Source organism: Suncus etruscus, chromosome 6, assembly GCF_024139225.1.
Source record: "Suncus etruscus isolate mSunEtr1 chromosome 6, mSunEtr1.pri.cur, whole genome shotgun sequence".
NCBI lineage: Eukaryota > Metazoa > Chordata > Mammalia > Eulipotyphla > Soricidae > Suncus > Suncus etruscus.
In genome coordinates this window covers 96,929,191-97,001,279 of record NC_064853.1, presented here as the reverse complement: position 1 = coordinate 97,001,279, position 72,089 = coordinate 96,929,191, and the positions used below count along the sequence as shown (strand labels likewise).

The following is a 72,089-nucleotide window of genomic DNA, read 5'->3' as shown; positions in this document are numbered from 1 at the left end:
AAAAAAATACCTTAGCCCAGGCTTTTGCCTAGGATCTGTACAAAAACCAAGATCTCCAATCCCAGAGGTCTGACTGTCACAACTGTGAAGGAATAGAATTTCTGGAATCATAATTTAAAATCTCTATTCCAGGCTTTGCCTTAGGATTTATGCAAAAATCTCGACCACCAATTATAAAAGTCTAATTACAACAACAGTGATGGAACAGAACTCTAGAACTATAAAGTAAGACTATTCCTAGGCTTCATCCTATGACCTGTGTTAATACCAAAATATTGAGTTATAGAGACCTGATTATATCATCCACATCTGAGTTGGAAAGATGCCTAGCACCATAAAAAGACCTTGGGGAATGAAAAAAGTTGTAGGGAGCCCGTAGTCCTTCTCATGACAGCATGCTTCAAGGGCGGAGAAACCTGACATCTCTTAGGTCAAGGAAATTCCCTTTCTAACTTCCCCAATATGCCTTTGTTAAAAAAAAAAAAAGGAGGAGGAGGAGGAGGAGGAAGAAGAAGAAGAAGAAGAAGAAGAAGAAGAAGAAGAAGAAGAAGAAGAAGAAGAAGAAGAAGAAGAAGAAGAAGAAGAAGAAGAAGAAGAAGAAGAACAAAGCTTTTTTATGTAGTTGCTGTTTGGGGTTTTTTTACTTTTTTTTCTTTGTTGTTTTTTGGTTGATTTTTTTGTTTTGTTTTGTTTTTGTCTTTTTCTTAGTTTCTGGCTTTGGTTTTTTTTTTTTTTTTGTTTGGGGTTTTTTTTGTTTGTAATTTTTGGTTCTGTTTTTTTTTTTTGTATTTTTCTTGTTATCACTTGGTTGTTTTTTGTTTGCTATTGTTTTTTTTTATGTTACCTTTTTCTTTTTTTCCCTTCCCTCTTCTAAATTAATAGTTTTAACACCTAGAAGGACTCCTCCTAGTTTTTTTTCTTCTTTTCCTTTTTCTTTTTCTATATCTCCAACAGAACCACATTGCTTGAATCATCTTGTTCAGCCTCATAAATTGAGGGGGGAAAAAATGAATGGTACCAGGTCCAGACACTCGCATGAACATTTAGTGGAAATAAAAAATGGTCAGACCTGAACATCAACCCCAAAGTCAAAGACAACAGAATCTATACCTAATCCATAGCAAGCTGTTCAAGTGAGGAACAGTTATACTAATATTCTGGGGGGGTAAAAGAGTGAGATATGGGACGCATGCTGGGAACAGGGGTGGAAGGAGGACATCACTGGTGGCAGGAATTCCCCTGATTCATTGTCACTATGTACCTTAAATATTACTGTGAAATATTTGTAATTCACTTTGGCCACAATAAAAATTTAAAAAAAGAAACTGTGGTACATATACATAATGGCATATTGTGCAGCCATCAGGAGAAATGAAGTCATGAGTACATGAAATCTATTATGCTGAGTGAAATAAGTCACAGGAAGAGAGATAGATGCAGAATAGTCTCATTCATCTATGGATTTTAAGAAAAATAAAAGACATTTTTGCATCAATTTTCAGAGACAAAAGAGATGAGGGCTTGAAGGTTCAGCTCACGACATGAAGCTCACCACAAAGAATGAGGGAAGTAGAAAGCCTCTCTCGAGTACAGGCAGGGGTGGGGGTGGGGAGGAGGGAGATTTGGGACACTGGTGATGGGAATGTTGCACTGGTGAAGGGGGGTGTTCTTTACATGACTGAAACTCAACTATATCATGTTTGTAATCCAGGTGCTTAAATAAAGACACTTATTAAAAATAAAAAGCGAGAAAAATATAAAAGAGAATAGAAATATAATTAAATATAGTAAACATAAATTAAAAAGAAAATTAAGTAGTCAAAATAAAGAGATTGAGCTGGTGCATCAGAGTTGGGAGGTTTTTCTAGTTTCTAGGCATTTCATCAGTGATGGGGTTGGCCTTCCTAAATGAGGGTTTTAGGGTCAGATAATGGCAGGAGCATTTTAGAATACACATAGTTTTTGCATCTTGAGTACTAGCAATGTGGTAGTGAGGTCTACTTATGTAGGTGGCTACCCTATGTAGTATTGTCTGCTGCATCTTATCTATCAAATTTTCTTTCCTTAAGAGAAACTAACAGTGTGGGTTTTATTTGACATACATTGAATTAATGATGATAAAGAAGAGGAAGAAGAAAGGGGAGAAGGAAAAAAGTAAAGAAAAGAGTGAGAAAGAGAGAGAAAAGAAATGTTAATTTGCCAAAAGGTGTTCATCGATTAAGTCCTGTCAGATAAGTCTGTGGTTCGCAGTTGACTGTTTCAGTGGTCTGAATGATTATATGCTTCAGGTTCTGTCAGATGGTCTGCCTGCTGCCTTCTTTAGCTGGAAAGTCCATAGTTGAGTTTTTGACATACAATAACTCTACCATTGTCAACCTCCCTCCACCAATGTTCCCACATATTTTTCACATACTTCCTCCTCTCCCTTTTTAAGTTTGGTGGTTGAAATTTTGATCACATTTCAGTGTTGTTCGTTTTCTATGACTTGGGCATTTAACTGGGCATTTAACTTGGGCATTTAACCACCTATGTGTTTGAAAAGCCTTGACTCCTGCCCATTTTTTTCTCATCTTTCTCTCCTTCCACTCTATTTTTTTTCCTTCTCCTCAAGTATAGAGCCATGATTGTATTTTTTAACATATGATAGAAGAATACTTTAAGACAGTAGATTGTTTTAAGGAAGTGGAAATACTTAAAAAAAAGAAAGTGGAGATATTGGTATAACTAAAACCCTTTAATGAGTTCCTGTGTGCAAACCATAAATATGGAGTTTTTCTGTATACTGTGGTGTGTGCAGCAGAAGCAAAAGAATGAGAAGGAATATCTGCATCCTTTAGTATTTCCTTCACCCTAACATGGTCCACAGGCACAGACTCACAAAATCCTTGGTTTCCTCAGAAGACCGATTAAAACTCATTTATTTAGCCAATGCCAGTTCACACTCTGCATGGATTAAGCAAAGTGAATGGAGGGGCCTCAGAGATAGTATAGGGGATAAAGTGCTTGCCTTGCATGCAGCTGACCAGTATGATCCCCGCTCCACATATGGTGCCTTGAGCACCTCCAGGAGTGATCCTTGAACTGAGTCAGAAATAAGCCCTGAGAACAGTGGAGTGTGGAAGAAATAGAAAACATTACACAAAAACACCCTAGTGTGAAGATTGGAATCATGCTATTGGAAGTCAAATAGCTCCCAGGAAGTCGGTAAGAAACATCAGTTAGCAAGTATAGGCCTGAGATAAAGCACAGCCTGGACTGGGATTTTCAACTTCAGTGTGAGGTTACAGAGTTCTGGTACCCAGCTCCCTGGCGGTATACTTTGTCACTATATCCCTGACCCAGGAAGACTTCCCTATTGGATTTTTCCCTTCTTCCTTCCCCATGGAACTCAGTTCTGGTGGCAGAACTGATTCAGCTACACCATTGCTTTTCATGGATCTGGACTCCCTCTTGCCTCTGAATCATCAGCTTGGAAAGGTCCCAGCGTCTGGACTGTTTTGCTTGGTTGTGTGGAACAATATGTGTTAGAAGAATATTTACAAATAAGCAACTAAATGAATCTGTTTTCTTCTGTGTTCTCAAGAAATCATCCAAAATAGTTCCTCCCTCTGATATTCATCTCTTGTTCCTGATCCCCCTATCCTCAGGTCCCTACACCTCCTGTCTTCCCACCCTAAAGACAGACATCGATGTGGATTTGAGCTACACAGTGGTGGGATTGTAACAGAGAGCTGCAGCTACCTTAACAGGATACGGTCTTAGTCCTCATAGCAGCCTGAGCACACATACGGAGATGCTATTTTACAGAAAACATTGCAAAGGTTCAGGAATGTATGTGCACAACACCTGTGTACCTCACTCACACCCCTGTAGATTTCTCTCTCTCCACCCTCTTTAGCACTGTGGCTCCCCTTCACAAGACAGCACCTTTTTCTCTGGTGAACCTGAGGCCAGCCATACAGCACATGCTCCTTTCAGACTCCACTATAATACTGGCCATAGAGCCCCACCTGCTGGCAAACACCCATTTTCTCATAGCTCCCATTTATTCTCTTCCCTTACTGTTCCAGCAGCCTCTTACCATCTCCCCAAAACACATTCCTGCTCCAACTGTCCCATGTCAACACCCCATTAGGAAACCTTCTCTAGGTACCTCCCTAAACTCTGCACAGATTAGACCTGGCATCTTAGCATTTCCAATGAGGTAAGTATTGTAGTATTCTGTGTGTCAGTTTTGTATGCCCACGTGAATCCATCTGGCTCTAAGTTATTTTCACTGATGACTGCCTGACATCATAATTTATTCAACCATATGTCATTGTTGAAGATTTATTTCCAGGATGTATTTTTTTCTAGTGTTGCTACATTAAACATCCTTACATAAAGAATATCCGTGGAGAGATTCCAGAAGTGAGACTTCAAAAGCAGATGGATATATGCTTCTGTTTGTTGTTGTATTCAAATATATGAAAGTCAAGGAAATAATGACTTTCCTCAATCTACTTCACAGCTTCTACCACTAGCCATATATATTCAATTGGTTTCATCCAATCCTCTCCCACTTCCCTATAGTATACATTATTTGATCAAAATTAAAAAGCAGATTCTTTATTGAATCTATAAATCATTATGTGGGTACCTCTAAAAATTGACGCCTGTTTTAAATAAAATATCTATGCTAGGGTAGTCAAACTATGTTCAAATTTCCTCAATTAACTCATAAATATGGGTAATTTGTTCAAATCAGAATCTAAATAAGTTTCATGAATTGTAAATGGCTAGTATGTCTCTTGTCCTGTAGATTTCTATTCATTCATAGCATAGTAATAGTGTTGCCTATATTTACAATTTCAGCAAGAGTTTCTAATAAATTATGTCTTAATTTCATCCTTCCTCATTTATTAGCTTGGATACTTCCATAAAGAAAAATTTCCCTCATCAATTCATCCGTTATTCTGAGACACTGTTTTTAGAAGAAAGTCTAGATTATTTATTCTTTCTCTTTATTTGCTGGGTTTCTAAATAAATGAGTTGGTCTCCTAGAATCCTCTAAAGAAGGATGTTGGAATTTGGGTTGCGTTTCAGCTATCTATGAACTGGCAAGTTTGTGCCTGTGAATGAAGGGTTAATGGGTTCTTTCTCTCTGGAGAAATGACCTTGGTCTAATGTTCTGGCTCTGTTCCCCTGGAAACCTAATAAAGGTGGAGTGTCAGTTATGTTGCCAGGCAACTATACTTGTAGTAAAAATGACCTCAAATTAGTAAACTAAATCTGGCCCGGGGAGTCTGTAAATTGACCATACAATTCTAGTGGAAGCCCAGAGTCTGAATATCTTAAATGCAGTACATTTTCTATAACAGGCATGTACCTTGCTGGGCTCATAGAAGCTATTACCATGAAAAGAACAAATGCTATTGGCTGGAGAAATAGCACAGTGATTAAGGCACTTGCTTTCCATGCAGCCAGCCTAGCTAGATTCCCAGCACTGCACATTGTCCTCAAGTACCACTAGGAGTAGCCCCTGACACAACTGAGTGTTATCCCAAAGTAAATAAATAAATAAGATTGCATTGATCATGTGTGAAACAGGGCATTCAAACCCAGCATGGCACAAACACACACTCTTCAAGTCAAGTTGCCTCAAGAAACAAAATATGAGGTGGAGATCTATTCACAGGAGGCTGATTATGAAGGAATAGGACTGATAGAAGAAAAGTGAAACCATAATATAAGTTAACTCTGAACCTCAAGCCAACCGAAACAAAATTTCTTTGGTAACAAGCAGGGTCCTTTGGGTATCACTTGAAGCTAGGCAGCTCACTTCCAATGGGAGTAATTACCAAGGAAGATTTCAGTGTGCACTAAGAGCCATCAACACTACACAAAACTAAAGAAATGAGAATCTCAATGCCAACAAAGCTGCCTGGCCAGTCCCCAAGGTCTCACTGTACCTGTACATTTGAAATATTCCCTCACACTTGGGCTGCCACTTTTGACACTGGCCTATTGGTGCACAGTATTTTGTGCCCTCAGTTCTCCAGTCTAAGGGATCTAGTGTTAGAGAACCCCAGTTGAGTTTTGTGAACTGTAGAGTGAAACCTACATTTGTCTTGCATACTTACTGCCTCTATCATACTCACCCATTTCTAAAGAGCCCTGGTTCCTTATGTAGTATTCAAACTCCACAAGAGGACAAAGAACTCATTATGTTCCTGGGAAAGTTGTTGTTTCTGAAACTTTTTATTGGTAACAGTTTAAGAAAACGCCATATGGGCTAGAGTGATAGCAGAGTGGGCATTTGTCTTGCATGCAGCTGACCTGGGTTCAATCCCTGATGTTCCAGATAGTACCTGAGCCTATTAGGAGAAAAGCCTATTAGATCCAAAAAAAAAACAAGCAAACAAAAAGAAAATATTGTGTATATTGTGTTTTATGTGTATATTGTGTGTTATGTGTTTCAGATATGGTACCTGACTAGTAGATGGTTCCAATTCAAATTTAGGATTTCAAGATCTTTTTTTTGTTGTTGTTCTTTTTGTTTATGGGCCACACCCGGTGATGCTCAGAGGTTACTCCTGGTTATGCCTCAGAAATCCCATCTGGCTTGGGGATCGTATAGGATGCCGGGGATCAAACCGTGGTCCTTGCTGAATTTGCTACATGCAAAGCAAATGCTGTTCTGCTGCACTATTGCTCTGGCCCAAGGTCTTTTTAACTTCAGCACTCATCTGCCTTCTTTTTCTCTCTTAAGCTAATAATTCTTCATTGACATCAGGATAATTCCTCACTGGCTTTTATCATAGACCACTCACATACCATCCCATTTTCAGAACTGTGATGCCAAAACTATCATGAAAACATACTATATCTATCCTTATTGGAAGAACATTTGATTTCTCTTTTTGTGTGTTCCATGAATTTATCCTTAGAGATAAAACTAACTTAAAATAATTTATTTTGATGGTTATGCTTCCAACTCGATTTACAGTGAAGGTTTATTTCTTTCTTTTTGCTTTAGTTTTTAGAATTATTATTTTATGTTTAATTTTGCATATTATTATTATTATTATTATTATTATTATTATTATTATTATTATTATTGTTGGGTTTGGGAGCCACATCTGGCTGTACTCAAGGCTAATTCCAGGCTCTGTACTTTGGGATCACTCCTGGTTGGTCACAGAGGAATATATGTAATGCCAGGGATTAAATCCTGGCCAGCTACATGAAAAGCAAATGCCTTTCCTCTGTACTACCTCTCTAGCCTATAATCTTTAAACTATTACAGTTTCAATTTCATAAATTAATATACATATGGTACCTTGGCCTTGTTTTTGAATAACCTCATAATCTAAATGTCTGGTTTTGAAAATATCAAAGGCAACTTTTTTTAGCCATTACACCTGTATTTAAAAACAGAGAAAATAATAGTCAACATTTCTGAAAATATAACAAAAGTATATGCCCACACATTAAGAAATCCCAACAAGTCTCAAATAGTTGACATAAAAAAAATTCTTGACTGAGGCAGACCATACTCAGATTGCTTACATCCACAGATAAGGAGAAAAGTGAAAAAGCAGCAGATAAAAAGGACATGTAAAGGAGAAACAAAGATAAAGATAGATTAGAATTTTCTTTGGAAGATAAATGTAAGCATGTTAGAAGAGAATGAAGCAACATCTTGAAAGCATCAGAAAAAAAATAAACTTAAAATCGGGCCCAGAGTGGTGGCACAGAAGTAGGGCATTTGCTTTCCATGCAGATGACCTAGGATTATGAGATCAACACCGTTTTAGCTGTGCTCCTTTGACTCTAATTCTTAAAAAAACCACTTAAACTTTTAAGGTTAACTTAAACTAATATGTAAAAAAAAAAAATACGATGCCTTCAATGTTAAAGGAGTCACATAAATCTTGTGGCTTTAGATTGCTTTGTGTACTGCTGAGAAATGTTATAATGTACTACAATCTGGGGACTTGCGGGACAAAGTAATTGTGCTTGTGTTTTGTTTTATTTTTCTTGATGCTCTTTGGCTGAAAGTTCAAAATTAAGGTGTCAGCAAGGGGATTTCTTCTGAGAATACTGTTTATAGGTGATTGTATTCCTACTGTAACATTACCTTGTCCTCTTTCTTTGCATCTTTGATCTCATAATAAAAGGCAAGTTTTTTTTACTGCAATATGCTATTTTATTTAAAGTTAATGTCTTTTAAAAAATCTAGTTAATGTCTATAAATATTTATAATTTTTCTTTATTTAAGCACTATGATTACATACATGATTGTAGTTCAGTTTCAGTCATAAAAAGAACACCCCCCTTCATCAGAGCAACCTTCCCACCACCAATGCCCCCATCTCCCTCCTTCCCCACACCCTCCCTGCCTGTATTTGAAACAGGCATTCTATTTCTCTCACTCATTAACATTGTCATGATAGTTAGTGTAGTCATCTCTCTAACAAAACTCACCACTCTATGTGGTGAGCTTCATATTGAGAGCCAATCCTTCCAGCCCTAATTTCTGTTGTCTCTGGGCATTATTATAATAATGTCTTTTGTTTTTCTTAAATCCCATAGATGAGTGAGATTGAATATTCTGTGTCTATCTCTCTTTCTCTGATTTATTTTACTCAGCATAATAGATTCCATGGGCATCCATGTATAGGAAAATTTCATGACTTCATCTCTCCTAATGGCTGCTTAATATTCCATTGTATATATGTACCACAGTTTCTTTAGCCATTCATCTGTTGAAGGGCATCTGGGTTGTTTCCAGAGTTTGGTTATTGTCTATAGTGTTGAAATGAATATTGGTGTGAGGATGGCATTTTTATGTCTTGTTTTTGTGTTCCTAGGGTATATTCCTAGGAGTGGTATAGCTGGATCACATAGAAGCTCAATTTCTAGTCTTTTGAGGAATCTCCATATTATTTTCCATGAAGGCTGGACTAGGCGGCATTCCCACCAGCAGTGAATGAGAGTTCCTTTCTCTCCACATCCCCACCAGCACACTTATTGTTCTTGTTCTTTGTCTTGTGTGCCAGTCTCTGTGGTGTGAGATGGTACCTCATTGTAGTTTTAATTTGCAACTCCCTGGTGATTAGGGATGTGGAGCGTTTTTTCATATGCCTTTTGGCCACTTGTATTTCTTCTTTGAGGAAGTGTCTGTTCATTTCTTCTCTCCCCTTTTTGTGGGGGTTAGATATTTTTTCTTGTAAATTTCTGTCAGTGCCTTGTATATTTTGGATATTAGCCTCTTATCTGATGTGGATTGGGTGAATAGTTTCTCCCAGTCTGTGGATAGCTTTTGTATCCTAGTCACTACTTCCTTTGAGGTGAAAAAGCTTCTCAGCTTAATATAGTTCCATTGGTTTATCTCTGCTTCCACTGGTTTGGAGAGTGCTGTTTCCTCCTTGAAGATGCCTTTAAGGACAACGTTTTATTGAGATGGATGGTAGTATAATATATGTATCTTTCTTGCATTAAAAAATAAATTTTAGATATCTTCTTGAAAATTCAATCTTTTTTCATTTTTCTATATATCTGATGTAAGAATATTACTATCCAATGTAGGAATAGTCTGGATTAGGTCAGTACTCTCAGATAGTGGGGCGAGCCCACTCAGGAGGGGCCCGAGGCTCTGTAAAGGGGTAGCGTTTGACCTCGGCAAACACTATCATAACGAGCTAAGTCCTGTGTTTATGTCTCTGTGTTTCTGGAGCTGCGAGTTGCTGTGTCCTGTTTCAAACCCCACTTTGAAAGCTCTGCATTGCAAAACGTGCTCATTGTAGCCATTAATCCAGACATCACCTCTGATTAAAACATCAGCTCAAATTATTTTATATATTTTTGTTTTGCAGGTTAAAGTTTTTTTAAATAAAGATACTATTTACAGTTCCTGGGGGGGAGGAGGCATGAAAAAATGTTTTCTTCTTCCTAGGGGGCATGACAGAAAATAATTGAGAAGCACTGGGTTAGGTGATCATTTCCAGATTAATGAATATTTGTATTGGTTCTAGTTTTGTTCTATCACAGAGTGTTGTACTAGATCATACTATGAAAGAAATTTTTTGTTTGTTTGTTTTTGGGCCACACCTGCCAGTGCTCAGGGTTTACTCCTGGCTCTCTGCTCAAAAATCGCTCCTGGCAGGCATGGAAGACCATATGGGATGGCAGGATACGAACCACCTTTGGTCCTAGGTCGGCCACTTACAAGGCAAATGTCCTACCGCTGTACTATCTCTCCAGCCCCACTGAGAAAGAATTTTTAAGTATTTTTGTCACTACACATTTGGGAAAGATTCTTATACTTGAAAGATTCTTATACTTGAATCAACAAACATCACTTTGAAAGCTATGTCAAATTCTTCTCTATGTTTGTGCCATTTACAATATTCTCACCAAAAAGATATAAAGTCCTGTTTCTCTAGAGCTTGTGAAAACTTTTCAATTTCTTGGAATGCTAGAAATAGAATGGGCCTGTGTTTTATTTTTTGCATATCACATATTATGACATAAAGCAAGCAACTTTATGGTTTCTAGCTATTAAATTCTATGTAAACTTTATATTTTCAGTTTACTATTTTAGAATTCTCAATCTTTTTCATCTAAAGTAATTATACATTCTTTAAATAATTATAATACAAAATATTTGCTATGATATAAATCATACATTTTCCCTAACTTTTACTTTGCTTGCTGTTGGTTAGATAGTACTTGTTGGGTGTGGATAGGTGTTTTATTTTTGTTTGTGACTTCGTTATACTTTTTCTAACCAAATTTATCTTTTTTATTTCTTTTTTACTATTGAATTTTGTCTACTTAGAGTGGTTTTAGTCACACTCAGGTTATAAAACAATTCATTTATTTTTTCTATTATGTCTGCTACAATATTTGAGTCTGATTCACTCAGAATTCTCAGTATAAAGTCTATTGTTATTGCTTTACATAAAACTATCTCATATTCTTAACCCTACTTATTAGCATCTTGTCTTTCCAACACTGGTTTGAGATTAGGCCCTTTTATACATATTCAATTTCCATAAGCTGTTTATCCAACTTTTCTCTTTTTTCTATTTTTTTCTATTCTCTTTCTGAATTTATTCTGTTCCTTCACCAGTACAAAACCCTGCTTTATTAATGCAGACTTCAAAGCATTTTAAATATTGAGTGCAACTATTTCCATTATCCATCCTGGTAGTTCTTTTTTTTTTTTTTGGTTTTTGGGTCACACTCAGCTCTATGCTCAGAAATTGCTCCTGGCAGGCTTGGGGGACCATATGGGATGCCGGGATTTGAACCACTGATCTTCTGATTGCAAGGCAAATGCCTTACCTCCGTGCTATCTCTTTGAGCTCACCTTGTATTTTTTTTCTAAATAAACATACTATTTCCAACTTCTAGAAAAACTTAGGGTCTTATATTTATTGGAATTGCATAGAATTTGTTCATTACCTTAGAGAAATTAACATCATTCTAATGTTGCTTCATTTATAATAAGTGTACATATTTCCTTTGTATAAAATTTATATTTCAGGTTTCTAAGAGTACTTTATAATTCTTTTTTAAAAAGTATAGTAACAATACCCAAAGACAATAGAGATGAGGGCCAGGACTGTTCCACAGTAGGAAGCTTCATACAGGTAGCAGGGAAGTGCAGTTAGGGCAGAGAAGGGACCACTATGACAATAATAGTTGGAACTTGTCACTCTGGACAAGAACTGGGTGCTGAAAGGAGGTAAAATGACAGCATAATAGCCCTTCAGTAATTTTATTGAAAACCACAATGTCTAAAAGGAACAGAGGAGTGGGAATAGAGGGATCTCAGCCAAAGCAGACTGGTGGGGTGGGGTGGGGTACTGCACATTGGTGGAGAAAAATGTGCATAGGTGAAGGGATGAATATGGAATATTGTATGACTGAAATTCAATCATAAACAAGTTTGTAACAAAAAAAAATCAACCAAAAATCAGGGGTCGTCTTATACATGAGTATATCCCGAAAAATGTTTCAATATGCCGCTAAATGAAAATTGTCTGAATATTGCCACAAAACGAATTTTCCAACTCGATCCTGCACCAATTACTCACTGCAAGGCTGCTCGGACCGCCTCTCTAACTCAGCCAATCCAAGTAGGGTGTTTTTTTTTTTTTTTGCATGCAAATTAGACAGTGTTCTGAACCCGAATCTACACTGTAAAAAGCCTGCTCAGATTGGCCAGAGTCAGAGAGGAAGTCTATTACAGTATAACCTTTGTACCTTTGCTTGTTGTGATTTGCTCACTGTGGTACATGAGCACAGGAACACATGCAGCACATGCAGCACAGGAACGTTCTGTCTGATACAGAGAATATAGGCCTAAACCTATGTTTTAAATGCAAAATTAGGGGTCGTCTTATACGCCGGAAAATATGGTAATTCTTGGGCCACACCCAATAGTGCTCAGGACTTACTCCTGGCCCTCCATTCAGGAATCACTCCTAGGGAACATATAGAATGCTGGGAATCAGACCCAGGTCAACAGCATGCAAGGCAAGTGCCTAGCCCCTACTGCACCCACTCTGGCCCCGTGATTCAATTTTTAATTTTTGTTTTAAAAAAAAGAACACTATATAGTTCTTCCTTATGTAAGTATTTTATTTTTCTGATCAAGATTTTCCTAGGTATTTTTTTTTTTGCTTTAGCTTTTTTATATATTGTAGTAAATTGGGTCTTCTCTTACACCTTCTCTCACTTTTCTTGCATGGTTATGCTGCTAAAGATATAACCCAGAGGCTCCACTCCCTACCCTTAAAAACCACCATCACTTACAAATTCAAACTTGCTTTTTATTCTATATGAGATCAGAAGTAATTATTATCTGGCTGACTTGTCACTTAACATAATGTTCAAAAAGTCCATCTATATTTTGGCAAGTAAAAGTATTTGTACTTGTTTACATGGATGAAAATTATCCCATATGTGTATGTATGTGTATATATATATATATATGTACATATTACCTTGTAGATAAGAAGTTAGTTCCTCTTGCTGCTTTCAAAACTGCTTTGTCTTTAGTGTGGGCTGTGGTGGTAACTGTGCTAGGCAAGAACCTTACCTGTACTACTGCTCTGACCCCATTTGTTTTTTAGTTTTTGATAGTTTTATTATGTGCTTCAGTGGAGATCTTCTTCAGTTAAATTTGTTTAGGAAGCTATGTATTTTATAGACCTGAATGGCTATATTACAGGGGTGGCCAACAAGTTCGAGACAAAGAGCCAAAATTTTAAACTGTGAGAGTCAAAGAGCCACACCACGCAGTGACCTGCCAAAACAAACACTCACACAAAAGCATATAATTTTAATAATAATATATTAAACACATATTGCATTTTGCCATTTTGAGTGAGGGTCAAAATCCTGCAGTGATGGTGAGGGTGTGCTGCGTCCTCCACACTAAGAACTAACGGCAAGATGTGACCCAACTTGTGACACACAGGTCCCCCTGCTCACTGGCCCGTGCAGTTGTTTCCGAGGGAGAGGAGACGGGACGACACAGCCTGGAGGAGGGACTATGCACTCGGAGATCTCTCCTCAGAGGTCCCTCCTCAGAAGCACATAACAAAATCCAAACTTGGCAAAGAGCCACAGTGTACAAAATAGTAAGAGGCAAAGAGCCGTATTCATTTTGGCCAGGAGCCGCATGTTCGCCACCCCTGCTATATTACTTTCCCCAGATTTGGGTTATTTTCAAAGATTATTATTTTAATAGTAGATGAAATACCATAATTTACGTTGACTTCAATTTTTCTTCTTTTGTGCTTATCTAACTAGGATGAGAATTGTCATCTTAAATAATTTGTGTATTATTTTTATTGTAAAATCATAGTGGGTTCTTGAGGGAGATTATAAACTCAGAAAATTCTAAAAAGGAAGAAAGAAGAAAGAGAAAAAAAGAAAGAAAGAAAGAAAGAAAGAAAGAAAGAAAGAAAGAAAGAAGAAAGAAAGAAAGAAAGAAAGAAAGAAGAAAAAAGAAGAAGAAAGAAAGAAAGAAAGAAAGAAAGAAAGAAAGAAAGAAAGAAGAAAGAAAGAAAGAAAGAAAGAAAGAAAGAAAGAAAGAAAAGAAAGAAAAAAGAAAGAAAAGAAAGAAAGAAAGAAAGAAAGAAAGAAAGAAAGAAAGAAAGAAAGAAAGAAGATAATGAAGGAAGAAAAAGTGAAGGAAGGAAGATATAGATATAAAAAAGTAATGGAGCAACAAATTAGTAAAGGTAACACCATTAGAGAGTTAATCTACAAAACTGAGTTTATTGTGGGGGTGGTATCGTTGGGAAGAATACTGGTGGAGAGAAGTGGTACTCTGGTGATAGGTGTCATATGAGGACAATGTATGTATGAAAGTATAATTAGCAATATTGACAATCAGGTACATCAATATAAATAGAGGAAAAGAAATTACATACATAATTTGTCTTCAAGTTCAGCTTGATTAAGTTTGTTGTTGCTCTCCTACATTTTTCACTTCATTAACTCTAATCTTTATCTCCTTGATTTCTTTTTAAGTTATTTTATGGCATCTATATACATGTTGAATTTCTTGTTTCATTTATGCATTGCCATTCTGATTTTACAGATTTGTCTGCTTCCTTTTAGCTTGTGGATATTCCTTAAAATAAAAGCACTGTGTTATCTTTCAAAGTATATACCCTTTGTTTCTATACCTAGCTTTTCTTTTCTAATATCTATATTTATACGATTTGATTACAGACATGATTATAGTTGAGTTTCAGTCATATAAAGATGTCCCCCTTTCACCAGTGCAACATTTCCATCACCAATGTCCCAAATCTCCCACCTCCCTACACCCCTCACCCCTCCCATATTTGAGACAAGCTTTTTACTTCCCTCTTTCAATCATATTGTTCTGTTAGTTGTCAGTGTAGTTATTTCCTAACTGCACTCACCACTTTGTGGTGAGCTTCATATCGTGAGCTGGACCTTCCAGCCCTCATCTATATTGTCTCTGAGAATTATTACAAATGTCTTTTATTTTTCTAAAAACCCATAGATGAGTAAGACCATTCTATGTCTATCTTTCTCCCTCTGATTATTTCACTCAGCATAATAGATTCCATGTCCATCCATGTATAGGAAAATTTCATGACTTTATCTTTTCTGATGGCTGCATATTATTCCATTGTGTATATGTACCACAGTTTCTTTAGCCATTCATCTGTTGTAGGTCATCTTGGTTGTTTCCAAAGTCTGGCTATTGTAAATAGTGCTGCAATGAATATTGGTGTGAGGAAGGGATTTTTGAATTGTATTTCTGTGTTCCTAGGGTAAATCCCTAGTAGTGGTATAGTTGGATCACATGGGAGCTTAATTTCCAGTTTTTTGAGGAATCTCCATATTATTTTTTATAAAGGTTGGACTAGATGGCATTCCCATCAGCAGTGAGAGTTCCGTTCTCTCCACATCACCTCCAGCACTTATTGTTCGTGTTCTTTGTGTGCCAGTCTCTGTGGTGTGAGATGGTAGTTTATTGTAGTTTTAATTTACATCTCCCTGATGATTAGTGATTTGGAGCATTTTTTCATGTGTCTTTTGGCCATTTGTATTTTGTCTTTGAGGAAGTGTCTATTTCTTCTCCCATTTTTTGATGGCATTAGATATTTTTTCCTTGTAAATTTCTGTCAGTGCCTTGTATATTTTGAATATTAGCTCCTTATCTGATGAGTATTAGGTGAATAATTTCTCCCATTCAGTGACTGGCTTTTGTATGCTAGGCACTATCTCCTTTGAGGTGCAGAAGCTTCTCAGCTTAATATATTACCACCTATTTATCTCTGCTTCTACTTGTTTGGAGAGTGCTGTTTCCTCCTTAAAGATGCCGTTAGTCTCAATGTCATGGAGTATTTTACTATGTGTTGTTCTGTATACCTTATGGTTTCAGGTCTTTAATTCATTTGAATTTTACCTCTGTAAATGTTGTTAGCTAAGGGTCTGAGTTTGGTTTTTTGCAAGTGGCTATCCAGTTGTGAGAAGACCACTTGTTGAAGAGGCTTTCCTTGCCCATTTAGGATTTCTTGCCCCCTTTATCAAAGATTAAGTGATTGTTTGTCTGGGGAACATTCTCTGAGTACTCAAGCCTATTCTACTGATTCAAGGATCTGTCTTTATTTTAAAAACAATGCTGTTTTGATAACTCTTGCTTTGTAATACAGTTTAAAATTGGGGAAAATAATGCCTCTCATGTTCTTTTTCCCAAGGATTGCTTTAGCTATTCGTGGGTGTTTATTGTTCCAGACGAATTTCAGGAATGTTTGATCCACTTCTTTGAAGAATGTCATGGATATCTTTAGAGGGATCATATTAAATCTGTACAATGCTTTGGGGAGTATTGCCATTGTAATGATATTAATCCTAACAATTCATGAGGAGGGTATGTGTTTCTATTTCTGCGTGTCCTCTCTTATTTCTTGAAGCAGGATTTTATAGTTTTCTTTGTATAGGTTCTTCACCTCTGTAGTCAAGTTGACTCTAAGATATTTGAGTTTTTGTGACACTAATGTGAATGGTGTTGTTTTCTTAATGCCCATTTCTTCTCTATCATTATTGATGTATAAAAAGGCCATTGAATTTTGTGTGTTAATTTTGTAGCCTGTCACATTGCTATATGAGTCTATTGTTTCTAGAAGATTTTTGGTAGTGTCTTTAGGGTTTTCTAAATATAGTATCATGTTATCTCAAAAGATTAGAAAATGATCAACAAAAAATATGTAGACAGAAGAAAATAACAAAGCTTAGAGCAGAAATCAATGAAGTGGAAACCCAAAAATCAATCCAAAAGATCAACGAAAGCAGAAGTTAGTTCTTTGAAAAATAAACAAGATTGATAGATCAATGGCAAAACTCACAAAAAAAGGAGAGAGAAACTTGATAACCCATATTAGAAAAAGAAAGGGGGAGATTACTATAGATATTGCACAGATTCAAAGGGTAATCAGAGACTACTTTGAGAAACTCTATGCCACTAAACATGAGAACCTGGAAGAAATGGATAAATTCTTGGACTCTTATAATCTTTCATGGTTGAATGAAGAGGATATAGCAATCTAAACACCCCATAACTATTGAGGAAGTTAAAATGGTAATCAAATATCTGTCCAAAAACAAAAGCCCAGTCTCAGATGGATTTACTAATGAATACTTCCAAACCTTTCAAGACAAACTTCTACCAATCCCTGCCAGGCTCTTTCATAAAATTGAAAAAATAGGAACACTTCCAAATCGTTTTTATAAAGCCAACATCACCTTGATACTAAAACCAGACAGAAATGCTGCCAAAAAATAAAATTACAGACCAATATCACTGATGAACACAGACACAATGATCCTAACAAAATTCTGGCAAATAGGATCCAATGCCCCATCAAGAAGGTCATTCATTACGAACAAGTAGGTTTCATCCCAGTAATGTAAGGATGGTTTAATACCTGTAAATCTATCAACATAATACAGAGTACAATAGATAAAAACCACATAATCATATCAATAGATGCAGAGAAAGCATTTGATAAGGTCCAACACCCATTCTTGATAAAAAAAAAACTCTCAGCAAGATGGGAATGAAAGGAACCTTTCTCAATATAATTAAGGCCATCTACCATAAATCAATGGCAAATATTATCCTCAATGGAGAAAAACTAAAAGCCTTTCTTACCTCTAAATCTGGTACAAGACAAGGCTGTCCTCTCTCACCACTCCTACTCAACATAGTACTGGAAGTATTTGCTATAGAGATTAGGCAAGAAAAAGATATCAAGGGCATCCAGATAAGAAAGGAAGAAGTAAAGCTCTCACACTTTGTATACCTAGCTTTTCTATTTTTCCAAACTTTCTCGATATTTTAAAGTAGTCTATTTTATCTAATTTTACTTTGCTTACCAAGTCATGTTATAGCCTTAAATTAAGCTTTTTTTGCATATTTTATTAATTAGCTTGACCAGTTCTGTAAAATTGTCTTAATATGTAAAATACATGAAAATTGACTATGTATTCCATAAACAGCATATATTGCTTTTACCTTCATTTATACCATATATCATAATTCTGCATTTTAGTCGTGTATTCTTATTTGTTTTTTAAAAGTACAGTTTTGCAGTTAAGGATTTTTTAAATATTTTATTAAAACACCTGATTACAAATATGACTGTGGTTGGGTTTCAGTCACGTAAAGAACACCCCCCATCACCAGTGCAACATTCCTATCACCAGTGTCCCAAATCTCCCTCCTTCCCACCCCACGCCTGCCTGTACTCTAGACAGGCTTTCTATTTTCCTCATACAGAATTTTTTAATTCAATGGCTCATATATTAAATTAAAGCTATCTGCAAGTTCTTTGCTAAACATCTGATGAGACAAAGTGTAATATCTCCCTTAATTTTAACTTGGTTTCTGTGACAGCTTGACCATGAAAGTGTAGCATAAATGAATTTGTAAGACAGTAAGACCAGGTCATAAGATGCCTTTCAAGTGCCCCACTTATCTCTTGAAATAGTTTCCCTAGTAACTGGAACTGCCCTATAAGTAGTCTAATTACTCTAAACTATCCAACTAAAGAGGCTGTGTCATTTCCAGCTGTGAAATGTCTATGACTTAGTTCTGCAGAGGTGTCACACAGGTGAACAAAGATAATGTGGAAGCTTCAAAATATGACTCACTAGTTCAAGTGACTAGTTATTTCTACCCAACTATTAGCTATTCACCAGGCAAGCAGAGTATAAACTGTATTGTACACACACTGTAAAGAATCTGAATTTTACAGAACCAGAATAGAGTATTTAATATTCAAACAATAACTATAAGCATCAACAACAAAATGAAGAAAATAGAAAATTTGAATATAAGAACCATCACTTTATATTGTTTGATATGTCAAGTTCTCCTACAAAAATCTCATTTTTTTATGAAAAGGAATTATCCACTCATAGATGTAAGGAATAAAATTTATAGGAACTGTCCTTGAAGAAGCCCAGACATTGACTAAGTAGAAAGATGAAATTATTTAGTTAAAAAGGTAAAGAATAAAATATTATATAAAAAATAAAGAATAGTGTGAGCATCATGCACAATCAAAAGAGATTACAAATAAAATACAAATTATATAATTTACTACCATGTTTTGGAGTAGAAAATACAGTAACTGCATATGGAAAATCACAGATTCAAAAATATATATGCACACCTGTTAATTGTAGAGCTGCTATAATACTCAAAATTCAGAAACAATCCAAATGCCCAGCATCACATGAACAGACAAAGAAGATACAGAATATATATAATGAATTATGACTTACCTATAAGAAAATATAAAACCTTCATTTTACTATAACATGCATTTTAACCTACATTTTATTATAAAATGATGTGCTAGCTAGAATAGGTCAGAAAGAAGAAGACAAATGCTTAATGATATCTCTCATGTTTATATATATATATATAGCAAGGGAACAAACGACTGAAACTCTAACCAGAAAATTGCAACTACCTAGTGGAGAGGGAGTGGGTATGATGGAGATATTGGTATTTGGTGGTGGAAGGAACATTGTGCCCCTAAGACATACTTTGAAGTCTTATAAACCAATGTTATCTCAATAAAAATAAATTTTAAAAGAAGGATAGTGGCAATTTAATAATTAGAGCTTTAGAACCATAAGAAGAGTAAAAAAATTAAATAATGACAAAAATTTCCCAAATTGTTTAAAAAATATTGACCTGGGGACATGCTTTGCATGCTGAATTCCTGTGGCTTACCCTAAAGCACAGAACTGTGACCTCCAGCCTACCACCAGAAGTGGCCCCAAAACAAAACAAAATTTTAAAAACAACAAATCTAGCATTGATATACATGTTGAAGAAGCTAGACAAATTTTAAAAAGAACAAACTCAAATGCTCTACCCTAGACACAATTAAGTTGTTGAAAACAAAGAGAGAGAAAGTAAAGGATAAGAGATAAGTGGTTTGAATTATTTTACATAACAAATTTTATTTCCCTTAATAGGATCTACAATAAAATTAACTGTTGACTTTCTGAAATAATGAAGCCAGAAACCAATGGAATGACAGAAAGAAATCAACCAAGAATTTTTTAGTTATGTACCAGTACCTTATGAATTTTAATATTTTGTATATGTTCTGAAAGGCTCTGAACCCTACATAAGGATGGCTCAGGTGATTCTGAACATCTAAGAGTTCAAGGAGTACCACATTCTTAGGCATTTTATATTGAACCATTGACCCAATTAGTCGAGAGTCACTGGGAGGGATATCAAGGCCTTCTGAAAACCACTTGGGAAGTCAAAAAATTAAAAAATATGTGATTTAAAAATTATCTAAAATATTAAATGTAATTTCAATGTATTTTCGCTCATTATGTTTTATACTTAATTTTAAAAACCGCAAAACTCAATAACTATAGACCTCTGTTTACAAATATACATTGTATACTTGTAAATTGTGATTTTACTGTCATAAACACAAAGATAAATAAATTATTGAGGTTAATCAGACTAGACTTGTCACACAAACTCAAATACCTTGGAGTAAACTTAACTAAAGAGGTGAAGGACCTATACAAAGAAAACTACAAAACCCTGCTTCAAGAAATAAAAGAGGATACAAGGAAATGAAGACACATACCCTGCAAGGTATATAACAACACACACCTTGTTACATTGTCAAGCCATGTAACAAGGAGTTCTAGTGTGTGGAATCCATGCCATCTCTCACACTGGGACACCTTGCTCTGCTGGTGCCATGTTCTCCCTCACAACGATAGCTCACCTCCCACCTATGTATTGGAAGGATTAACATCATTACAATGGCAATACCCCCCAAAGCATTGTACAGATTTAATGCAATCTCTCTAAGAATGCCCATGACATTCTTCAAAGAAGTATATCAAACACTCCTGAAATTCCTTTGGAACAATAAACACCCACGAATAGCTAATGCAACCCTTGGGAAAAGGAATATGAGAGGCATCACTTTCACCAAATTTAAATTGTATTACCAACCGATAGTCATTAAAACAGCATGGTATTGGAATATAGACAGATCCTCAGATCAGTGAAATAAATTTGAGTATTCAGAGAACGTTCACCAGACATACAATCAAGTAATATTTAATAAAGTGTTAAGAAATGCAAAATGAAGCAAGGAAAGCCTCTTCAACAAATGGTGCTGGGACAACAGGTCAGCCATATGCAAAAAAGTGAACTCAGACCTCCATCTAACACCATGCACAAAGGTCAAATCCAAATGGATTAAAGACCTTGATATCAGATTCAAAATCATAAGGTATATAGCAGGAAAAACACTCCCTGACACTGAGACTAGAGGCATCTTCAAGGAGGAAACATCACTATCCAAACTAGTGGGAGCAGAGATAAACAGATTGGACTATATTAAAATGAGAAGCTTCTGCACCTCAAAAGAAATAGTGACTAGGGTACAAAAGCCACCCACAGAATGGGAGAAATTATTCACCCAATACCGATCAGATAAGGGGCTAATTTCTAAGATATACAAAGAAAAAGAACAATCAGTGCTGGTGGAGATGTGGAGAGAAAGGAACTCTCATACAGTGCTGGTGGGAATGCTGTCTTATGGAAAACAATATGGAGATTCCTTAAAAAAAAACTGGAAATTGAGCTTCCATATGATTAGCTTTACCACTCCTAGGGATATACCCTAGGAACAACAACAACAAAAAACCCATAATACAAAATATCCCTTCCTCACACCTATATTCATTGCACCACTATTTACAGTAGCTAAAATCTGGAAACAACAAAGATGCCCTTCAATAGATGAGCAGCTAAAGAAACTGTGGTACATATACACAATGAAATACAATGCAGCAGTCAGGAAAAATGAAGTCATGTAATTTTCCTATACATGCATGGACATGGAAAATATTATGCTGAGTGAAATAAATTAGATGAATAGAAATAAATTAGTCTCATTCATCTATAGGTTTTAAGAAAAATAAAATACATTATTGTAATAATGCTCAGAGACAATAGAGATGAGGGCTGGAAGGAGTGGCTCATGATATGAAGCTCACTACAAAGGGTGAGGAGTACAGTTAAAGAAATAACTACACTAACAACTATCATGACAATGTTAATGAGTGAGAGAAGTAGAATGCCTGTCTCGAACACAGGCAGGGGGTGAGAGAGGAAGGAATTGGGAGGCATTGGTGGTGGGAATGTTGCACTGGTGAGGGGGGGGTGTTCTTTTTATGATAAGTGTAATTGGCTTAAACTCTTTCACTGAAGACAGATTGTCAGAACTTTGTTAATTTAGGACAACTATTTGGTTTCTACAAAAGACATGCTTTCCTTTTTTGCTTTAATTTTGGGGTAGAAGTAACAATATAGTGAAATGACACTGCACAGACTGGGAGGGTATATAAAATTACATATATAAGCATGTATATCATAAAGAATTAATGTAAAAATCCAAAGTCACATGATAAATCAATTGGTGCAAAAATCTTGAAAAAAATCCATATTCTTTCATATTTTATGGGATATAAAGAACCTTGCTCAGAACAACAAAAACCATAAATGTCTACAGAATGGGGCTTCCTATGGCACAAAAATGCAGGAGAAGGGGTAATGTTTTAGGGGAAACAAACTCTTAGAGAGTGTGAGATTAGGGCATTGCATTATAAAACCCTAACATTAACAATATTATAAATTATGGTGACTAAAGTAAAAAAATTGAAAAGAAAAAACCAATTGTTTTCTATATATTGCCCACAAATAATTCAAAAATAAAATAAACAATTCCAATTATAATTTTATAAAAATAATAATGTATTCAGAAATATATGTGACCATAAAAAGGCAAGACAACACCTAAAGCTACAAAAACACAGCTGGCAGAAATAAAAAAGGCAGCACATGTCCATGAACTGAAAAACAATACTCCACAAAATACCTACAGATTTTAATGCAATTGCTAAAAAATTTTAATATACTTTGATGCAAAAAATTGAAGAGTTGATCATAAAGTTTATGTTGAAAAAGAAGAGACTCACAATGTCCAACCAAGTTTGTAAAAAAGAAAAATAGTACTCATAATTTAAAATATTAATGCAGAATAGCAGAAATGAAAACAGTGTAATAATGTATAATATAATTCTATAGGGCTTATTAATAAATCATCTATCTAACCTAGCCAGTGTTTCTCAAAATGAGAGATAATGCTTGCTCCCTTAAGGAATCCTGGATACATCTAGATAAGGGAGAGGGTAGTAGCCTCAGTTGTAAGGGAGGGTTTTCTGCTTACAGGTAGAGTTCTTGCCTGGCATGTGGCTGACAGGCTGCTTATGGTCCCTCAAGCACTACCAGAAGTGATCCCTGAACACAGTGATACCAAGAATAAGACCTGAGCACCAAGTATAGTCCTCAAAACTAAAATAACAATAATAAATAAAAAGAAAATTATGTAGATTTTCAGGGGAAGTGTTGAGAGTTTGTTTTTGTTTTCTGAAAAACAGATAGTAGGCCAAATGAATTTGGGAACCTCCATTCTAGCCAATTTATTTTTGAGAAAAGTTTCAAAACCATTTAATGGGAAAAATCATCTTTTAAACAAATGACACTGGAGGAGAGAGTGTGTCAAGCTTCCAACCCTTTTGAAACCACATTATCCTTGCTGCCTACATTATCTACAGTCACTATTTCCCTGATATCTTGCCTCATCACTGACCCTCTAAAATTTCCTTCCTGTGGACTCCAATCTAACCACACTTTAGGTCGTCCAGGTGTTGGTTTGATATTATCTAAACTTTATTTTAGATGACTGGAGGCACCCTCCCCCATATCTATTCTCTTCCAGAAAATCCTGGCAGCTGTACCTGTGCTCACAAACATAGTCATCATATTCTAACCAAGCCTTCTTCCAGAATGCCCTGTAGCTGAATATCTACCCCTAAAATTCATAGTATCATAGTTTTGAATTTCTTGATAACTTCAATTGTTTGATGCTGTCATCTGTAAAGGAATAACCCAGTTTAACAGACAGGACAGAAAACAAGAGCTTACTAAACCTTCTGCTATTGTATTAATAATTTCAATAGTAATAAAATAATTTTCACAAATGAGCTTGCTACTGTATTTTACTTTTTTATTTCTTTTTTCTTCTTCTCTTCCATTTTGGTTTTTCTTTCCTTTTTTCAATAACTTTGTTTTACTTATTTGAAAACAAATGTATTATGATTAACTATGACAACTATATGATGCGTTTTCTTTGAATTAATAATAGAACTTTTAAATGATACTGTAGTAATTGGATACCCACATTAAAGGAATTAAAATAGGTCCAAACATCACATCAAATTTATTAACTAACAAAGACCTTTGTCTAAGAGCTCAAGATATAAAGTTTTTTATGAAGTAATATACATCCTAATATCAATTATATCAAGTTAGAAAGGGTATTTTTCAATGACACCAAAGAGCAAATAGCAACTAAAATTAAAAGAAGTTATAATGTATCAAAATTTAAAACTTAAAACATTATTAATAAAATAAATAAAAAACAGAATAGAGAACATAGTTTTTTCAAAGCATATATATATATATATTTTGGTTTTTTTGGGCCACACCCAGTAACGCTCAGGAGTTACTCCTGGCTATGCGCTCAGAAGTTGCTCCTGGCTTGGGGGACCATATGGGACACCGGGGGATCGAACCGCGGTCCGTCCAAGGCTAGCGCAGGCAAGGCAGGCACCTTACCTTTAGCGCCACCGCCCGACCCCCAAAGCATATTTTTGATAAGGGTATAGTTTCTTTTTTATACAAAGACAAACCAAAAATCAGTGGCCTTTTTATACACCAATAATGATAGAGAAGAAATGGACATTAAGAAAACAATACCATTCACATTAGTGTCACACAAACTCAAATTTCTTGGAGTCAACTTGACTAAAGATGTGAAGGACCTATACAAAGAAAACTACAATTTTACAGATTTAATGCAATCTCTTTAAAGATACCCCTATTCATTCTTCAAAGAAGTGGAGCAAACACTTCTGAAATTCATTTGGAACAATAAACTCCCACGAATAGCTAAAGCAATCCTTGGGAAAAGAAATATGGCATTACTTTCCCCAATTTTAAATTGTACTACAAAGCAATAGACATTAAAACAGCATGCTATTAAAATAAAGACAGATCCTCAGGTCAGTTGAATAAACTTGAGTATTTAAAGAATGTTCCCCAGACATACAATCAATTAATTTCTGATAAAGGGGCAAGAAATCCAAAGTGGAGCAAGGAGAGCCTCTTCAACAAGTGGTGCTGACACAACTGGTTAGCCACATGCAAAAAAGTGAACTCAGACTCTCAGCTAACACCATGCACAAAGGTAAAATCCAAATGGATTAAAGACCTTGATGTCAGGCCTCAAACCATAAGGTATATAGAACAACATGTAGGTAAAACACTTCATGATATTGAGAGTAAAGGCATCTTCAAGGAGGAGACAGAACCCTCCAAACAAGTGGAAACCGAGAAAAACAGATGGGAGTATATTAGGCTGAGATGCTTATGCAGTTCAAAGGAAAGAGTGCCTAGGATATAAGAGCTACCAACTGAATAGGAGAAACTATTCACGCAATATGCATCAGCTAAGGGGCTAATATCCAAAATATACAAGGCACTGACAGAACTTTACAAAAATAAAACATCAAGCCCCATCAAAAAATGGGCAGAAGAAATAGACACTTCCTCAAAGAAGAAATACAAATGGCAAAAGACACATGAAAAAATGCTCCACATCACTAATCATCAGGGAGATGCAAATTAAAACTACAATGAGGTACCATCTCACGCCACAGAGACTGGAGCACATCAGAAAGAACAAGAATAATTGGTGCTGGTGGGGATGTGGAGAGAAAGAAACTCTCATTCACTACTGGTGGGGATGCCATCTAGTCCAGCCTTTATGGAAAGCAATATGGAGATTCCTCAAAAAACTGGAAATTGGGGCTGGAGAGATAACATGGAGGTAGAGTGCTTGCCTTGCATACAGAAGGATGGTGGTTCGAATCCCAACATCCCATATGGTCCCCTGAGCTTGCCAGGAGCAATTTCTGAGCATAGAGCCAGGAGTAACCCCTGAGTGCTGCTGGATGTGACGCCCCTTCCAAAAAAAAAAAAACAAAACATGGAAATTCCGTATAATTCAGGTATACCACTCCAAGGGATATACCCTAGGAACACAAAAGTACAATTCAAAAATCCCTTCCTCACGTCTATATTCATTTTAGTGCTGTTTACAATAGCCAGACTGAAAACAATCAAGATGCCCTCCAACAATGAATGGCTAAAGAAACTGTTGTACATATATGTAATGAAATATTATGCAGCTGTCAGGAGAGATGAAGTCATAAAATTTTCCTATACATGGATATACATGGAATCTATTATGCTGAATGAAATAAGTTAGAGGGAGAAAGATAGACAAGAATAGTCTCACTCATCTGTGGGTTTTAAAAAAATTAATGACATTATTGTAATAAGGCCAGAGACATTAGATTTTAAGGGCCAGAAGGATTGGCTCACAATATGAAGCTCACCACAAAGAGTGGTGAATGCTGTTAGGGAAATAACTACACTAACAACTACCATGACAATGTTAATGAGTGAGAGAAGTAGAATGCCTATCTCAAATACAAGCAGGAGTGGGGGAGAGGTGAGGGGACCATTCATGGTGGGAATGTTGCACTGGTGAAAGGGGGTTTTCTTTTTATGACTGAAATCTAACTACAATCATGCTTATAATTATGGTGTTCAAATAAAGATTTAGAAATGAAAAGAAGACAAATAACTAAATTTTCAAATAGGCAAAGGATTTAGATACACATTTCTCCGAAGATATATAAATGGCTGATGAGTGGATGCCAAAATTTTTAACATCATTAGGTATTATTGTTGAAACTGAAATGTGAACCACAAAATCCCAATTGATACCCATTATAATACTACAATAATATTTCTTAAAGTATTTAATGAGTTTTGATGAGGAAAGGAAAAACAGTAAAATGTTATTTCATTTCTAGTGAGAATGCAAAAAATGTAAAATTATGCAACTGCTTAGAAAACAATCTGGCATGCTTCAGAAAGTTAATATTACAAATGACCCAGTAACTCTACACTTCTATTACTATATTGGTCATAGTTGTATATGAATCATAGTTGTATAGGAATCACCTGAAATGTTCATAAATTGTTAGTGGACAAAAAGAATGTGGTATGTTCACACAATCTTTTGTTTAGTTTTGTTTTGGGGCCACACCCAGCAGTGCTCAGGGGTCACTCCTGGCTCTGTTCTCAGAAATAGCTCCTGGCAGGCACAGGGAACCATGTGGAATGCTGGGATTTGAACCACCATCTGTCCTAGGTTGGCTGTTTGCAAGGCAAACACCATAACGCTGTGCTATCTCTCCAGCTCCATGTTCTGTTCACATAATCTTCTTACTCAGTCATTAACAAATGTATTTTTATTGATAATTACTGAAATACTTAACTTTAAAAACATCATACTAAATGAAAAAATGATGCAAATAGTCACTTGTAATATGATCTATTTGGATGAAATGTTCAGAATATGCAAATACTTATATTCAGAAAGTAAGCTAACTACTAGAGGGCATGGAGAAATTAATAGTTGCTAAAAGCTACAGGGTTTCTTTTGAAAATGTTCAGAAATTAATGGTTATAGTTGTATAAATGTGAATATATTAAAACCATTAAATTCTTCACTTTAAACGAGGAATTTAAATGCAAGTTTCTATGCCATTTTATCGCAACAAAAATTTAAGAATAAAAAACAAGAGTAAGCCTTGCAAGGTGAAAATGTTATATAGATTTGAAACTAAAACCATCCTCTATGTCATGAAGATGGGTAGGGCAGTGGAATATTAAATAAAATCAAGCCTGAGAAAAAAGCAGGGGAATTAGTCTCTCAGACATTGTTAGTCAATATAAACTGGCACATTCATTTAAGTAACTAATTTAGTAGTATCTATTCAGGAAAAGATCAAGCCTATGATGTGGGAGTATTATACACAGGAATCTAAAATCAATGTGTGAGTAGCACAGTTAGCAGTCAGTGAATGTTCTTTCCTATTATAAAGGTGATAATCATGGGGAGAAAGAAAAATTATGCAATAAATTCCTGCTGTCAAATTCAGCTCTCTAACTCCTTTTTTGGAAAAATAATAAGACCATGTTAAGACTGTAGCGTGGTATGGCTATAAAATTTCCACTCCTTTAATCTTTGCAAGCTACATAAAGTGGAACACAAAATTCACCCCTAAAATAGAAGGTCTCCTAGGCACATTTCAACAAAAACAGTTAAGATTTCCATGTGGAGTTGCAGTCCCTTGATGGAGATTAAGAGCAGGTGAGGGATTTCCACACCCACAATCTTTAAGAAAAAAGAATTAAAACCCCTTTACTAAAGCCCCTTGATGGAGATTTAGAGCAGGTGAGGGATTTCCACACCCACAATCTTTAAGAATAAAGAATCAGGGGCCGGGTGGTGGCGCTAGAGGTAAGGTGTCTGCCTTACCAATGCTAGCCTACGACGGACCATGGTTCGATCCCCCGGCATCCCATATGGTCCCCCAAGCCAGGAGTGACTTCTGAGTTCATAGCCAGGAGTAACCCCTGAGCGTCACTGGGTGACCCAAAAACCAAAAAAAAAAAAAAAAGAATAAAGAATCAAAAACCAACAAATATGTTTTTTTTCTTGTTGCTGTTGTGTGTGTTTTTCCATTGCTGGTTGTTTTGTTTTGTTTCCAATAGAACCACAGAACCTGAATCATCTTGTTCTGCCTCATAAATGGGGGTGGGGGATATGGATGGTACCAGGAGCAAACAGTCACTTAAAATTTGAGTGGAAATAAAAAATGATCAGACCTAAACATCAAACCAAAGTCAACGACAACTGAATCAAGAGTCCCCCAATCTACAACAAGGTAATCACAAAGGGGACCTGTTACACTAGCAGTCCAGGGGGCTAAGGGATGCCAAGTCCATGGGATACATGCTGGGAACAGGGGTGGAGGGAGGACAACACTGGTGGTGAGAATAGCCCTAATTCAATGTCACTATGTGCCTTAAATATAATGTGAAAGACTTGTAAGTCTCTGTTCACAATAAAAATTACAAAAAAAACCCACACCAAATAGAGTCATTTGTGCATGAAAAGCCTCATGAAGAGAAGCAGTGATTATCTGAAAGGTTTAGTTAAATGAACCTTTTCTACCTTTGTTTCTACCATTCTTTATCCAGACAGGCATTCCTATTGACTTTTTGCCTTACCTGGTCTTTGTCAATATAAAAGAGTTCTAATGCTGAGGGATAGAAAGTAGTAGTAGTAAGTAGTAGTAGTAGTAGTAGTAGTAGTAGTAGTAGTAGTAGTAGTAGTATTTAAAGCCCTAGAGAGGAACAATAGCAGTTCAAGTAGATATACTTTCTGAATGACTCGGACCTAGTCTGTGAAGGAAGGATCTGGAGTCCACTTACCTCTGTGACAGCCATGGATGTCAGAGTCCAATTATCTCCATGGCAACCAAGCCATGTAACAAGGCGTTCTAGTGTATGGAATCCATGCCATCTCCCATAAATCCATTCCATCTCCCACACTGGGTGGGACACCTTGCTCTGCTGGTATCATGCTTCCCCGCACAACCATAGCTCACCTCTTCACCTATCTGCCTCTCTTCCCAGATCTCAGCCTCCTACCTACCCTGCAGAGGGAGATATGGTGGGAGACAGGGATTATGACATAAGCAAGTGCAAGGCTCTGAGCATGCCAGTTAGGGACACCTCCTGTTGGAGGCCACCTTTTTGCCATCTCCAAGCTGACGGCCTCATCAGGCTAAGGGAAAAGGGACCCTTGTGTGGGAAAAACCCAGTAGGATTGAGGTAGGGTGGTGTCCTATTCTGGCTTCTGGGGACAGGCCATCATCATGTAGGTGCCATGGAGACTACCGTGTGTGTCTGTTGTCCCTGCTGCCCCTGGCTGCTGTGCTACCCGGAGCCATGCGGCTGTCTGTGCTGTAAGTTCCTCTTCACCTCTGAGCGGAACTGCACCTGCTTCCCTTGTCCTTACAAGGATGAGCGCAACTGCCAGTGCTGTCACTGCACCTGCTCAGAGAACCCCAACTGCCACTGGTGCTGCTGCTCCTGGGCCAATGACCCCAACTGCAAATGCTGCTGCACTACCAGCAGCAACCTCCAGTGCTACTACTATGAGAGTCGCTGCTGCCAGCGGGCCACCATCACCTTCCGAAAGGGCCGCCTCCGGAGCATACGCACCTCGTAAGTGCTGCCCCACCCTGTCCATGTTCCTCTCCATTAATTTTGTAGCTGTTCAATGCATCAGACTGAGTTCCAAACTGCAACTTTGAGGGAAGGAGCATGTGGTCTCCTGCAAAAGGCTGCTTATTCTGGTTGGTTGCTCAGGCTGCTTGCTTGGCACCACTTGTGTATCACACTGCCTCATGCTACCCTGTCCCCAGGGTGACCCTGAGCCTCAGATTGAGAAGTGCTTGGAGGAAGAAACCATCAGAATGTCTGTGTGTTCTTCACCATAAAAATCTATCTGTGTAGGTCTCTATTATGTGTCTTGTTTAAAGCTTTATTTTTTTTATCACCTAAGACAAAAATTGGCATATTTCAGAGGGCTTAGTAAAAGTAGGAATAATATTAATATGTTGGGGCCAGAGCAATAGCACAGCAGGTAGAGGCATTTACCTTGAACTTAGCCGACCTGGGTTCAATCTCCAGCATTCCATATGGTTCCCCGGAGACTTCTAGGAGCAACTTCTGAAAGCAGAGCCAGGAGTAACCCCTAAATACTAATGGGTGAAACACCCAAAACCAAAATAAATAAACTAATAAAATGTTAAAATGTTGAATAAATACTTAAAAAAAATCTATCCTGTGCTGGACCTGGGGAGATAGAATAGTGGGTAGGTGTCTTGCTTGGACACATAGCAAGCAGATCTGAGTTCAACCCTGGTACCCCATAAGGTCCCTCAAACCTGCCAGGAATGATCCCTGAGTGCAGAGTCAGAAGTAAGCACTAAGCACTGCCAGGCATGCTAAAAATAATATGCCCCCTAGAATCTGACATTGATCTGGGCAGTGGTATCGCAAACATTACCCCACCCCCACCTAGTGCAACTACAGAATGGCCTGGAGTGGAATTTGACTGGTGATACAGTGATACTGTGGGAACCTAGATGCATGGCAAACCAGGCTGAATTTGGAGGGAGTGAGGGAGGGGCTGTGCAGAGGAATTGAGAATAAATGGCTGCAAACCAACTGCTAGATGTGAACTTGGGGCTCTTCAAGCCAAGGGCAGTGAATGGGAGGGTCCAAGATGAGTGTTTCTAAGGGTAATGTCACAGTCTGAGCTTTCATCTGTTTTCCACAAGTCTCTAAGCTTCCGAGCAGTGCTTTCCTGTTCTTCTCGCAAGTCACCTGTTCAACCTGTTACTCGGTCCAATTCACTCTACTTCTGTCTTTCCACTTCCTTTTATTACTTCCTCTTCTGCTACCCTCTGATTAATGTCCTTTTTTACCCAGCTCATAACCTCTCCTTCAAATGCGTCCCCACCTCCTTCTCTTCCCTCAATATCATTCTTCTCCCTCCTGATTGCTCCTGAGGCCTCCTTCTATAGCATACTCGAGTTCAGAGTTTTCATTTAACCAATGAGAGAGTCCATCCAGTTACCATGTGCCCCCTGAGCTGAACCTGCCAGCTATATTTTGAGTTTCTGAGGAGACAGCAAAAGCAAAACCAGAACCCCATTTAAAAGCAGAGGCCAAAGAACAGATCCTGATATCTAAATCCCTAATGAATAAGTTTTCCAGTGTCTTGGTGTCCACGAGAGGGCTTGGGAGATGACTTTTATGTGCTGGGTTTGGAGACACTGGTGATTCACAGGGTATATGCACAGGGATAGAGGGGTTAGAGAAGGTCAACAAGAGACAGGACATGATTATGTCTAGTCAACTTCAAACATCTTTCATATCAAGAAGTCACAAATCTTGTGTGACACAAATCTGTGTCACTGCATCTCTGTGCCCACAGCAAAATTTGTTGATTTTTATGAACTGCCTTTGCCTTGATTGTAGTTTTTGAGAAACATGCTGTATTTTGATAAGGATGCTTTTACTTCAGTCAGAGTTCTTACAAGTGAAGGCAGGAAATCAGTCTCAATGAATATACCAGTGAACAACCCACACATTCAGAGTAGAAGCGCAGACTGGTTAGGGATTTAGCCATTGTGTTTCTCTATTATAAACATAAGCAAACTCAGCAAGTGCCATTCCAAAGGCTGTATTAATTGCATGCTTGCTCTGTGTTGGCAGATTAGAGTTTTTCATGCATAGTCTCATGCAGAGTTTGCAAAAGTCTGATCTCAAAGGCGCAGGAACACTTTCTATCCTGAGCAATTGTTCACGAAACCAGCTCATTCATACTTGCCCAGAAAACGGGGGCCAGACACACCATCTCCAGGGGTCCTCAAACTTTTTAAACAGGGGGCCAGTTCACTGTCCCTCAGACCATTGGAGGGTCTGACTATAGTAAAAACAAAACTTATGAACGAATGCACACTGCATATATCTTCTTTTGCAATGAAGAAACAAAACAGATACAAATACAATATGTGGCCCGCGGGCCATAGTTTGAGGACCACTGAAGGTAATGCCTAAGGAAGCACACTTTATTCTTTTCTGAGCTCTGTCTAATGTACAGTAATGTTGATAATGGCAACGCATCACCAAAACACCCAAGAATATCCCTGAGCTTTGTATGAGAGTAGATTTATCAACTCATGGGAACCCATTAAAGGTCAAGATCTTGTGCCAGTGAGTTATAGGAATCAGGCATGTGTTATATAGAAACCAGAATAAATTCTTCCTGATATTTCACTAGATCTTGTTTACAAGATGGGAAACAAAAGGGGCCCCCATGATAATTCGTGAGAAATAGCACTCACTCCTTCCATCAAGCAGGGTGGGGGCTAATTTGTTTGGCTGTCTGGTATCTGTTCTCCTGCTTGTGTGCAAGTGAAAGATGGAGTTGACCTGTTTCTACTTTGCTCCCACAAAGGCCTTGTCTGAAATTGGGGGTCTGGGGTATAAAATAATGAATCACAGGTCTAGATCCTGTAATGGTATCAAGATCCCTCTTGAATATTGGGATCTGTTTTCCAGAGATACTATTATTACATGCTATCAAGAACCCACGGTCCTAAATCTCTCCGGAGGAGAGGGGCAGGGTAAGTGGAGATGGGTTTGTTATCATTCAGCCTGGCAGAGTATCCTCACCAGGACCTGGGATAGTACCTGGTATCCCTTTAGGGGGTGGGGGTATGAGGTGAAAAAGGGTCCAAGAATGAGCTTGGTGTCTGCATCTCCTTTTAGCTCCAAGAGTGCACTGCACTTCGGCAGCAGCACTGAGTGCCAGGTGGATGAAGTGAAATCGATTCCCAAGGACAGCCAGCTGGTGAGCCACCTGCTGTGTCCCCAGTGCAACCGTCTGCGCCTGCACTCCTTCATGCTGCCCTGTCACCACAGCCTGTGTGGCAAATGCCTGAGGCAGCTGCAGAAGAAAGCCGAGGTGACGGAGAACTTCTTCATCCTCATCTGCCCTGTGTGTGACCGCTCACACTGTGTGCCCTACACCCATAAAATGCACCTGCCCGAGAACTACCTGCGTGGCCGTCTCACCAAGCGCTACATGCAGCAGCATGGCTACCTCAAGTGGCGCTTTGACCGTTCCAGTGGACCCATCCTGTGCCAGGTGTGCCATGGCCGACATGTCGCCCACAAACGCTGCATCAACTGCCATCTCAATCTATGCAATGACTGTCTCAAGAACATCCATGCAGATGTGTCCAGGCAGGACCATGTGTTTGTGGACACCGGTGTGGAGGACCAGGACGAGAGGATTTGCATTCACCACCCGTCCAGCCGCATCATCGAGTACTGCCGCAATGACGACGAGCTGCTATGCGCTTTTTGCAAGACGTCCTTCCACAGTGGCCACGACACAGTGCCGCTCATTGATGCTTGCTCCGAGAGAGCCGCTGCCCTCTTCAGCGCCATTGCCAAGTTCAAAGCAGGTCCTGGGAGTTTCAGGGGAGGGTGGCAGGTTGGGATAAGTTGAGCCTAGGGCCACAGAAGCTGAGTTACAAGGCAACCACCAGGAGCCCCTTAAACTCTTTATGCCTCAGTTTTCTCATCTATAAATGAGGCTAATAGAAGGAGTTAGAAAGGGCATACTTAATAACTCTAAATACATCTCAGGCACATGCTAAGTGCTTGGATATTCAGTTATCTTAGTTATGATCTCACCATGAATTTGGGCCTCACTTTTCCTTTGGAAAATAAAGAGGACTTAAACAAAGGAGGAAGCTCTCTGAGCCTTGCTGAGGGGGTTCTCTTCAAAGACAAATTTTCTTCATTATTTTTCTGTGTATAGGAGAATGAGCTCCATTTAAGATGCAACCTCACCCCCAATGGATTTTCCCAAAACAGTGCCAGTAGCTAAATTGGCAGCCAACACACCTACACTAGAAAACCCAGAAGCGACTAATAATGTTCCCAATCATAGTTCAGTCTTCCTCTGCACACTAGCTTGCTATTCTTTTCTATAGTAGTATATACTGTCTAGAGTAGATGTTCTTCAGAAGTAAAAGTCCCCATGTTTCCACGATGAAAGCAAGTCTGCTACTATTTCACAGGGAGGTTCAGCATATCCACCTAATTAGCCATGAGGGTCTCGAAGAGCTTTCTTAGAATCCTTGTTCTTGGAAATAGCTCCCTTGGTAGAGCATTACTTTTAGGAGAATTATGTCTTATCTTCTCAATAATCTTATAGCACATGTTAAAATTTTCTCTATGAATAAGGAAGATTAGTAAGAAGTACTAAGTTACTAAGAAGTACTGGGCCCAAGATAGCTAGTAAATGACAAACCAAGTTTGCTTGACTATGGTGTCCTTGGTATTTCTACCACATTTATTTGCAACCTACTCTATGATAAACAGTGACCATAATCTAATCTGTAATAATCTTATTACAGAATGGCCTACACTCCTGTAACAAAAGATCATGGAGGGTCTAACCAGCTTCTGGTCTTTGTGGAATACTTGAGAAGTTAGACAGACTTGTCTAGACATGAGAGAGAGGCAGTTTATTCCTACTCCATACAGAAGCCCCAAAGGCATGGAAGTGAATCAGAGAAAGATGTGACACAAAAGAATAATTGTGTGATCTAGGGCCCCTACCCAACTTACATATTTTAGGAGTTCCTTAATATCTCAGTTGCCCCTTACCCACATATATTGTCACTGGCCATCAGCTCAGCTTTGCATATCTCCCTGGAAGCCTCTGCATTCAGGAAACATGTTATAGAAACCACCTTATCATGCAAATGAGAAGCCCCTTGGGTTTCTGAGGAGATTTCATCTGATGGAATTCACTGATGTCCCTCATTGCTCCAGGGCCTTTGATATAGTATAGTATAGTGTGTGTGTATGTGTGTGTGTGTGTGTATATATATATATATATATATATATATATATATATATGATATAGTATAGTATAGTTCTGGTCTCTGATATAATAGAAACCTTCATTATGTTTCTAGTCCAGGGCACCTGCATGTCAGAAAGTGAACTTTAATCCAAGAACTTTAGTCAAACTTCAGGCAGTGCCAACTGTAAGGGCATTTATACTAATAAAGCACACCAAAATAATGTGACAGGAAAACAGGAGGTTATATTCACAGTGGTCTGAGTTCAGACTGCAAGGGCATTTGACAACATCAGCAACTAGCAGTGTATAACAAGCCTTTTGAAAGGATATTATCACAAATTTATCATTAGTTTGCCTTATGCTCAAGCAATGCAGGGGTGTACATATGTTTATCATGGTATGTTCTCAGTCTAGCTATAAGGAGTTGCTTAAATCAGCATTTTTTAGAACAGAGAAGTTCGTCTCAGTGCAGACAGGGTGGGCATCTTTAAAAGTTTCCACCCACAAGCAGAAACCAGCTCAAAGCATATATAAGTATATGCTATAATAAGTCAATTATAAAATTGTAGATCTCATAAATTTACATCATATCTCCTGCTGTTGGGCAAGAGACCAATATCTCCTTAATGATGTATATTCTCCAAGAGAGGCAGAGAAGAATATGCTAGTCTGCATACACACACACACACACACACACACACACACAACACTTTTCTCTTCACTCCCCTTTGTTCTGCTATCATTGCAATGTGCCACAACAAACATTGTTTGACTCTCAATGGAGAGTTGCATGCTTGGCTGTGATACCATATAAGCCTTGCTGCCTTGTTCTCAAGGTTCCATGTATTGGGACACCAAGGATGCTAGGCATGTGATAGGAGTCAGTTCCAGGGATCAAATTCATAGTACTGCTGTTGCAAAATAAGCTTGTCACCTCTGAGCCACAGCCTTCAGTTCGAAAAATACAACCTCTAGACTGAGTTTGTATTGTAGAACTCAGTTCATTTCCTGTGGAACTGGTGCACAGACATTACCATCAGACTCCAGGTAGTGCAAAAGCAAGCTGCCTAGACCCACACTTTGATATGCACTTTAGTGTTCTTATCCCATTCTGATGAATTATTCCATGTAGTGGTGTCAACCCCAGTGGCTTTGAACCACCTGAGGAACCAAGCCAACACCTAGGCCTTGTCCCATTCCAGAGAGCCAGCTGAGCAAAGGGAGTTTCTCCAAGGCTGCCATGGGGTTCAAATGTGCTGTCAGGCAGAAAATCAATGGAGAAATGAGAGCTCAGAAATTTAGCTCTTTGCCAAAGAAGGGGCTACTGACCAGTATTACTGACATTATCTGAGAGGTTACACATGTAGAATCCCAGACTTCACTGCAGATTGATTGCAAAGGAATCTGTCTGCTTAATGAGGCACCACTACTGACATCACTGACATCACTCCAAAGAGATGATATACCCCTTCCAAACTCCTCTCTGTGACCCTGTGACTCCACAGGAGGGAAATCCAACCTATAGGCTCCTTTTCTATGACCATCAGAGGGTCTCTCTTACTTAGATGCTAATCCTCATTACAGGAGTCAGCTCCTTATAAACTCAGAATTCTTAAGAGTCAAAGGGTCACTTTTTCCACCCCTTTATTTCTATGGATTTCACTTCAGAGCCCACTTATTCTGGGGCACGCTTCTCTTTACAACAAATCCCAGGACACAGGCATGGTGATCTAATGCCAACCTCCCTCAGACGCAGAAAAAGTGCTCACTTCACAGAAAGCCATGCGGGATCCATTTCACCCTGTCTTTCAAGCCTCAGTGCTCGGCTGTGTTGGCTTCAAGAGTTCTGATTATAACCCTATGAGTTAGACCCTTGCCTGTTCCTGACTCTGTTCTTGGTACCAAGAAAGCTATATCCCATGGTTATACTTATTGGAAATATATTCCAAAAAAGATACTACAAATGATTATTGAATGGTTGAAAGACCTTCAGACCCAATTCCAGGTCATAGTACCCAATAACTGAGATTACATAATGAACTGAGTTCTCCAGAGAGGCAAGAAAGGGAGAGCCCAGATGAACCTAGAGAATCATAGCTACTCAGTCCAGAGAAAGTGTGTGCATAGGCCATTTTAAAAGGAAATGGCTGTCATCTAGTATATGGGTTTTGGTCAGCAAGGTGAAGAAAACACTAAAAGCTGTTTTCAGAAGTGTAGCTCTTTCTCCTGTAGCTGTAGAAGTTTAGCTTCATGTGCTTGTCAAGTCCAACTGCCAGTCAATATGGTGGCTTTGAACCTCTACTTCAGACCCCAGGCCACAGAGATTACTAAAGAGGCTCTTCAACGAGAGAGAGGTATTAGGGGAAGAAGAAGAGACCAAATTGCTATAGGAGACCAAAATCATGCAAAATCCAACCCCAAGCAGAAATGCCACCTGCCCCCTGGCCCTACCTCCCAGGGATGCCTGGTCATTTACTCCAGTTTGCTCCTAACATTTTAACTAGAGTCACCAGCATGTTTTGTTTTGTTGCAGTTCGATATGAAATTGATAATGACCTCATGGAGTTCAACATCTTAAAGAGCAGTTTCAAAGCCGACAAGGAAATGAAGAGGAAAGAGATCCGCCAGGGGTTTCTCAAACTACGCAGCATCCTTCAGGAGAAAGAGAAAATAATCATGGAACAGATTGAAAATCTGGAAGTGGCTCGGCAGAAGGAGATCGAGAAGTATGTGGTCATCACCACTTTGAAGGTAAACCAGATGGATGGCCTGCTTGCCTACTCCAAGGAGGCACTCAAGGAGACGGGCCAGGTAGCATTCCTGCAGTCAGCCAGGATCCTGGTGGACCAGATCGAGGATGGCATCCAAAGTACCTACCGGCCCAATCCCCAGCTCCGTGTGCATTCTGCGCACTGCATTCCCTTGAATTTTTCAGAGCTTTCCAGTGCCATCCATCAGCTTTTCCCCACAGAACCTAAAAAGGAATGCTCTTCTGGGGACTCTCTACCCTCTCCCTACCCTGTGCAGTCAGAAATGATGATCACCAGGAAAGTAACCTTCAGCACCCACAGCTTTGACAACCAGCAGATATACCAGCGGAGTTCCTCCTTGTTGTCATGTAACAAAGGTGGTGATAAGGCCAAGATGGGGCTGGAGTACTATGGCAGGGCCCAGTCAGCTGCCCCTGCCAAACCAAACAATGGCCTCTACACTTACTGGAGTGCCCCAACTGAAAACCAGCCTGTAGAAAAGTACAACAGCTTCCACAACTGGTACACGTTCACAGAAGGATCCGTGAAAACCCCAGGCCCCATTGTTATCTACCAGACACTGGTGTATCCAAGAGCTGCCAAGGTAAGGGATGCTCAGGACTCAGGGAGAAAATGAAGGAATAAGTGTGGGGCCTTGTAATAGAGGTGTACTCCAGAAGAGTCCTTACCTCTAAAATTCTAGAGGCTGGTCACTTGTACTTTCATCTGGATTCTTTGTAGCTCATCATTTTGTTATCTAAGTTGGGCTTAAAGCAAAGATTTTAACACAGTCAAAAAGAAATCCATCTTCAACTCCCAACCCCAACTTAAAAGGAGCTTCTTAGTGGAAAGAGAATCCTTTTGGGGAACCAAGGAAATTAGAAGGGATTTCTTGGAAGGTATAAAATTAAAAAAACAAAAACACAAAAATCCTATCAAAATAGAGACTGAGTTAAGGAGTTATCCTCTTATTTTAAATTAGTATTCTCTTAGTCACTACCTCTTCTAAAGAAAATAACCAGCAGGGGCCAGAGAAATAGCACAGTGGGTAGGGCATTTGCCTTGCACAATGTCAACCCAGGTTCAATCTCTGGCATCCCAGGTGCTCATCTGAGTCTGCCAGAAATAATTTCTGAGTACAGATCCAGGAGTAAACCCCTGAGCATCATGGAATATGGCCCCAAACAACAACAACAACAAAAAGAATATAGCATCAGCTCTATAATTTTAGAAAAATCAGAAGACTAATCCCTAACAGGATTCTAGTTGTTCTCTCCTATGATTTAATTTCGGGAGAGAAGGAACAAGGAATAGTGAATATTGCCCACACGCTGTTCCTACTTGTCTAACTTTGCCTATCCTGGACAAATGATCCTTCCCCCTTCATTCTTTTTAACTAAGCTGCATCTAAATATAATTATCTATAGAAAGCTTCATTGATGTTCTTGGAGGAGGAAAGTCTCACATATCAGAACTGAGCTTGCTGGCTCTTGATACACCATCCAGAGGCATCTCACTCTGACTTGCTTCCATCTAGTACAGCGTTATTTGCCCCATGGTGAGACCCCTCCTGAAGACCATTAACAATGCTAAAGTCTGAACAAGTGGTTCTCAAACCTTCAGGTGTATCTTGGGGATCTGGTGAAAATAGAAGTTATACCTTGTTGGGGTCTCATGTGACCCTTTTCCAGGTGTTGCCAGTCTGCAGACCACACTACTGTAGGAGGGATCCAACAATAAAAAAATGAGAGCCATTTTTTTTCTTCCCGATGTTAGCATTTTTTTTTTCTTTCACCTACATTGGCAGAGTGTATGTATTGGCAATTACATCTGCCACCAAGAGTTTTTTATCTTGAAAAAAGTTTTTTCTCTTAAAAGCAAGGTAGAACATTTCTCCCCTGGGCTATTCGGCACTGCCTCTCAACTAAGCAATGCCTACATGTAAGACTCCCTTTCCAAATGATGCTAGAGTAGTACAGCTGCTGTGTCTGTCTTGTGTGGGCTCAAGAATGACAGTAAGCCAGACCTTTGGAAAATGGGAAAAATTTTTTCCTGAAGAAGTACTTGAAATCTGTTGTAACCTGGATTTGGAGAGTCATCTGGACTCTTCATTGGTCATCTCTGGGTAAATTCAAGAAAATGAGCTAGGAGGGCCAGACAGTGAGAAATTGTGAGTGCTGCCTGCGTGTGTCTGTCTACTGTCCTGTCACCTGAACCTCTTGGGAGTGGGCCAAAAAGAGGATCCAGAAAACTCGCTCTTCCAGATCCTCATTCAAGGGCGGGAACACCAAGGAACTGCTTCATAACGTGAAAAAACGGCTATAAGCAGTACTTTGCAGAAGTCAGGTCCCCTGTTTGTGACGTCAGGCTGGGAAAATATTGTGAGTGCTGCCTGTGTGTGTCTGTCTCCTGTCCTGTCGCCTGAACTTTTTGGGAGTGGGCCGAAAAGAGTCTCCAGCAGAGTACAGCTGCTACGCTTTGCTACGCGGTCGTGTGCTCTTTCTAAGGAAAGAACGCCATTGCAACAAGAAGAAAAAATTACACTAAGAACTGTGCTGGATTACTGAAGCCCAGCATTTCTCCCCAGACTGACTTCTCTCTGCATGCTTGGGCCTAAGATTTGATCCTGTGTGAGGCTTCATCCACGGAAGACACCCCTTCCTTGGAGGCAAGTCCACGCACCCATAAAGGGCGGAGCCAGAGGAGCGTGCCAGCGTACATCATTTAGTCAATGAATACCACCACAACACTTAGAAAAACCCACAACACAAGTGTGACAATAGGGAAACAACACAGGCCAGCACAGACATAGAGAATGAAGATGACAATTCTGATGACCAGAAAATGATCAACCAACTGATCAATCGCTCAGATAAGGAGTTTAGACAAGCAATATGGAAGATGCTCAAAGAACTCAAAGAAACCCTGGATTGAGTTGAACAGAACACTAATAAGAACCAAGAAAATATGAAGACAGAAATCACAAAACGGACCCGGAGAGATAGTACAGTGGCGTTTGCCTTGCAAGCAGCCGATCCAGGACCAAAGGTGGTTGGTTCGAATCCCGGTGTCCCATATGGTCCCCCGTGCCTGCCAGGAGCTATTTCTGAGCAGACAGCCAGGAGTAACCCCTGAGCACTGCTGGGTGTGGCCCAAAAACCAAAAAAAAAAAAAAAAAAAAAAGAAATCACAAAACTCCAAACTGAAATAACAGGTCAAATAACAGGCCTGAAAAACTCAGTAAACAAAGTGAATGGGCCACTGAACTCTGCTGGATCTCAGATGCCTGCACCCCTATCTGCCTCTCTTCTGTGCTATCCTGCATTTTCGGCTTGATTTCATCCTGGGTGTGGCTCATCTGCGGACAGCCTGCCTTCCCGTGAGCCTTTCGTGGAGTTGAGTCGACATGCCCAAAAAGGGAGAAGCCACTGAACTCTGCTGGATCTCAGATGCCAGCACCCCTATCTGCCTATCTTCTGTGCTGTCCTGCATTTTCGGCCTGATTTCATCCTGGATGCAGCTCATCTGCAGACAGCCTGCCTTCCCGTGAGCCTTCCATGTAGCCTGCCTTCTCCTGAGCCTTCCATGGAGGTGAGTTGACACTCTCAGGAAGGGAGGAGCCACTGAACTCTGATTTTATCCTGTGTGTGGCTCATCAGCAGACGGCCTGCCTTCTCGTGAGCCCTCTGTGGAGGTGAATCGACATACCCAGAAAGGGAGGAGCCAGAGGAGCACTGCCGCTTCGCCCCCCTTTGCGACCATGCACATCATTTAGCCAATGAATACAACCACAACACGTAGAAAAACCCACAATACAAGTGTGACAATGGGGAAAAAACGCAGGCCAGTGCCAGACATAGAGAATGAAAATGGCAACTCTGATGACTTGAGCATTACCAACCAACTATTCAGTCTCTCAGATAAGGAGTTTAGAGTTGCAATATGGAAGATGTTCGAAGAACTCAAACAAAGTATAGAAGAGAACACTAATAAGAATCAAGAGAATATGAAGATAGAAATGAGAAAACTCCAAACTGAAATTTCAGGTCAAATAACAAGTCTGAAAAATTCAGTAGATGAATTGAAGAAAAAAAAGGTTGAGCTTTCCCATGGATTAACAGCAGCGGAGGATAGAATTAGTACACTGGAAGATGAGATGAATAACTACTCCATACAGCAGAAGAAATTGGAAAAAAGCCTCAAAGCAAATGATCAAAGAATGAAAAAATTACTCAAAGAATGGAAACAGATGAAAATAGAAGTCTATGATAAGCTCAACAGAAATAACTTAAGAATCATTGGAGTCCCAGAGACCCAGGAAGAAAATTTCCAGGAAGAATCAACAGTCAAGAACATCATTAAAGAGAAACTACCAGAGCTAATGAATACATGCAATCAAATCCTGCATGCCCGAAGAGTACCAACTAAAAGAGACCCCAGAAAAAACACCCCAAGACACATCCTAGTCACAATGACGAATTCCATAGATAGAGACAGAATTCTGAAAGCAGCAAGATCGAAAAGAGAAATTACATTCAAGGGAACATCCTTGAGATTTACTGCAGACCTGTCACAGGAAACACTCAAGGCCAGAAGGCAGTGGTGGGAAATAGTGACAAAACTCAATGAAATAAATGCTTCTCCTAGAATACTGCACCCAGCAAAACTCACTTTCAAGTTTGAAGGAACAATACATAGTTTAACAGAAAAACAACAGCTCAGAAACTTTACAGACTCAAAACCATTCTTAAAAGAAAAATTGAACGGCATACTTTAAGACAAGGCTTACGAACTGACACACCAAACTTCGATATAAAGATGGCACTACCTCCCAGGACAATTCTTTCTCTCAATGTCAATGGACTAAATGCACCAGTTAAGAGACACAGAGTGGTTAAATGGATAAAAAAAACTCAATCCAACATTCTGCTGCCTACAAGAAACGCACCTGAATAGTCAGAACAAACATAGACTCAAAATAAAAGGCTGGAGGAAAATCATCCAAGCAAACAACACCCCCCCCCAAAAAAAAGCAGTAGTGGCCATACTAATATCAGATGATGCAAACTTTATGCTTAGGAAAGTTGTAAGGGACAAAGATGGACATTTTGTATTAATCAAGGGATAGGTACAGCAGAAAGAAATCACTCCTAAACATATATGCACTGAATGACGGGCCAGCAAAATATTTAATACAACTGTTGACAAATATGGAAAATAATATCAATAACAACACAATAATTGTGGGAGACCTTAACACGTCATTGTCAACACTAGACAGGTCAACCAGACTGAAGGCCAACAAGAATATACTAGACCTGAACAGAGAAATGGAAGAAAGAGGCCTAGTAGATATATACAGGACACACCACCCCCAGAAGCCTGGATACACATTTTTCTCTAATGTGCATGGGACATTCTTCAGGATAGACTACATGCTAGCAAATAAAACATACCTCCATAATATCAAGAGGATAGAAATTTTGCAGGCTGCCTTTGCTGACCACAAAGCCCTGAAATTATATGTGAACTACAAAGGGACACAGAAGAAAAACTTTAACACCTGGAAGTTAAACAGCCTCATACTGAATAACCAGTGGGTCTGACATGAAATCAAAGAGGAAATCAAAACCTTCCTGAAAACAAATGACAATGGAGACACAAATTATCAGAACCTATCGGACACCGCAAAAGCAGCACTGAGAGGAAATTTTATAGCTTTGCAAGCAAACATCAGGAAAGAAGAAGGGGCATACCTGAATAGCTTAATGACGCAGCTCATAGAATTAGAAAGTGCTCAACAAAAGGACCCAAAAATAGGGAGGCAGAAGGAAATCACAAAGCTAAGAGCAGAAATCAATGAAGTGGAAACCCGAAAAACAATCCAAAAGATCAACGAAAGCAGAAGTTGGTTCTTTGAAAAAATAAACAAGATTGATAGACCACTGGCAAAACTAACAATGAAAGAAAGAGAGAGAAACTTGATAACTCCTATTAGGAATGAAAAAGGAGAGATCACTACTAATATGGTAGAGATTCAAAGGGTAATCAGAAACTACTTTGAGAAACTCTATGCCACTAAAAATGAAAACCTGGAAGAAATGGATAAATTCTTGGACTCTTATAATCTTCCAAGACTGAATGAAGAGGATATAGCATATCTAAACACACTCATTACTATTGAGGAAATTAAGACAGTAATCAAATGTCTGCCCCAAAACAAAAGCCCTGGCCCAGATGGATTTACTAATGAATTCTTTCAAACCTTTCAAGAGGAACTACTACCAATCCTGGCAAGACTCTTTCATGAAATCGAAAAACCATGAACACTTCCATATAGCTTTTATGAAGCCAACATCACCTTGATACCTAAACCAGACAGAGATGCTACCAAAAAAGAAAATTACAGACCAATATCGCTGATGGCTACAGATGCAAAGACCCTCAACAAAATCCTGGCAAATAGGATTCAATGCCTCATTTAGAATATCATCCACTATGATCAAGTAGGTTTTATCCCAGGAATGCAAGAATGGTTTAACATTCGTAAATCTATCAACATAATACACAACATCAACAACAAGAAAAATAAAAATCACATGATCATATCAATCGATGCAGAGAAAGCATTTGACAAGGTCCAACACACATTCTTTGTGTGTGTGTGTGTGTGTGTGTGTGTGTGTGTGTTTGGGGGGTCACGCCCGGCAGTGCTCAGGGGTTATTCCTGACTCCAGGCTTAGAAATTGCTCCTGGCAGGCACGGGGGACCATATGGGGCACCGGGATTTGAACCAATGACCTCCTGCATGAAAGGCAAACGCCTTACCTCCATGCTATCTCTCCAGCCCCTCAACACCCATTCTTGATCAAAACTCTAAGCAAGATGGGAATGGAAGGAACCTTTCTCAATATATTTAAGGCCATCTATCACAAGCCAGTGGCAAATATTGTCCTCAATGGAGAAAAACTGAAAACCTTTCCTTTAAATTCTGGCACAAGACAAGGCTGTGCTCTCTCATCACTCCTATTCAACATAGCACTGGAAGTACTTGCTATAGCGATTAGGCAAGAAAAAGATATCAAGGGAATCCAGATAAGAAAGGAAGAAGTCAAGCTCTCATTGTTTGCAGATGACATGATACTCTACTTAGAAAACGCTAAAGTCTCTACGAAAAAGCTTCTAGAAACAATAGACTCATATAGCAAGGTGGCAGGCTACAAAATTAACACACAAAAATCAATGGCCTTTCTATACACAAATAGTAATAAGGAAGAAATGGACATTAAGAAAACAACCCCATTCACAATAGTGCCACACAAACTCAAATATCTTTGAATCAACTTGACTAAAAATGTGAAGGACCTATACAAAGAAAACTATAAAATTCTGCTCCAAGAAATAAGAGAGGACACGCGGAAATGGAAACACATATCCTGCTCATGGATTGGCAGGATTAACATCATTAAAATGGCAATACTCTCCAAAGCATTGTGCAGATTTAATGCAATCCCTCTAAAGATACACATGACATTCTTCAAAAAAGTGGATCAGGCAATTTTGAAATTTATTTGGAACAATAAACACCTTCGAATAGCTAAAGCAATCATTGGGAAAAAGAATATGGGAAGAATTACTTTCTCCAACTTTAAACTGTACTACAAAGCAATAGTTATCAAAACAGCATGGTATTGGAATAAGGACAGGCCCTCAGATCAGTGGATTAGGCTTGAATACTCAGAGAATGTTCCCCAGACATACAATCACCTAATTTTTGATAAAGGAGCAAGAAATCCTAAATGGAGCAAAGAAAGCCTCTTCAACAAGTGGTGTTGGCACAACTGGCTAGCCACTTGCAAAAAATTGAACTTAGACCCCCAGCTAACATGTACGAAGGTTAAATCCAAATGGATTAAAGACCTTGATATCAGACCCGAAACCATAAGATATATAGAACAACACGTAGACAAAACTCCAGGACATTGAGACTAAAGGCATCTTCAAGGAGGAAACTGCACTCTCCAAGCAAGTGAAAGCAGAGATTAACAGATGTGAACATATTAAGCTGAGAAGCTTCTGCACCTCAAAAGAAATAGCGCCCAGGATACAAGAGCCCCCCACTGATTGGGAGAAACTATTCACCCAATACCCATCAGATAAGGGGCTAATCTCCAAAATATACAAGGCACTGACAGAACTTTACAAGAAAAAAAATCTAATCCCATCAAAAAAATGGGGAGAAGAAATGGAAGACACTTTGTCAAGGAAGAAATACAAATCATCAAAAGACACATGAAAAAATGCTCCACATCACTAATGATCAGGGAGATGCAAATCAAAACAACTATGAGGTACCACCTCACACACAGAGATTGGCACACATCACAAAGAATGAGAACAAGCAGTGTTGGCGGAGATGTGGAGAAAAAGGAACTCTTATCCACTGCTGGTGGGAATGCTGCCTAGTTCAACCTTTATGGAAAGCGATATGGAGATTCCTCCAAAAACTGGAAATCAAGCTCCCATACAATCCAGCTAATCCAGCTATACCACTCCTAGGAATGTACCTTAGGAACACAAAAATACAATACAAAAATCCCTTCCTTACACCTATATTCATCACAGCACTATTTACCATAACAAGACTCTGGAACCAACCAAGATGCCCTTCAACATACGAATGGCTAAGGAAAATGTGGTACATATATACAATGGAATACTATGCAGCTGTCAGGAGAGATGAAGTCATGAAATTTTCCTATACATGGATGTACATGGAATCTATTACGCTGAGTGAAATAAGTCAGAGAATGGGAGAAAAATACAGAATGGTCTCACTCATCTATGAGTTTTAAAAAAATGAGGGACATTCTTGCAATAATTTTCAGACACAAAAGGAAAAAGAGCTGGAAGTTCCAGCTCACCTCATGAAGCTCAACACAAAGAATGATGAGTTTATTTAGAGGAATAACTACATTCTGAACTGTCCTAATAATGAGAATGTATGAGGGAAATGGAAAGACTGTCTAGAGTACAGGTGGGGGTTGGGTGGCGAGGAGGGAAATTTGGGACATTGGTAATGGGAATGTTGCACTGGTGATGGGTGGTGTTCTTTACATGACTGAAACCCAAACACAAGCATGTATGTAATCAACGTGTTTAAATAAAATAAAATATATAAAAAAAGAAAACAAGCTAAGATCAGAGATGTGGCTTAAGAAGTAGAGCATGTATATTGCATGTCAAAGGCCCTGAGTTCTATCCCTGACATCCTAAGGCTTCCAAAGCACCACCAAAGGGACCTCTAAACACTCTAAGGTGTATCTTCTGTTTTAAAGAAAGGAGTCTTCTATGGATAATCTAGTCAAAACTCTGTCCAAAGAATTTGCCTCAACCTAGTTCTTGTGGGGAAAAAAATCCTAGAGAAACGGGCCTGAGCGGTGACGCCAGATGTAAGGCCTTGCAAGCGCTAGCCTAGGACGAACTGCGGTTCAATCTTCGGGCATCCCATATGGTACCCCCAATCCAGGAGAGATTTCTGAGGGCATAGCCAGGAGTAACCCTTGAGCGTCAACAGGTATGGCCCAAAACAAACAAATAAATAATCCCAGAGGTCTTGGAATCAAATTTACAAAAGCATCATGGGCCTAGAAATGTAGATGATAAAATCTGCATTGAGAGCTCTCTGAAGAGTCAATCCTAATTAGGTATTGGCATACAAACTATTCTTGAAGTTAGGACTTATGAATAGCTATCTTAAAATTTGAACATTTTTATAAACAGAATTGTAGGGACCAGAACAAAAATACAGAATTATAGTGCAAGGTATATGCATGCCTTGCTTGTAGCCGATCCCAGTTTGATTCCCAAGTACCACATACCTCTCCAAAACCAAACATTGGATGTCAACAAACAGCACTAGGTGTCATCTTGCAGGAATGACCCAAGGATCCCCAGTACTATAGCACCTAAAAGGCATTATATCCTCAGTTACCACATTGAAACACTAGCCCAATGTCCAAGAATCACCGAGAGACTCCTGTGACTACTGAGCCCTTCTTGAGAAGCCTCCACATTAAATAAAATAATTAAATAGAATTTATAAGACTTAATTTTATTTCTATAAATCTCAAAGAAATGACTAAAATTTCAAATACAGATCTATGCCCAAGAGAGCTCTGTGCTTCATTATTTATTAGAGTTTAAAATTAGAAACAAGCTAAATGTTTCAACTATGGGAGGATTAAATCACTTATATGGGAGTTATTAAAATGAGGCTCTAGTGAATTTTAATATCAAAAAGAAATATCAAAATATGACTAGTAAAACAAAACAGAAACCAAAACATTTTAATCCAAATTATATGTACCTTATGTCTTTGTAACATATATAAAATTGAAAAGAAATATTAATAAGTTACCTGAATTGTGGAATTATGAGTAAAGTTTTTTCTTTCCTCATAATTTTCTTTATTTTTCAAAAATAATTTATTAAGAAAAAATACATATGTTTATATGTATTTAATAAGAAAAATAATATGTTTTATTAATAAGTGATATCTATAAAAGGGTTTAAATATGTAAATGTATCAAATTAATTATTAAGTAATTATATTAATTCATAAAAGTTTGTATTTATAATTACCAGAACACATAACTTTTATCAGAAATGCACCCAATTGCAAGCTAAGTTTAATGTTTTAAAAATCCATTTTATTTATAACTGTAACTCAAGGTTGGAGAAGGAATAAGAAGACATTTACTTTTGTCTGCTGATGGTTAAAAGGTTAAAAAAGAATTGGAATTTATAAACTAAGATTAACCATTACCTACAATTTTATATATTGGCTTTAAAATATATTGATTTTTCCACCAAAAAAAGTTTGACTTTATAATATATATATTTGTATCTATATTAAAGCTTTGTTTTCTTAAAATGAAAAAATTATTAAAACTTAAATGGAACTTGCAGTAGAAGGCCAGAGAGATAGTACAGGTGTTATGACTTTGTCTTGTAAGTATTCTAAGCCAGTTTGATCCACTACATCACTTAAGGTCCTCCAAACACCACCATGAGTGATCCCTACATCTAGAGTTCTGAGTAGCCTTTGAACACCAAAAATTAAAAAGCAATACAATATGGGGCCAGAGCAATGGTAGAGTGGTAGGGCATTTGCCTTGCATGCAGCTGACTCAGGACAGACCGCGATTCTTTCCTCCAGTGTCCCATATGGTCCTCTGAGCCAGGAGCAATTTCTGAGCTCAGAGCCAGGAGTAACTCCTGAGCATCACCGGGTGTGGCCCAAAACCCCCCAAAAAAACAATCAAACAAACAAAAAAGATCAACAGAATATATGTTTATGGTCATTAACACTAATATCTCTTCCAAAGAGTAGATACTTTTCGTTCTGAATTTGATTGTGTTCTCCACTGTGACCCAGAGAAGTCACTTTGCCTTCCAGGGTCTCTTTTTTTTCTTGCAATATAAAATAAAGCAAGGGCTTCCTTTCTAGCTGTAGAACAGGACACAACTGGCTAGGAAAGTCTTCCCTCCAGTAACTCATGTGTCCTAACTTAGGCAGCATCTGTCAGAAGCAAATTCTCAGCAAAGAAATTCTGGTTTGTGGTTCCAGAAAGTAAGGTCACCTACTATGGGCAGAGCCACAGAATCCAACATTTTCTGTTCTCAAAATCTGGCCAGCTTTGTGTCAGACCTCATCCTGCAGCTTCCTAAATTCCAAACCGCAAGCTTCATCAAGGACTAGAGTGATAGTCTAGCAGGTGGGGCACTTGCTTTGCCTAGGCTGACCCAATTCAGTTCCCAGCACTACATTTGGTCCCCTGAGCCCATGAGGAATCATCTCTAAGCATAGAAGTAGGAGTGAGCCCTGAACATATTTCTGGGTATGGTCTCAAAATGAGGGTAGGGTGTGGGGAGGAGAGAGCTTCAGCAACTTGGAGTGTGTGGGGCGAGCTGAGTCCTCCTCCTAAAAAGTAGATAAAATTCATGAGCCCTATGAGAAAAATAAGCAGAATGATCTGTTGCCTTCCACTGCAGCATGTTTCTTCTCCCACAGATTTACTGGACTTGCCCCATGGAAGATGTGGACTCCTTTGAGATGGAATTCTATGAACTTGTGAACACCCCTTCAAACAATGTGCAGTCGGAGCTCTGTGGGCATATTCAGGACATAACACAACAGAGTTTAGAGCTGCACAACCTGACTCCCAATACAGAGTACCTGTTTAAAGTCAGAGCCATCAATGACAATGGTCCTGGACAATGGAGTGACATTTGCAAGGTACCATGTCTGTTCATTCTCAGATGGTTTGGACTCAAGTCCACAATTCAATTAGACTGAGTAGGAGTGAAGTTTCAGTTCTCTTAAATCCTGCTTATCCAGAAAACTTGTGAATTCAGAGCCCAAGAGAAAGTTCCTGGCCTCAGTCAAATTGTCATAGTAGCTCTGAGAACTGTTAGTGCAGTTGGATTCCCATCACAGCCATGCCAGACACTGTGTTAGGGGACAGATTCAAATGGAAATAAAATGTGATCCTTTTCTTCAAGGGCTTCAGTCTCCAGCAAACCAATTGCTTCGAGTTGAGAATGAGACAAAGAGAATTGTTATCTTTAGTTGGGGATGCTAAGCAAGGCATAGGGTCCTGGAGGAAAATAAAATCAAATGCTGGATGATTACAACCAATCATTTCTTAGTGTATGCCCATGAAATTGTACTTAGACTTTAAAAGAATTCTGTTTGTTGTTTCTGTGAAAGTCAAGGACTTGCCACAGAGCTGGTCAGCATGGCTCTAAAAGGAATGCAATTATTTCTCTTCTCTGTGATGCAAAGCTGAGTCCTCTTTATAACCCCAGGGAACATACATTCATGAGTATAGTTTTACTGATAAGCAAAGGAGACAGGGAAGCAATAAGTAGAAGTACCCAAAGCTATCTTATTGTATTGTACAGCCGTGCTCTTTGGAATTATTGTACAGTCGTGTTCTTTGGAATCAGAGTAAATTGTGTCTTAATCAGGATTCTTTAGAAATAAAGAGAATGAGTTTATTTATTTCAGCTTTTGAAAAGGGAGATGTATGGTATGAGATGGGGAGGGGATGTTCAGAAGGACTGCTTTCTACCAAAAGCATTCTCCCTTTCTCTGTTCTCTCTTCCCTAACTTGCATCACTGTCACTTGCCCCTTAGTTTCTGCTCCCAGAAATTAAGCCCGCATGTGATTTAGGATTGTCAAATTCCAATCTCAGTATCTGTGTGACTTAGTAGCTACATTCCTTTTGTCTCTGGCCAAATGTTGGCAGAAGAGGGTGTGATTGGATATGATAAAAGGAAGAGTAAATCAGGTTGGGTTGGATTATACTGGTGGTCATGTCCTGGCGATAGGTCGATAACGGCAAGTGCTAGGTCTTGCTTGTTTCCGGGAGCTTAGCACCCATAAACACTTCTGGGGTCAGACACTACTCCCACTGATAAATAGATGAGACACGAGCCTCTCTTCTTGGCCCCCTTCTCTCTGAAAAATAAACAACCGCCCTCAGATACTGCCACATTTTACAGTGCAGGTTTTGGGCTATGGATTTGTCCTTCCATCCAATTCTGTCTCCTTTCTCATCTTATAGGAATTTCTCAAAACTACCTTGCACCTCAAGGTACATGTTAGTAATTGTGTTTTTATGTATTTGCTGACAATTTTTGATGAGGGGAGGTATATGGATGGGGGAGCATTTAGGGTGGTTGTATTTTGTCATTCCTCTTAAACTCTAAATTGTGGAACAACATTTATGCCTAATTCATTTTTCTTTCTCCTACATGCTTACCCCAGCATTGCTCAATCAGCAGGTTCTTAATGGTTATTGAATGAATAGAGGAGGGAAAATGTGACCAAGTAAATAAATATATGGGTATCTAAATCAAAGGAGGAGGAAATAAATTGACACATAAAATTAATAATCACAAAGTTTCATAAGATACATGAAAGCTGATCAGAGTTTTCCACCATCCATCAACAAAGAACATTCCCCCCTGAAATGTGCTTGTACGATTCATTTCCACTCCCTACATGAGAAGGAAACTCAATCTACTCTCTCTGCTTTTTAATACAATTTCTAAATGAGCAGAACACTAATTAATTAGGTTTCCGGGAAGCTTCATTTTTATCTGACTTGCAGAGCTGCTATATAGATTTTTCCTTTCAGAAGTCATTCTTCCTTCCTCTTTGTGATTTATATTAGCATTCCAGGGGAAACATAGGTTTTCTTAACATTTGTCATGATTTGCATAAGCAAAGGCTTCAATCGCAAATGAAAATAAGATGGAGTATTTGAATGACATTTATAAAGCTTCATAAAAGTAATGACTTCAGCTCTTTCCTATAAAATCGAAATGTTTTTCCTTCGGCATCTCTTCTATGCAGGTCTTCCTGAAAGGTTTCATTTAAAATGTTGTAATGAGGCAGTAGCATTATTTCTTATCCCAAAAGCAATATTTCCCTCAAGTGTACTTTTGTAAAGGATATGAACAAACACCTTTTCTATTTGATTTTCATAGCCTGTGACTTGTTAGTTCTTTTTTCAAAAGAGTTTTATTTGGAATATAATACATGAAGCATGAAAATGAACTTTGGGCTTTGGTGTCAGTGTCAAACACTGTGTTTTTGTCATCACTGATCTTACCAACTGCTTGGAAGGGAGCATTACTGTGTGTATTTTACAGGTGAGGAAATGGAGGCTCAAGAAACTGCAGGTACCTGACCTCAAGTCTGGGAGGGAGGAGTGGGAAACTCACTCAAGATTGTGTCTTTGCACCATGATCAGATACAGCCAAGTCTAGGTAAGGTGAATTCTGCCTTGGGAGCTTGACAGCTACCCTATAGAATATGTTCAAAACCAACAGAAATGAGAAAAGACTTTCATTTTATTGTGCTTTTGGTGGGCAAGATCAAGCACTGTAAAAGCATTGGGCTGAGGCAGTGGACCTGGGTTATAGCCCATCTCCTCTGGGCTATAAGCTTCAAGTGCTGACCTTATTCAACCATGCGGTTGAAGGTCCCCAGTTAAGCTCTTCTAAGATCCAAGAGTCTAGCTGATTTTTTCAATATGAGGAAATGTGTTGTTACCTTAATCAAGAGTATTTTGGCCCCAGTTCTACAGTCTTCAAGTGCTTTTCAACATCCCCATTTCATTTTCATAACAGTCTCTTTGTCTCTCTCTAACTTCAAATTTCAGCTAACTTCCAAGAGGGATTCCCATAGAAAATCTAATTTAATATCTGTCCACTGATTTTCTGTTGCTGCTATAACAAATTAATAGCTCCAAAACAATACAAATTTGCCTAATAGCCTTGAATTCTAGAGATCAGAAATTCAAAATGAGGTAACCAAATCAAAGTAAGCCATTGAGAAGATTGTGCGCCCTCTGTAGGCAGGGGAAGGGAGGTTGGAGATGGAGGTAAGGTTCCTTGCCTTTTTCTTTTTAGTCTTTGCTCTTGACCCCAGTCACATTTTTCAAAAAACAGGAAGCCAGGTCCTTATCTTATGACATTGTCATGTCTCTAGGTCTCTTCTGCCTTCCTCTTATTGTTGGAAAATATTGTTAAGTTGGAGTCACATTCAAGACCAGCTCTATATTTTATTTTTAGGGGTCCACAACTGGTAGTGCTTGAGTGGTACTCCTGACTCTGTCCTTAGCAGAGTTCCTAGCAAGGCTCAGGAGACCATATGGGTTGCTGAAGATCAAACCTGTGTCAGTTGCATGCAAGTCAAACATCCTCTTTGCTGTACTATTGCCCTATCCTACAAGCTCTATGTCTTAAAATCTGAGGACTAGAAACCTTCATATTCCCCAATTTCCATGTGACATAACAAACATCAGGTTTCTAAAATTTGGCATGAATCCTGGGAGTTGAAGGGCTGTCACTATTCTGCCTACTGAATTCTGCAAACTGATAGTCCCAGTTTGCAACACATTAGGCAGTAGAAAATATGCCCCAACAAGAGTCATATACTGATATTCTTATACTCTGAGTCTTTTCTAATGAACTCCTTAGGAAGTGCGTCGACTTTTACCTCCACTCAATCTCTCAATCCCCTCCCTATATATTGGGATTTCCCCTGGTGTCTAACCTATCTCCAGTTCTGCTAAGTATTTGGAATCTGTTTTGCTGTGCTGCTCCCTCTCTGTCCAAGCTGCACTTGAAGGAAACTTTAGCCATATCCCAGGGCCTCCCTGGATATTGGGTGTTGGTTTTGTAAAATTACTCCCACTTCTGGTTTTCCCTGTCACCTAAGTGCACATTTACTGCTTAGACAAAGATGGAGGGAGGTTGGAGGTTGGAGGTTGGTGTTTGCTAACACTATTTTGTACTCAAATAAGGACCCCCACACTGAGGCATATACATTTCCCCCAATCATGTTCTTTTTCAGTCTGTTGTGGTAGGCTGGTATGGAAGGAGAGGATCTGGGAACACCATAACCATTTATTTAGATGGAAAAAATGTTGAGCATACCCAATTTAAAGCATACCATTTGTGAATATCCTACTTAATAAATAATGGGTCAGATCTGAACTGACAGTGCTTTGAGTGCTGAGAACAAGTCAAAATTATTTCCTTGGGGTGTCTTCTAATGAACTCCCGGATCTCTAAATTGAACAGAACACTATCTTTCTTTTCCCTACTTGCCCTGTACACAGACTTAAACCCCACTGTTAGTATCATTTAGGTTCAAGCTGAATATATACTTCTTAATTTCCTCTAGGAAAGTTTAAATTCATCCTATAGTTTGGCTCATGGCGTATTATCAATAAACATGTAGGTAACTCCCTTTTCTTCTCGTAATTCCTTGGCAGCCCCTCCTCTAATATTTCTATTCTACTAGAGCAGGGGTGGCGAACACGCGGCTCTCGAGCCGCTTGCGGATCCCGGCCAAAATGAATGCGGCTCTTCGCCTCTTTTCATTATTTTGTATTCTGTGGCTCTTTGCCAAGTTTGGATTTTGTTATGCTGCTTCTGAGGAGGGATCTCTGAGGAGAGATCTCCGCCCCCAGGCTGCGTCATCCTCCCATCCCTCGGAAACAACTGCACGGGCCAGTGAGCAGTGGGGGGGGGGACCCGTGTGTCACATGTTGGGTCACATCTTGCCGTTAGTTCTTAGTGTGGAGGACGCAGCACACCCTCACCATCACTGCAGGATTTTGACCCTCACTCAAAATGGCAAAATGCAATATGTGTTTAATATTTTATTGTTAAAATTATATGCTTTTGTGAGTGTTTGTTTTGACAGGTCACTGTGTGGTGTGGCTCTCTGACTCTCACAGTTTAAAATTTTGGCTTTTTGTGTCGAACTTGTTGGCCACTCCTGTACTAGAGCAAGTTTTGTGTGTAGCATGTAGCTTTTATGTGTTCTTACATGAGAGGGAGATAGTTTGAGATTTGGGTTTAACTTTTCCTAATAGCATGGTGTTATGTCCCTTGCAATACTCTGCTTCTGTTGCTTGCCCACTGCATTTGTGCAAACTAGTCATGCCATGCAGCCAATCCCTCCTGACTGATGCCTCGACTTTACAGCATGCCTCTGTTTATTACTCATAGGACTGACACCTCATCGCATCCAATACTGTTGCTATCACCACTTTCAGTCTGACACCCTTGAGATGGCAGAGAGAAACAGTTTCTAGGATTCTATAAGAGTTTGTTAGCACTGTCCTGATACAAGGTCATCAAGTGTACTTCAAAAGAAATTTATCTTCTCTAAGTTCTAAGAGCAAGGGAATGAATGGCCTACTTTCTTCTGAGTCCTATCTCCTTGGCTTGCAGATGGCTGTCTCTGCCTGTGTCCTCAACATGTCCTTCCCTCTGTGTCCAGAAGCCTCTAATCTGTCTCTAATCTGTGTCCAAACTCTCTGTTCTTAATAAACCAGACGGCATTAGGACACACTCCAAGGACCTCATTTTAACTTATTTACCTTTTAAAATACCTTATCTCTAAATCTAGTCACTTGGGTGATACCAAAGGAAGGTTTTCAACATGAATTTGGAAAGGAGACAACTCAGCCCTTATACCTACTTACTGTGTGTGAAATTACAGTGTCTTAAAGAATGTGCATGCTTGATTTGGACATGTACATATTTCCAGAAGGAATCAATGAGAACCACTATTGTTTAATACTCAGTTATATGTTATTATCCAGCTTTCTACTATTTTCTTAGCCCATAGATCTACATGCTTTCCCCCATATTTTAGTTTCATTTCATATGCTTGTTAGTGTTCTGGATTTCCTCTTTTTTAAATAATCTGCTAATATTCTTTGCTCATTTTTCTACTGAAATTTTTCTTTTTCAACATGATTGTAGGATTTCTTATACAGTCAAGGTAATGGTTTTAGACACCGCTAATATCTTCTCTGTACTGATATTTGTCCATTGAGCATTTCATAAAACAGCCCAAATCTTCCCCATTTTGATGCACTCAAAATCACCAATTACTTTTTCTTACAGTTTGACCTTTTGGAAATTTGTTTTAAAAGTCTTTCCATGGGCTTAAATCACAAAGATAATCTCCCATATCTTTTTTTTTTTTTATTAACTTTACAGCTTGCCTTTTAAATTTGAGTCTTCAATCTAAAAGCTGTCCCTAAGTAAGCAGTGTTAGGAAGAAATGTACTAAGGAACTATCTACATTAATCAGTCCTCCCAGCATTATTTAGTAGTTTATGTCTGTGCAGTAGCAAAAATGCAAAAATGGAGTCACTTTCACCTTTGACTAAATTACATATTTAGAGGGAGTGACCCAAAATCCTTATTGTATTTCCTTGGTTTATTGTCTGTTCTTATGTCAATACCGTTGGTATTAACTGGTTTTTCACTTAGCCTAGACCCTCCTGGAGGTGGGCTTTGTTTTCCCAGTAAAGGTTGCCGAAAAAGCGCAGAGAGGAAGCTACCATCTTGGCTCAACATTTGGTGTGGGTTTCTGGCCGGTTGTTCTTTTTCAATTGTGTGTGGATTATTTCCTTTGTCGGAAGAGCTACCAGACTTGCCTCTCTGGTCCTATCAGGATTGGGGTCATGGAAATCTCTCTCCCTTGCTGGGGTTTGTGGAACACTCATCAAACGATTTGATGAATACCCCAATAGTTTTGTTGTTGTTTTTTGTTTGTTTATTATTTTGTTTTTGGGCCACACCCAGTGACACTAAGGGGTTAATTCGGCTATGCGCTCAGAGATCGCTTCTGGCTTGGAGGACCATATGGAACGCCCGGAGGCGGAGATCGAACTGCTGTTCGTTTTAGTTCAGTGAGTGCAAGGCAAACTGCCCTACCACTTGTGCAACACTCAGGCCCCTTTATTGTTGTTTTAACCTCAACCTTATGTTTTATATATTGTACATTTACTAGGCAAATGTAGGCTTAGTTATTACCCTTTTTTCTTTTCAGGAGTTCATTTTAGCTAATCACAGAGATGTATTATTTTATATAAAACTTAAACTAAATTTCTAAATAGAAATTCAGCTAGAATTTGATTAAGGAATCCAAGATGATAGATCAAAAGGCTGGAGTGCATACCTGGCATATACAGCTCCCAGATTTAATACTGGACAATGAATGGCCTCGAGAGCATTGGCAAGTTCTCCAAAGAATATTAGAAAGGTCTCAAAGTAATATAGAAACAAGCAGAATATGTCTGAACACTTATTCAAATTACCTTCTAAGTACTGGGGTTTTCAAGTCTTCCCATAGAGGGCAGAGTGATAGTATGGAAGATAAAGGTACTTGCCTTGAACAAGACCAACCTAGGTTCAATCACTGTCATTCCATGTGCCCCTCCTAGAAATGGCAGGAGTAATTTAAGTGCAAAATCAAGATTAATCCCTGAGCATCAGTGAGTGTAGCCCCACTACAAAAATCTTCCCATAGAGAAACTATGTTCCCAATTAAACCACATAGTAGGCTTTGTTGATATCAAACATGTTAATAGTTATGTTTTCTATATATCACCTAAAATTGATAGTAATTTTGTGTCTTTTTTCACAATTCAAGAACCTCTGTTTCTTTTTCTTCCTTATAAATGTAGCCAGGGCCTCAGCTCCAACAACAACAAAAAGAAAACACTGGCTGTGCTGATAAAAACGCTTATCTCATGCCTAATCTTAACATTTCTCAACTGAATAATGGTGACTCTTATTTAGTTTATGAGATATCATCCTTATTATGTTAAGAAAAATTCCTCCTATTTCAAGGTTTTGAGAGTTTGTACATCCTTATGAAAGTTTATATTATTTTAGATAATCACATGATTTTTCTCCAGTCAGCATTAATGAAGTGAATTACATTGATTTTCTGCTTATATTCATGGAGTAAACTCAAGATAGAGTTTATGATGTATAGTTTTTTAATGTATTTTGTTTTAGTTAGCAATTTTTGAGTTTGTTTTAGTGCATCTATGCTCATAAGTGAACTGGACCTAAAATGTTTTGCTTCTATTGTTTTTATCTTTATCTTATAAAAGCTGGTTCCAGAATTAAGCTTTTACAGCTGAGTAAAATTAGCTTGGAAGCTTTTGCTTTTCACCTCATTTCTAGAACATTTCATAGGTTTGCTAGAATTCCTTTGAAAGGATCATCTGAAGCTGTAGTATTTGATTTGGGCTTTTATTTGGGCCAGAAAGAGGCCCTATTTCATTATTTTAGCATTTCAAATTCTGTTCTGTTTCTTCTATCCTATTACATTTTATCCCCTTGGTCATAGGTACATCCCAATGCTCATGGACTTTGTCTTTGGAAATCTAAACTCTAAGACAGAATTTAAATCCTCTATAAGACCCAATTCAAAACCCTCATCACACTGTTTTATCTCTCAATTGCCTCCTGACATCTGTGACTCTTTCTCCACTCCTAAAGCCTAAATCAAGACTTTCCCCAGTCTCTCTCTTCATTTAAGGTAATGTTTTGAATACGGTCTTTATCTTGCATGGATGCCTTTTCCCACTAATATTGAAAATAGACATCATTCAACATATTGTATAGTGTCAATGTTCTTTACTTAAGGATACAAACATTAAGAATTGAAAACATTGGTTTGCAAAATTGGTTCTCTGTTATTCACATGTGCCTGAGAGCTCTAGCTCTGTTAGACAGATCTCATTGACCCAATTGTCTGAGTCCCAACTGTGGACCCCACCTCATCCTCCTAAAAGCCTCTCTAGCTCTTGTGGATTGGGAGGAAAAGACCATCAGATTAGAGAGGAGCAAAAACTTTACAACTTCAAGGTGACAATGGCCCTGTATCAGGAAAGGTCTGTGCCTGAGGTAATCTGCCTTTCCCAGAGGTACAACCCATTCTGTAAGCAAACACTGTCTAAAGCCACAATGGAAACCCTGCAGGTATAGTGTTTAATGTTATGCTTGCATTTACCTTTCATGACCTCTCCTAAGACCTTTCTTAACACACCAATGACAGACAGAAAGATCTTCCTCTCTCACCTCCCCAAGGGGTTCATCTTCTCTTAAAGAAAGCCCACTGAGCTTTCTTAGTTGACAGCAGCAATTTCTAGGGCTGAATGAGGGTTTGGGGCTACTACAAGGTGAAACTCCCTCAACCCAGGACTGTTGTAGACTCAACGCCTAACTAGCCTGACAGAGAGGGATGGGAAGCATCTTTTAAAATCTAATCTCACTTCCTATTAGAAATGGGACTTTGAGAAAGCTGCCTGATCTTCTTGAGTCTCTTCATGATGAGTTTCTTCATCTGAAAAATGGCAAGAGCCAGATGCATAATGGGAGCTGCAAGGAATGGTGTCAGGGCTTCTGTGTTTCTGCTTGCAGGTGACAACACCGGATGGACGTGGCAAGAACCGAGCAAAGTGGGGTCTACTGAAGAATATCCAGACAGCCCTTCAGAAGCGCTTCTGAGCCTCCTGCGGAGCAGGCAGCATGCTCAGAGCAGCACCACACACCAGACAATCCTACACAGAAGTATTTTTTGCACGGAATCCTTCAGCGGTGCTGCAGACCTGTAGAGCACTGCGCACACAGAAACCCTACACTCCTCCAGTAGGAGAGTTTCAAGAGCCAATAAAAGGAAATGCCTAAGTACCTGAGTTTCATTTACTTATTAGACAATAAAAATATACCAGGGTCCTCAAGCTCCTCTTTCTCTAGTAGCTTGGGCTGGTCCCCAGGCCCAGAATCTCACAGTCCTTTATTGCTGCCTCCAGGTAATCAGGCCCCTGGCTGAGACTTTCCAACCTGCTAACTAGCTGAAAGGATCACTGAGGCCCATGCAGTGCTTTTAATAGCATGCAGCCAGCTTTCCTGGATGCTCTTCCTCAGAATCCAGACTATACCTACCCCTGGTTGTTATCTGAGATCTAACAAGAACAAGAGCACTTCCTGTTCCTTTTTGGTACCTGGAGCCCACAAGGGGTAGTGAGTGCATGGTTGGAAGTTTTCAAATGGCTCCAGGAAGCAGTATGGGGTAAAGTGCAGGATTTTGCTCTACACCCAGCTGATTGCAAGATCAGCCTGGCCTTCCAGATACATGAAGTCCCTGAGATAACTTACTGCCCACCAGATGCCTATATTGACTCTCTACTGAACCCCACCCACCCTGTTTCTGTTCAGAAAACTCCATCTAGTTTTAAAGATACCACTTAACCACTTTTTCAGAGAGGTCTTGGGCTGACACCTCCCACAGCTCTCTTCTCCCCAAACCCCCGACCTCTATGGACATATCTTATCCAGCCTGTGACACTAGGAACTGTCACTTGATCCTAGTCTTCAGGACACATTGCTCTCATTTGTCCCCTGGTGACATGCCCTGTATTTTACTACGGTCCCAGATCAGGCAGCAGATGCTGCAGTGACCCTGGGTTCATCTCCCACTGTTATCTACACACAGCAGTGACAATTTGGAAGTGGGTTTGAAGGTCAAAAGAGGCAGCTGGCTGCCTCTTCTGTGCCACCCTGAGCCCTCCTCTGCAAGCCTGGCCAGTAGGATAACTGGTGGAGTCCATATTCTACTCCCACTTTCTTGTGCCTTGCACTCTATCTTTGTGTAAGATTGTGTAAGAAACAAGAGATGAATTATCTCCAATTTCTACCCCACTCCCAACTGTACCATCAGAAAGTCCCCAGGGAGCTTCCTGCCAAGCCCATTACCAAAAAATGACAGTTTGTTTCTACCATCTGACTGGGCATTAGCATATAATTTCTGCTTAAGGCTTTTGGGATCATCATTAACATGAGCAAATTAAGTGACATGCCAGCAGGGATTTTACTACTGATAAACTGAAATGAAATAAAAAAAATAGAACAAGATGAATAATCCATTACAAGGGTCCTATTCACAGAGCTGAGGGGATGGCATGAATCAGCCACATAGCCACACATCACAGCTCCAAGGTCTCTCAGCCCCTAGTAGCAACACTGTACATATTTATACATATGTATATACCGTATTTCCTAGTGTATAATATGACCCCCTACTATTCCTGTTAAAATATAAGATTTGGGCTATATTCACCATATAAGACTACCTCTCTTTTAATGCACAGCAAATGAAAATTAAAAACACAGAAGAAAAAGAGTAGAACCCTCAAAGGTTAACAGTATATGTTTAATAAAACTAGACTTTGGTGTGAGGAAGGTATTTTGATTGTATTTTTGTGTTCCTTGGGTATAACCCTAGGAGTGTTATAACTGGATCACATGGGAGCTCAATTTCCAGTTTTTTGAGGACTCTCCATATTGTTTTCCATAAAGGCTGGGTTTTATGGCATTCCCACAGGCAGTGAATGAGAGTTTCTTTCTCCCACATCCCTGGCAGCACTTAGGTTGTTCTTATTCTTTGTGATATGTGCCAGTCTGGATGGCATGAGATAGCACCTCATTGTTTTGATTTGCATTTCCCTTATTAGTGATGTGGAGCAATTGTCATATCTTTTAGCCTTTTGTAGTTCTTCTTGAGGAATTGTCTGTTCAGTTCTTCTCTCCCAATTTTTGATGTGCTTAGATTTTTTTTCAGTTAAGTTCTGTCAGTACCTTGTATATCTTAGATATGAGCCCCTTATCTGATGGGTATTGGGTGAATAGTTTCTTCCATTCTTTGAGTGGCCTATGAATCCGCATGACTATTTCTTTTGAGAAGCAGAAGCTTTTCAGCTTAATATAGTACCATCTATATATCTCTCCTTTTGCTTGTTTGGAGAGTGATGTTTCCTCCTTGAAGATGACTTTAGTCTCAATGTTTTGGAATGTTTTTCATACATAATCTTCTATATCGCTTATGGTTCTGGGTCTGATATCAAGGTCTTTAATCCATTTGGATTTGACCTTTGTACAAGGTGTTTGATGGAGGTCCGAGTTTGCTTTTTTGCATGTGACTGACCAGTTGTCCCAACACTACTTGTTGAAGAGGCTTTTCTTGTTCCATTTTGCATTCCTTTACCCTTTATCAATGATGAATTGATTATATGTCTGGGGAAAATTCACTGAATACTCAAATCTATTCCATTGATCTGAGGGTCTGTCTTTATTCCAATACCATTCTGTTTTGATGAATATTGCTTTGTAATACAATTCAAAGTTGGGGAAATTGATCCCAAATTATTTTTTCTAAGAGTTTCTAGAGGTATTTGTGGGTATTTATTGTTTCAAATAAATTTCAGGAATGTTTGATCGACTTCTTTGAAGAATGCCATAGGTATTCTTAGAGAAATTGCATTAAATCTGTACAATAGGGGCCGGGTGATAGCATAGCTGTAAGGTGTTTGCCTTGCATACTGCCAACCAGGGATGGACTCAAGTTCAAACCCGGCATTCGATATAGTCTCTTGAACCTGTCAGGAGAGATTACTGAGAGCAGAGCCACGAGTAATCCCTGAGCTCTGCTGAGTATGGCCTAAACTAAAAAAAAAGTACAATACTTTGGGGAGTATTGCCATTTTAATGATGTTAATTTTCCCAATCCATGAACAGGGTATGTGTCTTCATTTCATTATGTCCTCTTTTATTTCTTAAAGCAGAGTTTTATAGTTTTCTTTGTATAAGTCCTTTACCTCTTTAGTTAAGTAGACTCCAAGGTATTTGAGTTTGTGTGGCACTAATATGAATGGTATTGTTTTTTAAAATCTTTATTTCTTATTTACTATTTTTGTGTATAAGAAGGGCATTAATTTTTGTGTGTTAATTTTGTAGCCTGCACTTTGCTATATGAATCTAATGTTTCTAGGAGCTTTTTGGTAGTCTTTAGGGTTTTCTAAATACAGTAGCATGTCATCTTTAAACAGAAGAGCTTGACTTTTCTATTTGGGTGCCCTTCATATCTTTTTCTTGCCTAATTGCTATGACAAGTATTTCCAGCACTATGTTGAATAGGAGTGGTGAGAGAGGGAAGCCTTGTCTAATTTTAGAGAAAACGCTTTTAGTTTATCCCCATTGAGAATAATATTTGCCATTGGCTTGTGGTAGATGGCCTTGATTATATTGAAAAAAGTTTTTTCATTGCCAAATTGTTGAGTGTTTTTTTTTTTTTATCAAGAATGGGTTTCTCTACACCTATTGATATTTTCATATGGTTTTTATTTTTTCTTTTGTTGATATGGTGTATTATGTTGGTTGATTTACATATGTTAAACCATCCTTTTTAAACCATATCCATTTCTGGAATGAAATCTTATTAGTCATGGTGTATGATATTCTAGATGAGGCGTTGGTTCCTATTAGCCAGAATTTTGTTGAAGATCTTTGCATCTGTATTCATTAGGGATATTGGTTTGTAGTTTTCTTTTCTTCCCAGCATCTCTATTAGATTTTGGTATCCGAGTGATATTAGCTTCATAAAGACTATTTGGGAGTGTTCCTATTTTTTCAATCTTCTGAAAGAGTCTGAAATGGATTGGTAGTAGTTCCTCTTAACAGGTTTGAAAGAATTTATTAGTGAATCCATCTGGGCCTGGGATTTTGTTTTTGGAAAGACTTTTGATTACATTTTAATTTCCTGAATAGTGACAGGGCTCTTTAGATATGCTTAGATATGTTTAGATATGCTACATCATCCTGATTCAATGGTGGAAGGTTATAAGAGTCCAAGAATTTATCCATTTCTTCCATATTCTCATGTTTCATGGCATAGAATTTCTCAAAGTAGTCTCTGATTATTCTTTAAATCTCCATATTATTTTTTTATTTTTATTTCTCCCTTTTTATTTCTAATCCAATTTTTAAGTTTCTCTCTGTGAGTTTTGCCAGTGGCATATCGATCTTATTTATTTTTTCAAAGAATCCACTTCTACTTTCATTGATTTTTTTCCGATTGTTGTTTTAAATTCATTGATTTCTGATCTAAGTTTTGTTACTTCCCTCTGCTTACCAATTTTTAGTTTACTCTGTTGATCATTTTCTAATTTATAAGCTATAACTTTAAGCTATTTATTGAGGACCCTTCTTCCTTTCTGATGTGAACTTGCAGAGCTATAATTTTTCCTCTAGTACTGCTTTTACTGTGTCCCACAAATTCTGATAATTTGGGTCTTCATTAGCATTTGTTTCCAGGAATCTTTTGATTTCCTTTCTGACCCACTAGTTGTTCATTATTGAGCTGTTTAATTTCCAGGTTTTAAAGTTTTTCTTCTATCCCTTTTTAATTCCCTTCTAATTTTAGTGTATTGTGATCTGAGAAGGTAGTCTGTACAATTTCAATACTCTTGATTTTATGGAGGTATGTTTTATGAGCCAGCATGTGATATATCCTGGAGAATGACCCATGTGCATTGCAAAAGAATGTGTATCCAGTTTTCTGGGGATTGAGTGCCATATATGTATATACATACATACATACATATATACATATATATTAGGCCACTTTATTCCATTTCTCCTTTGAGAAACAATATATTCTTTTTGAGTTTCAGCCTGGTTGACTTATCAAGGAATGAGAAAGAAGTGTTGAGGTCTCCCACTATCATTGTGTTGCTATTGATGTCTTTTTTCATATTTTTTCAACTAGTATATTAAATATTTTGTTGCTCCCTCATTGGGTGCATAAGTGTTTAGGAGTGAGATTATTAGAAAATGTCCATCTCTGTCTTTTATAACTTTTCTAAGTCTAAAGTTTGTGTCATCTTACATTGATATGGCAACTCCAGCTTTTAAGGGAATTGTTTACTTGAATAATTGTTCTCCAAATTGTCAATTGTTGAGTGTTTTTTTTTTTATCAAGAATGGGTTTCTCTACACCTATTGATATTTTCATATGGTTTTTATTTTTCCTTTTGTTGATATGGTGTATTATGTTGGTTGATTTACATATGTTAAACCATCCTTACATTTCTGGAATGAAACCTACATAGTCATAGTGTATGATATTCTAGATGAGGCGTTGGTTCCTATTAGCCAGAATTTTTTTTAATTTGATTTTTTAAGTCTATGTTTCTTCTGGCGATTCAGAGTGTTTCTTGTAGGCAGCAGAATGTTGGGTTCAGCTTTTTGATCCATTTTGCCACTCTGTGTCTCTTAACAGGTGCATTAAGTCCATTGATGTTGAAAGAGATAATTTGTCATGAGATTTAGTGTCATTTTTATGTAGGAGTTTGGTGTGTCTGTTGGTCTGCTTTTCTTAAAGTAAACATTTCAGTTTTTCTTTTAGGACTGGTTTTGATTTTGTAAAGGTTATGAGCTGTAGTTTATTTGTGAAGCTATGTATACTTCCTTCAAACCTGAATGTGAGTCTGGCTGGGTGCAGTATTCTTGTCAAAGCATTAATTTCCTTGAGTTTCCAAAACTATATCCCACCACTATATCCCACCACTGCCTTATGACCTTGAAGGTTTCTTGTGACAGATATGCTGTAAATCTTAAGGATGCTCCTTTGAATGTAATTTCTCTTTTTTATCTTGCTGTTTCAGTATTTCATTCCAATCTATGGGATTGTTCATTGTGACTAGTATGTGTCTTTGGGTGTTCCTACGAAGGATGGAGCCAGAGAAGCACGTCACTTCACCCTTAAGACATGCAGGATTTGGTTGCATGCAGTATTTAGCTCTGGGAGTTACTCTGCAATTATGTCCTTGGCTGTTGATTCTTCCTGGGAATTTACTTCCTGGGTCTCTGGAACACCAATGATTCTTATGTTTTATTCTGTTGAGTTTATCAAAAATTTCTCTTTTTTTTTTTTTGAGGATTTTTCCATTGCCTGATCATTTGCTTTAAGGATCTTTTCCAATCCTTTTTTTGTATGGAGTTGTTATGCATCTCATCTTCCAGCTCACTGATTATGTTTTCAACTGCTGTCACTCTGTTACAGAGGGATTTCAGTGAAGTTTTCATTACATCTACTGAGCTTTTCAGTCCTGTTATTTCAGTTTGGAGTTTTCTGATTTCTAACTTCATATCCTTTTGATTCTTATTTGTGGTTCATTCATCTTGATCCATGCTTTCTTTGAGTTCTATGAACATCCTCCATGTTTCCTCTCTGAACTCCTTATCTGAGAGGCTAAATAGGTGGTTGGCACTTTTTGGCTCATCAGAGCTGCCATCTTCTTTTTCTGTGTATGATGTTGGTCTGTGTTGTTTCCCCATAGTCATGCTTTTAGTATGGTGCATTCTACGTGTTGTGCAGGGGTTCATCAGGTAGAAGATGTGTGCAGCTGTGAAGTGAAGTGAAATGGGACGTTCCTCTCGCCCCACCCTTCGTATGTGGATACAACCTAACTCTGCTTATGTATCTGAGCTGTTATGGTTGGGGTGGTTAGCCACAAAATGAAGCTGATCAGGGCAGGAGCTGAGAAAAATCCATTTAAAATGTCTCCTGAGTCGCAAACCAGTATTTAAAATGTAAAGATGGAAAGAGAAAGCAAAAGAAGAAAAATCTCTGCCATAAAGTAAGCCAGAGGGGCAGGGGACTTTGGGAAGCAAACTGGGGGTATTGGTTGTAGAAAATGTGCACTGGTAGTGGATGGACATTGGACATTGTATAACTAAAACTCAATCATAAACAACTTTGTAACTATCTCAAGGGGATTCAAAATCTAAAATAATGGGGTCTGTGCAGGAAACAAAGTGGGACTAGGAGAAATCCACATCCTTCAACCTGACCTCTATCTCTACCACACACACTCCAGACTTTCACTCACTTCAGATAAGAATATTTACTTATACATAACATATACATAGACATAAGAACACACATATACTTGTATCTGTGCACATATACTGTGATAGACCCAAACATGTATCTGCTGGTATATCCCACATATTCAGACTCATAAAAACATATGGATATACAAAGACACATGCCCATATACTAACATAGACCCAGACATCATTCATCAAACACATACAAGACTCATACAAGCACATATTAAACATATAGACATATATACAAAGACACATAGATATGCACAGAGTATTTTAAATGCAAGCACTAATGTGTACACATACATGCACACTCAGGCTTGCATAGACATACTCACGTTCATTATCTCTGTTCCATTCCTATCAAGTTGGGACCCATGAAGTCTACTTGCCTTCATGTCAGGAAGGGTGGGGAGTATGAAGGTGGGAGAGTGGGAGAAGGTGTCAGGAACATTTCAAATGTATGTCAGGAAACAAGAAAAAAGGAAGGAAGGGAAGGAAGGAAGAAAGAAAGGAAAGGAGAAAGGAAGGAGGGAGGGATAAAAGAAAGGAAGGAAGGAAAGGAGGAAGGAAGGAAGGAAGGAAGGAAGGAAGGAAGGAAGGAAGGAAGGAAGGAAGGAAGGAAGGAGGGAGGGAGGGAGGGAGGGTAAGGAGGGAGGGAGGGAGAAAGGGGAAAAGGGAGGAAGGAAAGAATGAAGGAAGAAGGAGGGAGGGAGGAAGAAAAGGAGGAAGGAAGTGAGGAAGGAATGGAGAGGGAAGAAGGAATGGAAGAAGGGAAAGATGAAGGAAGGAAGGAAAGAAGGAAGGAAGGAAGGAAGGAAGGAAGGAAGGAAGGGAGAAAGGAAGGTAGAAAGGAATGGAGGGAGGAGGAAAAGAGGGATGGAGGAAGGAAGGGAAGGGTAAAGGAAGGGAGGGAGGGACAGAGATGAAGGAAGGAAGGGAGGGATGGATGGAGAGAGATGGAGGGAGGAAGGGAGAGAGGGAGAGATCGAGAGAGGAAGGGAAGGAGGATGGAGAGAGGGAGGGAAGAAGGGAGGAATGGAGAGCAGAGCTGCTATGTGGGGTGACATGAAGCATGGCCCTATCCCCAGCCATTTCTAATTGTCCAATGAGATAATTTATGTTGGAATCAAAGGGTTTCTTAGGTAGTGGGTAGCTGTGTAGAAGTTCTCAGGATAGTGAGTTCTTTTTCAGGCAGATAGTTAACTGGAATGCAAGGCGAATGCAATTTGAGAGAAGTCCAGAGACCTGAGTGGCTGTGAGCTGAGCTGGGCTTGGGTTTTGCATCTTGCAGAGTGAGTCTATGTGTAGCTTAATTTCCATCCTACAAATTCATGAGGAGCCACAGTTTCTACTACTTTTCCTTTAGGAAAAATAATCCATTAGCCCATAAATAATGTGTTCTATATAAAACTGTGGCTATTGTAGGGTTTCTTTTTTTTGATTTTTTTTCCTTTTAAGAAAATCAAAATAAAGGGCATCTTTCATCTTTATTGCTTCTCTTCACTGTCCACTTTCACTCACTCTCAAGGCAGGAGGTCTTGAGCCTTTCCTAAGATAGTGGGATTCAGTAAGAACTGAAAGAGGGGGCCTAGAGATAGTATTACAGTTAGGCACAAGCCTAGCACATAACTGACCTACTTACAATTCCCAGCACCCTTTAATTCCTGATGCCCCAGAGTATCACTGGGTATAGTCTGGAAGTCCATAACATCTCCCAGGGTGTCCAGGTACCACTGAAACAACAGAACCTGAGCAGCGCCACATCTTCAGGAAGTTTCATGGAACCATCAGCCAGGTTGGGCATTTCTGTTCTTCCAAACAGAGCTTGGAATAGGCTGGTGGATCTTGACATGGAACCAGGGATATAGCTCTGTTGCTAGAAGTACATACCTTGCATGCTCAGGGATTTGAAATAGACCCCTAAGCAAGTATGGCATTCAGAGCACTCTCCAGGTTTGCCAATATGGGCCCCAGCATGTCTAGGTCTAAGCAGTACTGCATCTACAGGCTGAAGCAATAAATTGTGCCATCACATTGGCTGAGTATCACAGAAATGGTCCCTGGGGCCCCCTGAGTACTGCTTAAAAGATACCTCCTACCCCCCAAAAAATAATCTAGTGGGTCATAAAAAAAGTAGATAGCTTAAGAAACTTACCTTATGTGTGGCCAACATGAGTTTTATCCCTGGAACCAAAATTAATCACTGTCCAGAGCACAGACAAGGAATAAGCCCTCAAAGCTCAGGGAGTGGCCCAAAAACAAAAATACAAAAAGAATCTGAACTTAGCTGGAGAGAAGCACACAGAGACAGCCTTTTTCACAAGGCTCAGTGGCACCCAGAAACCCCTCATCCGGTCCATTCCCCTGACTGTGGCTCCCACAGATGAAAGTGCTTGGCTCCAACCTTCTTGATTTAGCACTGAGACCACCTCTCTGTCAGGACTGTAGCCCACAGTGTCACCCTCTCCACCATACAGACCTTCCAGTTCTCTGGAGACCTGGAGAGGCAGGAGCAAGCACAACATGCAGGCCATAAAGCACATGAGTCTGGGTGCCACCGATAAATGGCATCACTACCTCATCCCCCTGTAGCCTCCCAGCATGAGAAGTTGCTACAGTTGAGGCCAAAGACAAACAGTAAAGAGCTCCAGAGAACCAAGTATCAACCTGTGGAGAGACCAAATGTCTCTGATATTTTACAAGACCCTCAAACTTGACAAGGTCAAAAGTGCCCATTATGATCCCACTGCCCTGCCAGTCCCCAGTCTCTGGCATGTAGCCATGAGAAAGGGTTGCCTAGGCAATGCTTGACCACTTGGCCTCTTGAGATAACTAATTTAATTAAAGTGCAAATCTTTTAGAACACACTTTAAGCAAAAGAGAGCCATGTCATGACCGAAGGTCCCTTTGTTTAGTTCCTGCCAATAAATTCCATATCCAGGGTCCCTGGGTCACAGCTTGCAGCCACTTGGCTTGTTCCTCACACCTAGACCTTCCCACATAAAGGGAAAAGCTGTGCCTATGCAAAAATGTTGCAGTCTCCTTTAATTTTAGTCATCCATTATTCCCTTAGTAAGCTCACTTTCCCTTGGGGTGTATTACCTTATTTTACCACTTATTTTTGCATTTTTCTATTAAGTCAAATCAGGGGAGATATGGGATTAATTGGATTGTGGGATTGATTTTATCCCACCCCACTCAGTATATGCCTTGTCACTATTGGTTGGAAACATTGTTGAATGTAGCACCTTGAATTGGTGTTGAGACCACTTTGTCCCATCTCCAGATGTGTTCTCTTCTTTCAGAATAAATACTTGGATTTTGAGGAAAATCCTTTCTCGCATTTCCAGACCTCCACGAAGCTTGCTTCTTCTTAGGAGTAAAGGGCTTGGAGGTGGGACCAAGTGGTCTAAACACCAATCCAAGGTGCTATATTCAAAGATGTTTCCAACCATTGAGTAACAAGACATATACTGAGCAGGGTGGGATCAGATCAATCCCACAATTTCATTAATACTACAGTATACCTTTTATAATCAGGGAAAAATGTTGACAAAATTTCAAAGCAATTTTGATAGATAGACTTTGAGAACATTGGTGGGGGGAGGTTGATACACTGGTAGAGTTATTGGTCCTGAAACATTTTATGTCTAAAACTTAACTTTACAAATCATAATGCTTTGAATAAAAATATGTAATTAAAAAATGTGCCTCCGCTTTATTTTCAGTAGTACAAACTACAATCTCAAAAAAGAAAAGAGATAGGGAGAGAGTCAGAAAGAGAAAGAGAGAGAAAGAAAGAAAGAAAGAAAGAAAGAAAGAAAGAAAGAAAGAAAGAAAGAAAGAAAGAAAGAAAGAAAGAAAGAAAGAAAGAAAGAAAGAAGAAAGAAAGAAAGAAGAAAGAAAGAAGAAAAGAGAGATAAAGAAAGAAGAAAAGAGAGAAAGAAAGAAGAGAGAGAAAGAAAGAAAGAAAGAAAGAAGAAAAGAGAGAGAAAGAAAAAGAAAGAAAGAAGAAAAGAGAGAAAGAAGAAAGAAGAAAAGAGAAAGAAGAAAGAAAAAGAAAAAGAAGAATGAATGAAAGAAAGAAAGAAGGAAGGAAGGAAGGAAAGAAAGAGAGAGAAAGAAAGAGAGAAAGAAAGAGAGATAAAGAAAGAAAAGAGAGAAAGAAAGAATGAAAGAACAAAAGAAAGAAAGAAAGAAAAAGAAAAAAGAAATAAAGAAGAAAAGAGAGAGAAGAAAGAAAAAGAAAAAGAAGAATGAAAGAAAGAAAGAAAGAAAAAGAAAGAAAGAAAGAAGGAAGGAAGGAAGGAAAGAAAGAAAGGAAGGAGAGAAAGAAAGAGAAAGAGAGAAAGAAAGAGAGAGAAAGAAAGAATGAAAGAAAGAAAGAAGAAAGAAAGAAAGAAAGAAAGAGAGGGAAAGAAGAAAGAAAGAAAGAAAGAAAGAAAGAAAGAAAGAAAGAAAGAAAGAAAGAAAGAAAGAAAGAAAGAAAGAAAGAAAGAAAGAAAGAAAGAAAGAAAGAAAGAAAGAAGAAAGAAAGAAAGAAAGAAAGAAAGAAAGAAAGAAAGAAAGAGA

At 38.7% G+C, this 72,089-nt stretch overlaps 1 protein-coding gene across 1 annotated transcript; it reads left to right on the top strand.

Annotated features, from left to right (window-relative positions):
- Positions 1-30,050: 30,050 nt before the first annotated feature.
- On the top strand, positions 30,051-60,293 carry TRIM42 (tripartite motif containing 42). The gene is made up of 5 exons (XM_049775839.1): positions 30,051-30,391; positions 33,512-34,212; positions 38,161-38,981; positions 50,454-50,678; positions 60,207-60,293. Exons 1-5 carry the CDS (start codon positions 30,051-30,053, stop codon positions 60,291-60,293), a joined length of 2,175 nt encoding a protein of 724 aa, XP_049631796.1.
- The last annotated feature ends 11,796 nt before the right edge of the window (positions 60,294-72,089 follow it).

Bases quoted from the DNA above. Each gene is read 5' to 3' on its own strand.
- TRIM42 (XM_049775839.1), top strand. From the start codon at position 30,051: ATGGAGACTACCGTGTGTGTCTGTTGTCCCTGCTGCCCCTGGCTGCTG. The intron at 30,392-33,511 runs GTAAGTGCTGCC...ATCTCCTTTTAG, and splicing joins CTCCGGAGCATACGCACCTC to CTCCAAGAGTGCACTGCACT. The intron at 34,213-38,160 runs GTCCTGGGAGTT...GTTTTGTTGCAG, and splicing joins CATTGCCAAGTTCAAAGCAG to TTCGATATGAAATTGATAAT.